Source organism: Diplotaxodon limnothrissa, linkage group LG22 (assembly GCF_057381915.1).
Source record: "Diplotaxodon limnothrissa isolate DT_005_m linkage group LG22, D_limnothrissa_male_GT1.1, whole genome shotgun sequence".
In the NCBI taxonomy this organism is placed as follows: Eukaryota; Metazoa; Chordata; class Actinopteri; order Cichliformes; family Cichlidae; genus Diplotaxodon; species Diplotaxodon limnothrissa.
Genome location: NC_140616.1, coordinates 6,330,074 through 6,391,021, shown reverse-complemented (window position 1 = coordinate 6,391,021; position 60,948 = coordinate 6,330,074). Strand labels below are relative to the sequence as shown.

The 60,948-nt window shown below is 40.1% G+C and overlaps 4 protein-coding genes across 6 annotated transcripts; all 4 read left to right on the top strand.

The window, feature by feature from the left end:
* Nucleotides 1–933: 933 nt before the first annotated feature.
* On the top strand, nucleotides 934–7,236 carry flot1a (flotillin 1a). The gene is made up of 12 exons (XM_085345866.1): nucleotides 934–985; nucleotides 1,315–1,390; nucleotides 2,285–2,375; nucleotides 2,786–2,929; nucleotides 3,084–3,203; nucleotides 3,326–3,421; nucleotides 3,793–3,945; nucleotides 4,160–4,341; nucleotides 4,714–4,759; nucleotides 5,382–5,519; nucleotides 5,705–5,869; nucleotides 7,174–7,236. Exons 1-12 carry the CDS (start codon nucleotides 943–945, stop codon nucleotides 7,192–7,194), a joined length of 1,275 nt encoding a protein of 424 aa, XP_085201992.1. The 5' UTR covers nucleotides 934–942; the 3' UTR covers nucleotides 7,195–7,236.
* A 3,853-nt stretch (nucleotides 7,237–11,089) lies between these two features.
* Nucleotides 11,090–26,507, top strand: znf384a (zinc finger protein 384 a). 3 transcript variants are annotated; one of them, XM_085345743.1, is made up of 11 exons: nucleotides 11,090–11,203; nucleotides 13,638–13,705; nucleotides 14,492–14,813; nucleotides 16,912–17,034; nucleotides 17,317–17,474; nucleotides 17,582–17,658; nucleotides 17,782–18,006; nucleotides 19,678–19,845; nucleotides 20,736–20,814; nucleotides 21,419–21,577; nucleotides 23,379–26,507. In XM_085345743.1, the coding sequence occupies exons 2-11, from the start codon at nucleotides 13,643–13,645 to the stop codon at nucleotides 23,772–23,774; spliced, it is 1,770 nt and encodes a 589-aa protein (XP_085201869.1). In that variant the 5' UTR covers nucleotides 11,090–11,203; nucleotides 13,638–13,642; the 3' UTR covers nucleotides 23,775–26,507. The 3 variants fall into 3 exon arrangements, with proteins under 3 accessions (XP_085201869.1, XP_085201870.1, XP_085201871.1); XM_085345744.1 differs by lacking the exon at nucleotides 11,090–11,203 and adding an exon at nucleotides 12,568–12,945; XM_085345745.1 differs by lacking the exons at nucleotides 11,090–11,203; nucleotides 13,638–13,705; nucleotides 14,492–14,813 and adding an exon at nucleotides 16,177–16,490.
* A 2,226-nt stretch (nucleotides 26,508–28,733) lies between these two features.
* Nucleotides 28,734–35,500, top strand: kifc1 (kinesin family member C1). Its single transcript, XM_085345746.1, has 16 exons — nucleotides 28,734–28,805; nucleotides 29,016–29,109; nucleotides 29,373–29,426; nucleotides 29,606–29,689; nucleotides 29,988–30,180; nucleotides 30,294–30,459; nucleotides 30,576–30,743; nucleotides 30,920–31,033; nucleotides 31,197–31,283; nucleotides 31,386–31,583; nucleotides 31,977–32,141; nucleotides 32,258–32,396; nucleotides 32,518–32,657; nucleotides 32,749–32,822; nucleotides 32,974–33,049; nucleotides 35,456–35,500. The coding sequence occupies exons 1-16, from the start codon at nucleotides 28,734–28,736 to the stop codon at nucleotides 35,498–35,500; spliced, it is 1,869 nt and encodes a 622-aa protein (XP_085201872.1).
* Nucleotides 35,501–36,861: 1,361 nt separating this feature from the next.
* Nucleotides 36,862–42,436, top strand: zbtb22b (zinc finger and BTB domain containing 22b). The gene is made up of 5 exons (XM_085345741.1): nucleotides 36,862–36,892; nucleotides 38,919–39,131; nucleotides 39,826–40,575; nucleotides 40,734–41,012; nucleotides 41,351–42,436. The coding sequence occupies exons 2-5, from the start codon at nucleotides 38,919–38,921 to the stop codon at nucleotides 42,434–42,436; spliced, it is 2,328 nt and encodes a 775-aa protein (XP_085201867.1). The 5' UTR covers nucleotides 36,862–36,892.
* The last annotated feature ends 18,512 nt before the right edge of the window (nucleotides 42,437–60,948 follow it).

Sequence of the window (60,948 nt, the reverse complement as noted above, 5' to 3'; positions counted from 1 at the left end):
AATACATTCCCATCTCGCACCTTTTAGCTAGATTGAAACAAGCAAATCCACCATGGAAATGAATTAAAATCAGAAGTGAGAGATATACAAGATAATAATAGTGTTTAATAATAAAATTCAAAGTTGTAGAAAATTGAACTATTAACTGTACTTTAATAAATGTATTTAGTTGCTTTCCACCTGAAAAATGACGTTTCCCCACCTCGCCACTAGATGGCGGAAGCACAAAGTTTGCTGAATGGGCGTGCTCTATTGGAGCCACTGAGCTGCAGCCTTATTATTCACTAACCGCATCATTTCGTATCCAACGAGAGAAAACGTCACTTGGGATGAAAACTCATTAATCTGAGTGGCCAATTATTCATCGCTTTTCACTCTACTCCACCTAAACCACGTCGTTTGTACACTAATCGGTGAGTGTGTCGTCATATTTTCTCTGTATCCACATTCATCGAGTGTAAACACAGATGTAGCTGAAATTGTTTGAGTTAAGCTAACAGATAAACAGCCTGCACTTCATATTTGTTTTGCTGCACATATTTTAAAATCTTGATCTCTCTGTTGATCTTGTTTGTGAGCTTCGGGGTTTTGCCTTTCTTGCAGCTTTTCTTGGGCTTTTTACTGCGCAATGTTTGCGCTAATTAGATTTTTTCCGCTGGTCTGCTGCTCCTCTGTCTGGCCACCACCATCACATCCACTCCTTTTCTTCTGGGAGTGAGCTGATCATTGTGATTTCTGATGCTTGCATATTTAGCCTCTGAAAAGAAACTAATAAAATATTTAAAGTGTTTTTAAAATTATATTTCGTATAATAACTCTTCACGATTCCGGCCTTATGCGTTTGTTGATGGATTTTCTAAACAAGTCCTTTATAAAAGTGTTTTTGTTAAATAATTCTTTCATTTTTGTTGTTTTTTTTAGTCTGAAGGAGGATCAGCAAACATGTTCTACACCTGTGGTCCCAACGAGGCTATGGTGGTATCAGGTAAAATGATGCCTTGTACTGCTTTGTTGAAATCTAAACAACTTAAGAAACTATAACATCAAACTAATACATAACTGTTGCCTTTCATTAATTAACGCACATGTGATGGCTGTCACATCAAGGCAAACAAAATGTTCCAAAACCTTTAGCTGGTGCCCTAGACTTCTCCAAAGGAGAGAAAATTTTTTTTAATGGGTCTGTAGTTCTGAACACAAACATAAACCAGAACTTGATTTGTGATGGAAGTTTGTTGAATTTGTTTTTATCATGAAGTAGTAAATGTTTAAACTCTCCCTGTGATGCTCAGCGCGGTCTCTGATCTCTCCCAGGTTTCTGCCGTTCTCCACCTCTCATGATAGCCGGAGGCCGAGTGTTCATCATCCCCTGCGTTCAGCAGATACAGAGGTAAACAAACCACAAAGTTTATTTATGTTCTCCTGTATCCCATTAGTTTACTTCCTGATGTTTCTGCAAACACTGTTGACATTTGGCCGATATATTTTATATTTTAAGTGACAAATTGAATAACATGATGAGAAGGCAAACAGCACTTCAGCAGCAAAAATGGATAAAAAGGGGGAAAAAAGATTAACAAATTCATTTTAAATTAATTTTATAGTAATGAAGGATTTCTTTTGGGGACACATTTAAAGCACAGGGCATATACATCTGTGTCATTAGTAATAAATGTGTGTAAAGCATCCAGCTGCTGTTCATAAACTGTTACTTTTTAAGTCCTTTCTCTCCATCTTCCTGTTGAATTTAAGACATTAGCTTCCACACAGGCCACATTTGGGTCTAGTACCAACATTAAAGAAAAAAAAATCCCTTTTACTATATACACCAGCGGTCCCCAACCCCCGAGCCTCGGACCGGTACCGGTCCGTGAGTTGTTTGGTACCGCGCCGCGAGAGTTGAGGCTCAGGTGTGAAATGTCTGGTTTTCAGGGTTTTTATCAGTTTTCAGCGTTATTTTGTTATCGTTTTGATCGTTAACTCTGTTTTCCTGGGTCTTTTTACGTGTGTTATGAATAAATCTTCTTTTTTTCGATACCGGTACTAGTTTTATTTTGTTGTATTTATCCGCGACACATTAAAGGCCAGTCCGTGAAAAATATTGTCGGGCATAAACCGATCTGTGGCGCAAAAAAGGTTGGGGACCGCTGATATACACTCTGTGTTTGCAACTCAGTGTAACAAAAGCAAGGAGGAAATTGCTACACCTAATGTACCATTAGAGTAATGAAAATGAATCAATAATCATATGTCCCATTATATCTCTCACGTGGCCTCTCTCCAGGATTTCCCTGAACACTCTGACTCTGAATGTGAAGAGCGATAAAGTCTACACACGCCACGGAGTGCCCATCTCTGTCACCGGGATCGCCCAGGTCAGTGTGCACCACTGCAGATGAATCAGGTGCTGCTGCTGGCAAAACAGGGGAGGCCTTTCTCAGAAGGACAGGTGTAAACTAGAAGATTAACATGTAGCAGATAAGATTCATTTTGTGTGGTGTATAAAGTTACTCGTAGCAACCAGAATGTTTTTTCCTACTTGTTTTTTGTTTACAGTAAACTTTGTTGCTGCTTCATTGTTTATTTATTTTTGCATGTTATTGTATCTGTTGATTAATTAAAGCAGGCCAATGTAAATATTAGGGTCAGGTACACTGACAGTGCCATGTAGTTGCACGTGAAACCCAGCTCCCGATTTGCTATTTTTCACTGTGCATCGAGGAAATGAACCCAATGTTTATGTCAGTGTTTGTCTAAATAATAAACAAGCAGCTGTTTCCTACAGATGAAGATCCAGGGTCAGAATAAACAGATGTTAGCTGCAGCCTGCCAGATGTTCATGGGAAAGTCAGAGGCTGAAATTGCTCAGATCGCCTTGGAGACGCTTGAAGGTCATCAGCGAGCCATCATCGCCCATCTGACTGTTGAGGTAAGGAGTTAAAGTAAATAAATGGAGTTTATCATCCAACTGAATTATAGAACAGGTATTATTAGAATACACCTTCAGTATTCACAACCTCAGTGTGATGAGTACATTTTAAAAAGCGAACTTCTGCATCACAGTGAAGGTGTTTGTGTTACAGGAGATCTACAAGGACCGTAAGAAGTTCTCAGAGCAGGTTTTTAAGGTGGCTTCCTCTGACCTGGTCAACATGGGCATCAGCGTGGTCAGCTACACCCTCAAAGATGTCCATGATGACCAGGTATCTCTTTGCGCTATAAGAATCATATCATAGATGATCTCAGTACATTTTTGCAGATTCTCGGAATTAAAAATTGAACCAGTAAACGCACATCAGATCTTTTTTCTCCTGCTGGCACACAGGATTACCTGCATTCTCTGGGGAAAGGCCGAACAGCGCAGGTTCAGAAAGATGCTCGCATTGGAGAGGCCGAAAACAAGAGAGATGCTGTGATTAGGGTGAGATCTGTCACTTTGTCGCTGTTTTTATTTTTTTTAATACTGTATTACTATAAAGCTATTTTTTTACACAGATCTCTCTTTGCAACAGGTGTCAATGGGGCTTGCTGATGTAGTTTGAAGATCTTTCTTTATTTTTAGAAACACTTGGATAAATACTTATCTTGCTAATAATAGAAGCTGCATTTAAATCATCTAGAAGGTTGTTTACAGAGCACTTCACTGTGTGTCTTCGCCTCGTCACTGGTGCCATTTGTCTAAACTCTGTCTGTATTTTTAGCATCTTCATCCTGTTTATTTTAGACATCTGTTCCCATTGATCCTGATCACCTCCATCCTTTCTCCATCCCTCTTTGACACTCTCTCTGCAGGAAGCTCATGCCATGCAGGAGAAAATATCGGCTCAGTACAAGAATGAGATTGACATGGCGAAGGCTCAAAGGGACTATGAGCTGAAGAAGGCAGCCTATGACATTGAAGTCAACACTAAGAGGGCTGAATCAGAGATGGCCTACCAGCTGCAGGTACACAGGCGTGCACAGGAAGCAGCTCATTTTGCTATTTGATCTCTAAGCTGAATATATATTTTAAATACAGTGCACAGCATTTCTTTAATTATAATTGCAGGCCAAACGTTTTAAACTTATTACAAATCAACAACATTTTTACAATTCATGATATTAAATGAAGAATATTATGTGTACAGACATACATGTATGATCTGTTTTCCTCTGGCAGGTAGCGAAGACGAAGCAGTGTATTGAGAGTGAGAAGATGCAGGTGCAGGTGGTTGAGCGGGCGCAGCAGATCATGCTGCAGGAGCAGGAGATCACCCGCAAGGAGAAAGAGCTGGAGGCCAAGGTGAAGAAACCTGCAGAGGCTGAGCGATACCGGCTGGAGAAGCTGGCTGAGGCTGAGCGGTGAGTTGTGGGTTCATTTTCACCTCCTGAACTGCAGGAACGACAGTAAGCAGATAGTCTGTTAGGTTTTTCTGGTATGTTTTCTCTGTTTATATGTCTGAAGAAGAAACATGGAAAATCCCTCGTGTGTGTGTGTGTGTGTGTGTGTGTGTGTGTGTGTGTGTGTGTGTGTGTGTGTGTGTGTGTGTGTTTTTGTTTTGTTTTTTTTGTAATTTGGCAAGTTTTCATCCGTCCACTTAAATCCTTCTTTTTATGTTAGAATAACAATTGAGCTATCATTTTATATTTTAAGAGCATGGCTGACATGTTTGTACTGGTCAAATCATTTATCCCTCTGCTAACCAGGTGACTATGTTTCTTTTGTCTGTCCAGTCTTAAGTTGATCATGGAGGCAGAGGCTGAAGCTGAGTCCATAAGAGTGAGTCAAAGCTGTTTCTGGGGAAAAAACAAAAGCATTTTCCACAAATGTCATCTTGAATTATCTGGGCAGCCTTTCCTATCCCTCTCCAAACCGATTAATTATCTAGCTCAGTATGGCTCTTTATCTGACTACCAACTTAATGTATCAAGGATACAATTCCTTGCTTTTAAATACAAGATATTATCTAAAAATCTAATCTTCAGAGTATTCAGTAAATTATTTGGGTGTACATATACAAAAAAATCTGTCACACTCGTGCAGTATTAATTTGGGGTCTCTGAACTCCAAATTAGAAGAGGATATAAGGAGATAGAAGGCAAAGAGCTAAATCAGTCATGATGATTTATGTTAATAAGAGTATTAATATGCAGCCCAGGTCAGACCTCTTATATGATGCCTATAATTCTGAATCTAGCAATAAAAAAACGGAAATGAATGGAATATGGATGAGGGAAAAATCCACAAGATATTAGAGGAGGCATTTCAAACTACCATCGCTTTGTATGAGGTAACATTTGTAAATGTCTTTTGTAATTCACTTTAATTTATGTACCATTAAGGTACAAGGTGAGATTCAGTGTTTTCTGGTACAGTAAGTCCGTCCTCATTTCTCCTTCAGGTTAAAGGTGAGGCTGAAGCATTTGCAGTGGAGGCCAAGGGGCGTGCTGAGGCTGAGCAGATGGTGAAGAAGGCCGAGGCCTTCAAGGAGTACAAGGAGGGCGCCATGGTGGACATGCTGCTGGAGAAACTGCCTTTGGTGAGCGATAACATCATCATAACAAGCATTTCTAGCTCCTGCTCTTATTTTTAGAATTGTGCTGATAAAAAAAACAGAATTTGAAGCCTGTTAGTCATGAGTGTTGTGTGTGCATTTACTTCTGGATTACATTATTACATTCACCTGTTACAATTTTAACAGCTGTAATGTCATTTGTCCACCAGATGGCAGAAGAGATCAGCAGGCCTCTGTGTGAAGCCAAAAAAGTTACCATGGTATCCAGCGGAGGTGGAGATGTGGGCGTGGCCAAACTCTCAGGAGAGGTGCTGGACATCATGACCCAGCTGCCTGAGGCGCTGGAGAAAATGACTGGCGTGAACATCTCCCAGGTAACTCGGTTTATGTTACACTTACCTGCACTCATGCATCTATAGCTTATAGCTGCTACCAATCAAATTTAATTATTAATAATTAAATTCAGCATTAAATATAACAAAACTTTAAAACATCCACCTTTCTCTAAGTAAGTAAAGTTTATTTATATAGCACCTTTCACAGACATATGTCACAAAGTGCTTTACAAGGTAAAAGCATAATACAGTCATAAAATACATCATAAAAACCCTGGTCTAATTAAAAGCTTTTTGAAATAAAAATGTCTTTAGCTGCTTTTTGAAGGTCTCCACTGAGTCCAAACCCCGTAGAAATAGGGGATGAGTGGTGGTATGTGTATGAATCAATCAGCAATGTAGGGGGGAGGGGGGTGTCTCTGTAATGCTCTAAAAGTTAAAACTAGAATTTTAAAATAGAACCTGAATGTGATTGTTGGCCAGTGCAGCGACTTTAAAACAGGGGTCATATGAGAACCCTTGTTCGAGCAGGTCAGTAGCCTCGCTGCAGAGTTTTGAACAACCTGTAGGCGGGCTAGCCCTTTCATGTTTAGACAAGTAAACAGGCTGTTACAGTAGTCAAGTCTTGTAGAGATAAAAGCATGCATTATCATCTCGAGTTCACTTGTTGACACGATGGATCTAAGTTTAGAAATGTTCCTCAAGTGAAAAAAGCAGCTTCTTATGATCTGATATAAATGTCCCTCCAAAGAAAAAGCTTCATCAAAAATAACACCCAGGTTTCTAAGGTTATGTTTCTGTGAGGAACCCAAGTCACCCATTCGCCGTTTAATATCGGGTATTGCACTGCCTGGTGCAATAATGAAAGTTTCTGTTTTGGCCAGGTTTAGCTGTAAGCAATTATTGTTCAACCGTTGTTTAATGTTGGTTAAACAGTCAATCAGATTGGAGAGCTTATGAGCTTCAGCAGGCTTAAAAGAATAATATAGCTGAATATCATCAGCAAAACGATGATAAGATACTTCAGGAAACTGCTGTATTATCTGGCTTAAAGGAAGAATGTATATTAAAAACAGAAAAGGTCCCAGCACAGAGCCCTGAGGAACTCCACACAACAACTCTGTAGATTCTGGTTTGCAGACACACTAAAGTTTCTTTCAGATATATAAGATAAAAAAAAATAGTCTAGAACAGAGCCAGACATCCCAACCAGGTCTCTCAGTCTGTTTATCAGGATGGTATGGTTGACTGTATCGAAGGCTGAGGTAAGGTCTAACAAGACTAGGACTGTGTATTCTCTGGAGTCTGCTGACATCATAATATCATATCTCTCCTTTCTGTAGATGGCCTCTCATACAGGCTGAAGACAATCAGCCATGTGATGACCAGGCAGTCCTTCCTCCCAGTGTCCAATCAGCTGTCTGGATTCCCTGCATGATTCTCTCATCACGGCGTCATTCTGCTGTGTGGCTGGTTCAGCTGGTTTGTGATGTTTCTCTGTTGTGAAAATAGTCTGATTACAGTTACGAATGTTATTTCATGTTATGACTTTGTGCTTAGCGGTACTGCGTTCGTTTAGCCTCCATCCATCCTTGTATTACCTTCTGCTTATGCAGTTCAGGGTCACAGGTAACAAGAAGCAGAGGATAATATAATCATATTTCATGTATTCTATGATGGTTTGATGAGCTTTCTTACTTTTTGAGTTTTACATGACTGATCTTTGTCTTTGTCCCTTTCTGTGTTTATATGTCACACTTTTGTCTGTGTTCCTGTTTACCATTAATAATTCCTTCACAACTCTGTGTGTGTGTGTGTGTGTGTGTGTGTGTGTGTGTGTGTGTGTGTGTGTGTGTGTGTGTGTGTGTGTGTGTCCGCACTGCCTTGCTGCCAAACCTTAAGTGCTTCTTAGCATGAGCATGTGCTAAAACATGCAACCAAAACCTTCATTTACTAATCCTACTAATATTGCATATTATATATATTCACTGACATGCATTTTAACCCATCAGTCTTTTCTCTACATGTATTTCTGAAATAAATTTGGTGTATAAAGGTTCAGGGTGAATATTTCTGATATTATCTGTAAACTTCAGCGTTAATATGTATAGGGTTTTTAAAAGGTGTTGTCTTTCTTTTTCTTTTTCTTACTGTTTTATATTTTATGATCCTTGGTACTTAATAAGTTAATTAAGTTAATTATTCTTTATTTCTTTATTTGTAAACTGATGCGCCGGTGAATCTTCTTTTTTTCCTGTTGAGCCTCGGCTTGGAGATATTAGCTTTAGATCAGCTACAGGAAACAAAATGGGATTCTGTTTTTCCCAACCAGGAGCTTCAACTGCCTTAAGTCTGTACCACCCTGCAGTCCACTAATACATGATGTGTATTACAAATCTTAAGTAAAGTGGTTCCTAGTGATAGCAGTTATGTAGCAGCTCTCATAAAGGTGTAGCCAGTCAGACTAAATTTAAATGTGTGAAATACAGCTTTGCTTTTCATAGTAGCAATGAGAATATCCCTGTGTATTCATAACATTAAGTATTTGTTAGTATATAACGCTTTGGCGTAATGTGAAGCTAAATATTTCAATTGTTAAGTGAGGGCAGGGGTGTTTGCTGTCCTGTTCTTTATTTTTTCTTTACGTTTGCTTGCTGTAGTTTGTGCTTTATATTCCACTGAAGGTGTAATACTAGCTCTAAAGTATTACGGTAGTAACTGTAAAGTATCCTGATTTGCCTTTTGTCACCACCCAATCAAACTGTATCCCTCTACCTCACCATTACCCTCTGGGGCTAGTTAGGAAAATATCTTTATGGACATGTTTTAATACATCAGAAGGGATTTAAACACTGAAGATGGATATATGGTTTTGTTTTAACTGAGCAGTTTTGTCTTCAGCTCTAAACACTGTTTGTGACTTCTCTGCACTCCTGATTACAGCACAACCATACGTGCTGTAAGTGTCCTGAGGGTACATTTTATTTCTTTCATATATGAGTACTACTGTTATTATGCATGCATCAACACCTGTCACTCTTACACTGTAAAGTAATATTGCAAATGCATATGTTTGAAGTCAGGACACAGTAGGCGTGTGCAGCTTCACTGTGGAGTTACCAAAGTAGGAGATTACCCAGCTATAGAAATGGAAGTGTGCTTTCGTTACTGGATCAGCACTAAATATGGATATATGTGTATGTGTTTATACAATTTATATTTGATACAGTATCAGTGTAAAGCACTGTTTGCATCACCACTAACAGCTTGACTAATTCATTATAAATGTATTTTATCCAGTTTATTAGTTTTCTGTGATGTTTCAGACCCTGTTGTGTTGCATTCGTGATGTTTGACCAAAGTGGATGTTTGCTTTTTATTTTTCTTCCGTGTACTTTAGGAAAACGTCGTTCTGCTCTTCTATACACAAAATCCTTGTCATTTAAATGCAAAAGGGGAAACGACTTAAATCTTTACTGTTTGTGAAAAAAGATTTATTGTAGCTATCAAATGTTCCACTGCTGTCTTTCTTTACTCACCTGTTTACACATTTCATTTCATTTCATTTTTATTTATTTCACACTTGGTACTACAAATCAAACAAAACAACCACATCTTCTATCAACAAAACACAACAACCATGTGTGAAAAGGAGCAGGAAGAAGAAAATATTCTTATTAAACCCTGCCCCCTATCTACCATCGAACTTATATCACCGATGGGCACCAAAAATCAAGAACAAACTAATATTGACATTTCTCTCCGGTCGAATCCCAAACCAACATCACATTCATTCGCATTCTTCATACTGAGTTATCGTTTTAAACATATAACACTTTTTAAAACATTGTAGATTTATACAATTCTTTAAATTATAATGAAGTGAATTCCACAGTCTTATACCCCTAACCGTTGTGCTCATTAATCTTTGTGTAGTCCTGGCTAACTGATGTTTAAAATAATCTGATTTTAGCTTCTTTTTTTTTCAGTTTTTATTTTTTTTTTCCATCTGTGAGGTCTTGAATTGTCACTGCATAATAAACAATTTTCACATGCATAAGGGGATCCCAATAAACGTTTTCATCATCATTTTATTGTCATTGATCTTTCAATAAAATGCTCATGGTACATGGTGCTTTTCCCAAGAATGAATTGCTGATGTTGCACCAGGAATTAAACTTGCAACAAACAGAGTTCTTTCCTTGCATTATAAATGCTGACAAAAGTAGCTTAGGTCCATCTTATATGATGGACATAGTTCAAGCTAAATGGGCGATAATAATTATAGTGACGTGGATATTATAAGTACAAGCATTCATTACCTTTTAATAGCCTCACATGTCCGCATAACCTGAGAGCTGTTGTACAAAATGAGAAAACCATTCAGCTAATTCAGAAATGAAATATACATAGAAACTGATACGACGTCCTCACTGACTGGATAATTAATACACCGGAAGATACTGCATAGACGCTGGCAGGTGTGTCAAGTTAGCTGGTAAAACGCCAAACCAGTACAGGAAGTCTAATTCAAAACTCTCAGCGGAGCAAACATATGGGTAAATGGCTGTTAGTTATTGCACAATTATTAGTTTGTTTTTCTTGTTTTATATTATTTGACTTGTGTATAGAAGGTTTTCCTACCGGAACCCCTTTTTTTCTTTTTTAGATTATATGGCGTTTGTTTTCAGGTCGCTTAAGTTTCACTGAGTTTTCAGAGCGGATTTCGGTCGATTAGATTTAAATTGTATTTGTTTTTTGTAAGTTTGGTTTTACTTCGGTTTTATTAGTTTTCGGTATTATTTGTGGTTTAGTATTAATTATTATTATGAAAAATACATAAGATAAGTTTCTGAATAAATATTCTTATACAAAACAGCTATTTTTGAAGACAATTGACTCTAAGTCATGTAGCACCAAAACCTCATTAGGCTGTTTTTGATAAAATTATAAATATACTTTTTTGCTGGTTTTGTGATTAAACACTATTGTTTTAAATTCGTTTTTTTAATTAAAAAAATAATTAATAATCATTTTATTTCGGTGCATAAAATGTCATATTTTACACCTACTTTTAGTTTAGTTTTAGTTAATTGTGTTAACATCGATTATTACGCTTTTAATCAAACGCAATACACAAAGAAATATACTTTAAAAGAATCGCGCTTTGATTTTATTTTGAAGAGTGTGGCCGGAAGCTGTTTAACTCAGCCTGCCTTGACTCCTCGGAGAAGAGCTGGAGGGAAAAAAAAGGAAAAAACGAAGAAAAAAAAGGCATATCTGAGGGGTTTGAGGGGCGGATTTGGACAAAGTTTTCCAACTGTCCCGACCCGAGGAAGCTCCGGGGGGGTTGAAGGGGAGTCGAGTTCACCGGTAATTAACGCAGGACTTATTAGTCGGTTGTTAATTAAGTGTTTTTTTCAGTGTGTCTGAGAGCACCGTCGTCCCAACCGCCGGAAGTCTGCATGAAGCTGCGTCTCCTACAGAGGCAACGGCGTCGACGTTTTTTTTTCCTGTCTTCGTTTTTTTTTTTTTTATTCGAGACTTTTTTTTCTCTTTTTTTATTTTCTCTCAGCGAGATGAGCAGGGAGTGAGGAATGGAGGCGTAGGGAGAGCACGGATGTTTGTGTTTACTAAGCGGCGGGCTAGTTAAGCATATTGAATATACAGGCCTCCTTGTAGCTAGAGCAAGCCAGCGAACAAAAGGAGAAAATTAATGGAGGCAAGTTAGCTAGCTCCTCTCGTCTTGTTGCGTTTTTCAGCTAACGTTAGCCATGTTTGTGCATAACCCAGATATGTTATTACGCTCTTGTCAGCCGGTTGGGTGCAGTTTAACACATCTGTCCAGACTCAGTTCCAAAAAAGCACCCTGACTTAAACGATTTGTGGCAAATTTGTTTTTGCAATAATTCATAAAGCACAGCTAACGTTAGCTCGGCGCTAGCCATGCCACAGTTTTTGGAGGCAGCTTGCACCCTCTCGTCCAAAAGAAAAAGAGAGGGGGGGAAGAAACAAATGTCTCTCAGAACACTGAAACATTGACTTTGTACTGCACTAATAACGGCCCCTTGCATCTGATGCTTTGCTGCAGAATCAGGGAAAATGATTAAATTGCATTGAAAGCATTTCTTTTCATTTATTTATAGACCTTGCAGTTGCAGAGGGGAGAGGAGGCTCATGAAAAACAATGCAAAACATTTCATGAGTAATGCATTGCAAATGTTTTGCATGAAATATGGCGTTACCTCAATTGTTATTGTGATTTTCTTTTATGGGCCTCTCATACTCCTTTGCGGGGCTTACTGAATATCAGTTGTTATAAATTATTAAATGGCAGTTGGGCTTTACTAACATGTAATTACTTGCATGCTTTTAATGGTATGTGAGCAGGATTATACATGGCATTCACGGTCTCAAAATGTTTCAGAAAGCTAAAATAAAGTGCAAATGCATGCCAACATAGAACAATGAAACTTCCTTCTTTGCCTCTGTTAGTGGGACATAATCAGGAAACGGAAGATTACAGGTTGATTACTCATGAGATTGACAGTGGGTTTTTATTTTGGGTTTTTTTCAACTGTCAAGAAGCTGTGTGCACTCTTGAAGAGGGTGTTACTTTCACCTAATGGTGCACCCACATCCAATTTTGTTGCAAAACTAGCCTCACTGACATGCTGCTGATAAAACACGCACTCTAAGATTGTGCAATTTGTTCATGCTGTGTTAGGGAGTAGTAAACAAGTGCATGTGCTGTGTTACAGACAATCATTAAATTCTCAAAAACTGATTATCATTAGTGTTTTCTTAATTCTTGCTTCTGCTGCCCTCTACACCAGTGGTTCTCAAACTTTATGTGGTCAAAGAAAAGTAAAAAGCAAGACAAATTCAAGACCTGTATTTATGTTTGCAGAAAACAGGTTATCTGGAAGGAGGTCAGTGACAATTGTGCTTTTGAGCATGTGTATGTTGCTTTGCAGCAAGCATGTAACAGCGATCCATAGCCTTACCAGGCACTTCCATACATTCAAACAAATGTTCCCACTGGATATGGTTGAGATCCCAAGCTCTTTAACAGGGGGCGGTGTTTCTTCAGGAAGGGAATTTTTAGTTTGCAGGTACAGTTTTAGCATTTTTTTTATCTCCTCGCATCAAATTGCAGACAGTTTTTTAAGTAATTTCTAATAACAGTTTTTGTTTCTTTAGGTAGTTTGTTTGACTTATTCCACACAGTAAAGAGATCAGTGTTATCTCCTCTTAAATGTTATCGTCTTGCCTGTCAGTTCTTTTTTGTAAAACCAAGGGTATTTAATGTGGAATAATAGAGAAAATTAAATCTCAATTACTATGTTTTTGTGCAGTTTCAGTTATAATGTTTACTGGGCTGAGAGGGTACATCAGTATGCTTTGACACAGCATTTGGAACCACTGGTTCCCTTCTGGGATTGACCATCTTTGCCTGATTCCTTTCACATCCTCCTCTGTACAAATCTTAATTATTTCAAGAAATAGCCACAACAGAGTAAGCTTAAACTGCTCAGATTTGTCACAGACATCTTGATTGGTATCCCTAAAAACAAAGGTTAGCTGTGTAGAAAAGTGGCTCGATTTAGTGGACTAAATTTAGTCTTAGTGCTGCATGCTGATCCTGAAACCAACGTGTTCGGTGTGTCAGCGTGCGGAGGAGAAAGAAAGGAACTGGACTAAGATGACTGAAATACAGCCATGCATGGTCGCATTTAAAAGAAAAGGAACGAAAAAAGGAGGAGCAGGACAGGTGTTTTCTAAGTGTGTTGCTTTTTAATTACAGAAATAATGGACGATTCCCATTTCAACTCATCATACTTTTGGTCTCCCGTCCCCACTGTACAAGGACAGGTAGACACAACCTTATTGTTGGAATTGTCTTGAATTACACATGGTATAGTGGTCTGTGCTGTTGGAAAAAATACCCAGAAGCACATCACAACCTGAACATGTTGTTTTTAACACCACTAAATAATGCTGGCAACGTTGATGAAGTTATTTGACTTATTGATGGGTTCACATGATCACTCCTGTCCCTCTCCTCTCTCATCTTTTCAATCTTCTGTTCCTGTTTTCATTTGCTTTTTTTGCATCTCACCATGCCTTCGTTTTCTCTTCTCTTCCATTGTTTCTTCCTCTTCCTCTGTCTGCTCTTATCTAACCCATTAACTCCTACCCTTCACTCTCCCCAATCTTCCCATTCCTTCCTCCTTTATTCTTCTTTAATTCCTTCTGTTTTTACTGTCGTTAACCTCTCATTTTCTGTCTCATTTGTTCTCCATTTTCCTTTCATGACACACACTACGTTTATCGCCGCTCTGCTTGTGTCATCTCTGGGTCATCCTGTTTTTTCCCCGCATAAACATATGACTCTTCTTCACATCTTTCTCTTTCTTCCTGTCTTTTGTATTTTTATTTCTTTTTCAACTTCTTCCAAATACCCTCATCCTATTTCCTCTTTCAATCTGCCTTCTTCATCTCTGGCAAGTCTCCTTTCTCCTTCCCTTTCTTCCTTCCTTTCATATCCTTTTCCTTCCACCGTCATGAAACATTTCACCCTTACTGTATCACACTCCTTTGCCCCCTAATTCCTACACCCTTCCTTCTTTCCTCTCTCCACTCCCCACTTCTGTCTAGATTGAGAACGCCATGTTCCTGAACAAGGCGAAGGAGCAACTAGGTCCAGAGAAGGCCAGCGCGCCCTCCTTTCCTCACTCTTCTGCGTCTTCCACTTCCTCCCCCCACTACCCCACGGCCGTACTCGCCATCCCCAGCTCAGTGGATGGAGCGGCTGGGGTACGTGTGATCCCTAAACAGGAAGGAGGCGGAGGCAATGTAGGAGGGGGTGGTGGTGGAAACAGCGGACCCCTGAGTGCGGTGGGGGCACACCTGCACCAGTCGCACACTTCCCAGAACGTCACCGTTGTGCCTGTTCCCTCCACGGGTATCATGACTGCAGGTGAGTGAGCAGCTCTGATGTTTTCACCAACCTGAGTCGTAGATGATTTTTCAGTTTGTCTTTTTTCTTATTTTGCAAATTGTGAAAGAAAAATTCTCTGAAAAGGTCTATTAAAAAAACTTGCCTGATTTAAATTTGGCCAGTCTCCTGTTCAAGATCATCTTCTTGTGCACCTCTGGATGTTTATTTGATCTTGGTGGCATCCCTGTTATGTCTGTTTGCATGTGTGCTTCAGTGTTACAGAATTTTTAAAAGACCATTTAAAAAAAAAAAAAGGAAAAAAAAAGGAAAAACTCATCCAAATGTATTTTAATTTTAAAATATATATTTTCCCTACTTTATGGCAGTAACTGGTAGTATTTTAATATAATTCTACAAGACTGCATGAATGCACCTTCAAGGTGTCTGTAAGTGATTATTAAAAAAACTAGAAGAAAAACAAGCTACTAACTCCATGGTTTTTGAAGGGAAACATATGAGATGAGATCATGCTGTCCTAATGTGTCCTTGGGCAGGACAATTCACCTGTTGCCTACTGGTGGTGGTCAGAGGGCCCGGTGGCGCCTGTGTCCGGCAGCCTCGCCTCTGTCAGTGCGCCCCAGGGCTGCTGTGGCTACAATATAGCTTGCCATCACCAGTGTGTGAATGTGTGTGTGAATGGGTGGATGACTGAATGTAGTGTAAAGCGCTTTGGGGTCCTTAGGGACTAAGTAAAGCGCTATACAAATACAGGCCATTTACCATTTAATGTGAGAAACATGAAGCTAAAATTAACTACAGCACCTCTTTTAAAAAGGAAATGGCAGTGAGAACATGTAAATGTCCCCAGGTGAAGCTAGACGGTCAAAAATCTGCTATGTTATGCTCAGTCATTTGAAAAAAGTTTGGGATGCAGGTGTTCTTCAGATTCCCAATACTGGCCCAAAACCTGGCCCCATCAAACAGTACGCGATGACGTGATGACACGCACCACAGATCATGTTGTTTGCACTTTTATGTTTTTCATCAGACTCCTCAGGATGTCATATTGGAACTTCACATTAACAGACTCATCCTGGGAGTGCAGCAGGCACGGCTGCTTCCTGACACCCACTCGAGACAATGGTAGCAATTCCATCAGAAGTTGCTCTAGAAAAAGCGAACAGTTCTTTTTTTATTTACAGAAGCAACATGTAGCAGCACAGAGCATAGGAGAAGGGCAGGAAGTAACAGACAAAGGAACAGAGTTGAAAGTTAGTCAGTTTTTAAAATAAAACCCAGCAGGCATACTAAATGTGTTGTTTCTGAAATGCTTTAAAAGTGTGCCAGACACATCACAGTGGAGACACTCATCATGTCTTACCCTGGAGAACGATATCATGGTGCGTATGTTTAAAAACACACCAGGCTTGCTCGTGGTCTCACTCCTCATCAGACATACTTGGAACTGTGGACTCGTATAAAAACCGGTTAGCTGTGGACTGCTTGGACCCAGGTCTCATCACCAAGCATGTACCTTGATCAGCTTGAAACTGATGTTTGCTTTCTGACACAGTTTGATTTCCTGCGGTTATACACAGTGCATACCGTGTAAATAATCAGAATGAGAGCAATACAAAAAGAGCAGCCATGTTGGAAGCTGTCTGCAGATCCCATAAAAGATGATCTCAAATGGGAGTTCAGCCAAATTTAAACCAGGTAAGGTTTTTGGTTTTTGAACTCTACCCATATTTGTTGGTGTCACAAGATATGTGCATAGGAGTGAATGACACTGTACATATTAATCTACAGTGGCTACTAATCACAATCTCAACAGGGTTCTTTTTCAGTTTCCATTTAGGTGTTAGTAGTAGTACTTAGTGTTAATATTAGCAGTTTTATCCCTTTTTTATGCACAGCTTGTATAAAAATATTCGTTAAAATCTTTTGTATAAACCTTAGCAAGTCTTGTGTTAGTGCTGTAGCTTTGTCCTTTATAAGATATTGTGTGGCTTTCAAGTTGCAAGGTTGAAAATTAAAGTTCTTTTATCACTACATCATCCATTAACTGTTAGTTAGAATAAAAGCCTAACAGAGTGAGATCTGGATGGCCAGATCACAGTTTTTCTTTTCCTCTTAGCGGGGTTAGTGATCACCACCCCACAGGGCACACTGGTCCCCACCGCCTCCACGCAGTCTTTTGTAGCTGGACACCCCACTGCCACCACCATGATAGTGTCAGCAGTGCACCCCTCAAATTCAGGTAATACACAGGTGCAGGTCACCATCATTTTAATAATTTCAACGTAAAAAAAAATGATGAGGCTTAGGGCTTCTTTTTACCATTTTATTTTAGACACTTGATTCCTGTTCCCACCCAAATGCACTGTTACATCCATACACAATCAAACACATCTGTGTATCTGTCTTATGTAAGGTTTGGTGTTGAGCTGTGCATCATAATTTTTCCAAACTGTCCCTGTTTTCACTCAACACTCCCTGTTTCCTTTCCCTTCTTTCTTTCTTAATTTTCTCTCATTTTTAGATAAGAAGGATGACATTGCTCCTGCTGTTGTCATGCCGGCACCATCAAAACGAGGCAGGAAAAGCAGACAGGTGATGAGCAGGGTGGCTGGAGTGGGTGGGGTCCTCCCTCCAGGAAGTGATGCATTAATACTGGCACACCTTGCTGCTGGTGGACAGGTGAATTTTCTATGTTCTTTCTTTTTTCCTTGTTTCCTTTTATAAAACCAACTGTGAGGCATTTTACCTTTACAACCATAAGTACTTTTTTTATTATTGTATTGTAGCATCACGGTGGCGACCCATATGATCTGTCAAATGATGAGGATGATCACACTAACAAAGACGGACCCAAATCTTACAGGTAGGATAAAGTGCGTTAAGTTTAGGAAAATATTAATGATGTTTTAGATACTTGCAGTTTTTTCTGTGCTTTGTTTATCATAACTGTTTTCTTCTCTTCTCCTCTCATTCCTTGCCTGCCAAGGTGTCGGATGTGCGCAGTGACGTTCTTCAGCAAGTCAGACATGCAGATCCACGCCAAGTCCCACACCGAGGCCAAGCCCCACAAGTGCCCCCACTGCTCCAAGTCGTTTGCCAACTCCAGCTACCTGTCCCAGCACATTCGTATACACAGCGGGGCCAAGCCCTACACCTGCACGTACTGCCAGAAAACTTTCAGGCAGCTCAGTCACCTACAGCAGCACACACGGTACTGGGCCTGAGTGTGTGCGTGTGTTAAAATGTGTGCATGTGAACATCTGTGTGGTGATAGATAAAGGGAAGAAGGAGTGGTGAGCTTGGGACTTGTCTGGGTTGTTTTGGGGAGTGCTGACAGTGTAAAGCTCTTTCTGCACAGTCAAAGTATCATCTTTGAAAGTCCCCAAAACTTAAATTATTTCATGCCTCTTAACCTGTTATTTTTAAGTACTTGTCTTTGACCATTCATTCTTTTCTAAAAACTGGGACCCACTGTGAGAATGGGAAGTCAGTTTCCTGAGTCGGTATCTAAAGGTAATTAAATACAACTCCTACACAGTCTCACTTACAGCTGCAATATTTATTAAGTTACAATGGCTACCTGAGGTTCATCAGGTATGGGGGCAACATATCCATATTCCTATATTAGATATACCTGTTCAACCACTTGTTAACACAAATATTTAATCAGCCAATCACATGGCATACTACTACTGAAATTCCTTAATTCTCCCAGCATTCAGTCAAAGTATTTTTTTCCCTGGCAAGTAATTTACTAGTGATTTAAACAAGAGAAAAAACAAGTTCAAATGCACCCAGGCACCAGGTCTCCATTTGTCCGTGTCTGAACTGGAGTATAACCCAGGCTTTAGTCAGATTAATGTCATTTGTTTCCTTATATATGTAGAGATTCAGATACTCGGTATTCCAGCAGTAAGTGAGACAGGATGATTGAGTTATATTTAAATGCCTTTTCTCACCAACACACCCGTCTGTCACTCAGGTTTCACCAAAATAGGCATCCCCTTTTTGTTTTGTTTCAGCATCTTCTCTAGATGTCTCTGTTATTCAGATGTCTTTATTAAAACATTTTCCTTTCATTCTCAGCAAGATAAAAACGAAAACATTTTTTAAGAATGCACGATACAAGTCTAAGTACACTTTGCATACTAACTGTATGTGCTGTGCCTAAAAAATACATCCTGATATACAGTTTTTAACCTGCATGTTTTACACCCCTTTTTACTGTGGTAAAGGCGCTAATCGGACACTAAAATTAGTTTTCATTTTACTATATTTCATTAATTGTGACAATATGAGTGATAAATCTATCTCCCATCCAGGCTGTCACCTTTCTGATAAATGTGTTAATTTTATGTTGACCTTGTCATTCACCTTCATGCTTTCATTTCCCTCATTTCCATGCACTGGGTTTTCTCTGTGGGTTTCAGGCCATTAATTTTAAAGAGGAAGATGTGCTCCGCTGGCCTGGCACTCATCTTGAATTTACATTTTGGTTTGACTGCAGCAGACTCAGACATTCATAGATACACTACACTCACACTTCACTCAAAGTAGTGCACACCAAAAGGAGAGAGAGACTGCGAGAGAGAGAGAGAGAGAGAGAGAGAAAGAGAAAAGCGTGACTGTGCTTGCTGTATGTTTCGTTCTGTGTTTTCACAACTCAGACACAGCACAAAGAGCACACTGTCAAACTTAGTAATCTGTGATCAATACTTGATCAATCAGATCCTTTTAGCTTAAATGCATGATTTGGTCTTCGGCTCATTATGAAGTTTGGTCATGCTGTAGCTTAAAAATCTCTCGCTGTTTCTCTCTCTCTCTCTGTGTTTCTCTCTCCCTCCCACCCCCTTAACCCTCCAATCCCGGTTTCCCGTGTTAGAAACCACACTGAGGCCAAGCCCCACAAGTGTCCCCACTGCTCCAAGTCGTTTGCCAACTCCAGCTACCTGTCCCAGCACATCCGCATCCACACCGGGGCCAAGCCCTACACCTGCTCCTACTGCCAGAAAACATTCAGGCAGCTCAGTCACCTACAGCAGCACACACGGTACTGGGCCGAGCTGGGCTGGGCCGGGCGGGTTTTGAATGTGTGCATGTATGGGAGCAGGTGCATGGAGAGTTATGTCACTGTGCTTGTGTCCTTCTTTTTGAGTTATTGTGTGTTTATAGTATCTATCAAATCTGACATGTACTTTTTTTCTTTTATAAGATGGATCTGTTCTGCCCACTTCCATATTTTAACTCTTAGATGCTACTGGAGTAGCTCAGCATGCCTCAAAGTTCAAAATAATCCATATTTATGTTTTACTACAAACATACACTGAGGTGTAAACCAGATTCAAATGTTAAGGGTGAGTGACCCATAAAAAATAGTTTTCAGCGGATGATAGAAACAATCAAACCACAGATTAGCTCAACCTAATGGAAGGCGAAAGGCTGTTACAAAGCTAGGCACTACCACCTGAAAGGACAGAAGAATGTGGTTGATGTGTGATCACTGGCATGTATTAGCAGCCTAGTTTATCTGTTATAAAACTTTATTTCATAGCTTATTGCTTCATCATAAAATCCCAAAAAAGAGAAACGTTTTGTTGTTTGGATTAGTGACGAAACATTCCTCCCACTGAAAACGCTACGTCCACATGAACAGAATCGACTTTTTGGGATTTTCTTACCTGGATGATTGAGCATGCATCAAGACACTTCATGATAAAATGTGCTGAAAAAAGGATGTGATTTTAAAGTGCACAAATAGCAACCAAAGGTCACACTATTCAAATTTACCAAAGCCGTTTCCTTCTCGAGGAAGTGAAAGTAGAAGTTTGAGAAACTGCAACATGAGGAAGCGAGGGGCTGAGCTGATCTAGAAGTATCTTAACTTTGTCAGTACGTCAAACTTGACATCACCTTTGTTTTGTTTTGACTGTGATTTCCCAGGATTCACACCGGTGACCGGCCGTACAAGTGTAATCATCCTGGCTGTGAAAAAGCTTTCACTCAGTTGTCCAACCTCCAGGTACTGAATCTACAGGTTTTCTCTTTGCCACTGACATGATCATTACTTTACTAAGGCTCTAGTGCTACTAGCATATATTTACTTGCAAGCCAGTGGTTCTCATACTCATCCAGGTTCCACAGGTTGGGTTTTGTAGACAAAATGTACAACCAAGTGTGATGGAGTAGTAGATATGTTGATGCTTACCTTTTTTTTCACAGAAATTTTATTTTGGATCATTTTTCATTGTTAATAATTAAAAAGAGATTTAAAAATTCAACATGTTGGCCAATATTTTTTTGAGAGACATATAAAGCACAAACAGGTCTCCCTAACAATTGTTATATGAAGTTAATTATCAGGCTTTCCTGAGATAATGGGACAGTGAAGTTTAAAAATAATTATGTTTTATTGTCACAGGTCATGAATTACTAATGTCTCCTTTTTCATTTTCATTTATCAGCTTTAATCCCGATGCTGATATTTTAGCAAATATTGCCTGATATATCAGCTGGACTCTAGTCTGAAAAGAGTGATTTTCTTGCCTTTTCTATTGTAGTCAAGATTAAATTACATATTACTAGTTTTTACATGCCTCTTTTATTTATTTATTTTTCCATCACAGTCTCACCGTCGGCAGCATAACAAAGACAAGCCGTACAAGTGCCACAACTGTAACCGTGGTTACACAGATGCTGCCAGTCTAGAGGTTCACCTGTCCACACACACCGTGAAACACGCCAAGCTGTTCTCCTGTGGCCTCTGCAACCGATCCTATACCTCGGTAAGACTTCTGGTATCTGACATGCAGTTTACTGAAAGTGTAGATTTGGTTGTACTGCAACAGAGAAGACGTAACAGGAGAGAGTTGGCAGGAATTGTACTGCTGGTTTGCAGATGCTTTACTGTTAATACACTATTGTTTACAATCCATGAGTCTGTCTGACATGCATTATATGTAGAGCTCTAATGAGCCTTTTGTTCTGATCTCATGTCTTAGAATAGAATAATATAATGATTATTACTGCAAAGCACTGATCATCCCTCTCTGCCAAAATCATTGTTCGTGCAGTTTAAGCCAGATGCTGTATAGCAGCTGGTACTGTTAATGTATCTAGTAATTATATAATTATGCACATACATCATCAGTGGGCACAGGCATTGTGTCTTTGGGTTGTTCATAGAGCAGGGCGATATGACCAACAATATTTATCATGATATACATTTGAAAATTTGCGATAACGATATAAGTGACGATATAATTGACACTAGACAAAATACTTTACAAGTCCACAACTTTATTTGTGCAAAAAAATAATAATAAAAAAATCAATGTATTTTCACTTAAACAAGCAGCTGTTTTTTATGTGCATTAAAGTTATATAAAAATTTAACAGTGCAAATGCAAATTCCTTGCTGACAGTTTAACCAAAAGGCATTTCCAGTGGAAACTGGCCGACATATCCTCAGCATAACCATGTATAATATCCACAAAACTTAAAAAGAGGTTATACACACACAATACCGTAATATTATGTTGAAGCACAGCACGTATCACTCCGCGAGGCTCCTGCCTACGATAGCCGTAATGCTCCGACAATCCATCAAGCGGTGCGGCTTCGTAGCTTAGCAAAGTCGTACTGAAACATTTGACAGATTTTCAAGCGCCGTGTATATAAAATCGTTTCGAGGTCAGTAAACACAACCAGAATTCATACATAAGGCACACGGGATTATAAGGGGCTCTGTCGATTTTCACAAAAATCCAAGGATTGATTTTAAGTGTGCCGTATTTTCCAAAAAACACGGTAATAACGACGGCCCGCTAGCATGCTCTACCAAAAATAGTGCTTTGTTGTGTATCTGACGGACGAAAGCTAAACCAGTTCCACACCACTGACGTTGCAGCATTTTTACAAACCAATTCTGGTTCATCCGTTTCATTCAACGATCCGCTTTCGCCCTTCTTATTCTCCGTCGCCGCCATGTGCGTATGTAAACAAAGACACTATTTCATTTTCTTATAGTTGCCCAACATCATACCGGTATTACCGTGAACGGTATGATATGGCTCAGCCCTAGTTGTTCATAGATATTTTGGGAGTGTGTGAAGGATATTTCTTCAGATTGAACACAAATGTTCATTTAGTCTTCAGATGGCACAAATGTCTAATGTGGATTAAATTATTTACCCAAAAGCTAAAAAAAGATTAGCTTCACTTTCACATCCAGATGTTTTGCAGCACTTTTCTGCCCAGCAGCAAAACTCATTAACTCAAAAATCATTCACTATAAATATTAACGCTCTCAGGCTCAAATTAAACTTTTTGTTGCTAATGCACAACCAAGTCCTGCAGTGGTACTTCTGAGTAAAAAAAACTCATAAAATATGTATGTGGGGTAATGAGGTTGTTAGTTTTTAACTGTTGCCAATCGGCAACCCCTGCCTTGAGAGGGTTAAATGGCTGGTTAGTGATGCCATACAACCACAAAGCTATATTAATAGTTTAAAAAAAATCAAAACACATTGTTCCTGTTTTTCTTTCCTGACATCATGTGTTCTACTTCTGTCATCCGTTCTCCAGGAGACGTATCTAATGAAACACATGAAGAAGCACAACCCCGACCCATTAACAGTGGCAGCAACAGTAGCTGCTCAGCAGGCCCAGGGTCTGACACCAGGCAGGGGCCGAGGCCGCGGTCGAGGGAGAGGTGCGGGCAGAGCGAGCCAGCTCCAAAACCAGACGAACCCTAACAACAACCAGAACCCAAACCCCGGACCCCCAGGCAGCTACCAGCCACAACAGCAACCCACAGAATCTGTGGTCCCCTGCCCATTTGATCTACACCAGTACAAGACAGTGTCAGCCAGCGAGATCCAGTACAAACCAGTCACTGTGGCAGACCTGCCAGTGACCCACAAAGACCTCTGCCTAACCGTCTCCACATCAGCCATACAGGTGGAGCACATGAACTCATAGGCTGCGTCTTCCTGCTCTGCTCGAGGGATTAGTCGAGTAAAAATGGTCCATATGTACAAGTAATTGAACTGTATTCAGTATTAGAGCCTTCTTAAAATCAGGGGAAAAACAGCTGATTGGGTGAATTTCTATAATTCAGATCTTCTATTTTATTGACACATCACTGAATTTGAAAGTGTAAAAACACTAGTGTTTTCAGTTTAGACTTCCGTAGCTTTCAGTGAGATTATTTTTTAAAAGCGGTTAGTCGGGTAATGCAATACAATCATGGATAGAAGTAAATTTGAATTCACCCACTTAAGAAGCTTTGATGCTGAGTACAACCATAAATTACTTACACAGATATTTTACAGTGTGCTTCTTGATTCCTGAGCCCACTTGCCATGTATCTCTCAGTCCTGACTGAGGGATCTTTGGAGGATAAAGGTGTAAAATATCTGTAAAATTAAAAAAACTAATTTCACTATTCTTTGAGCAGTTATGGTCCAAAGAATAGTGTAAATGTTGAAGACATTCAGATCACATTAATCTGAACATTCATCACTTATTAGTTCAAGCCAAAACAAAAAAGGAGTGAATGATGGGAGACTGTAGAGATTCATGAGAGCATCTGAAGCAGCGGTGCAGAAATGTTTAAACAGCATCTGAAAGGCACAGTCAGGTGTCACAGACTACATCAGAAACACTGAATTGGAGCTACAAAGGAAAGAGCAGCAGGAAGAAAAATGAAGCGTGCGTTTGGGAAGTCTCGCTAAAGCCTGCAGCCGAATCTCAAAAGTGTACATTTCACAGATCATGATGTCCTTATTTACACCCACCTCCTCTCAGAGGAGCGAGGAAACATTTCCCAAAGTATTAAATAAGATAGCGCGATCGGTCAGAGAATGCACTAAATGTAAGGAGTCCACAGCAGGAACCACGACAGAAAGAGAGAAAAACGGGGGTGGGAGGGGTCATAACGAAAGCACTTGATGAAACTTACTTCACGCCTATGTTTTTCATCCTTTACCTTTTTTTTATATATCATATGTATGTATTTTTCTACCAACAGAGAAATGTGTGATCAAACAGAAAGCAACGTGAGCGCATGAATGTGATGGAACAGAGAGAAAAGTCCTAACAGAACGTCTTGGTCCCTTTTTTTTCCTTTTTTTTTGTTGCTATTCAACTGTTTACTGTCCTCGAATGACTAAGGCAGCCCAGTTTGTTATTGTCAGGATGGTTGTTGGGAAAATAATGATTGTGTGATGAAAATGGCTGACAGGTACTGTTATTAATCTCTTTTTTTTTAAAGAACTTTTCATACATATTATTACTACTTCCATTATAACTGTATTGCAAATGTTATCCACATTATTATCAATCTGAGGCATTATGATATTGCAGTATGCTGTACATAAAATACATAGAAAAGACTTTTTCATCTGTAAAAGGGAAGTATGTCTTGTGTAAAGCATCTATGAAAACTAAAGGAAATCAAATTAACATGTACCAAATCACTGGCAGTGTCCCAGGTCAACTTTAAAGCTGACGGGCTGTGAGATCGTCACGCTCAGCAAAGTGAGGAAATGACAGGAGAATAATTGTTTCCTTTATCACAACCACAGCCACCATCTACAGACTGTGAAACTGATCTTAATTAGGACGTAACCAGAGATGAGTCAACTAAACCTCATGTGTGATAATTAGGCAAAGAATTAGGATGTATCTATTTGTTCCCTTTTGATGTCAGTGAACTCTAAAGCTCTGCCTTTTAAATCATATAAATACTTTTCTAAAGTCTGTCCTCATAACTTAATCCCAATGGCAGGCAACGGCGCAGACATCGTACCAATATCAGTGAAATGCAAGAAGAAAATTAGCAGGGACTTTAATTAGTCATTTAAAATATTTTTGGGCATAAGGGAAGCACTTTGGTAAAACTATCTGTAATTCCACATTTATGCTTTTGTTATATAGGTTCACTGTAGGGCAGGACTTGAGTATTGTTCCCTGGACTAATGGAAATTGGGGCAACAGTGTGGATGAATTTATACAGATTTTTAAAGTAACAAGTTTTGTACTAAGGAAATGAAAAAAACTTAATTATCAATGAGCTAAAATGGCATTCTCAAGTCTCCTAAATTATTCCCATTCCCAATTACTCAGTCATATAATTGTAACACAACAGATAATTAGCCAAATCTTATATTTATCAGTATCCCAGTGACATTGATGGTGAATATGTACCAATATTGGTGGATCCCTAATACATTATAAACAGGGACCACTGAGGCTTCCCAGAGGTGCAGTTTGGCTAAAATATGTAATTCCACATCTGTACAGGTGTTGTTGTGCTAAGTTTACTGTTGGGGATTGATTCCTGAACTTATGGGAAAAAATGGTCTCAATTACTCAGAGAACCATGTTAATACTGTAACCATATGATATTTAAAGCTAACGTATCCATGATACATCTGCAAATAATTAAAGCATGATTATGAGAAGCTGTGACCTTGGTGACCTGGGACACCGCACACGCCGTCTCTAACCAATCAGAAATGTTCAGGATGCCCATACAGACGGCTGATTGTCTCCATGTATACTCCTTGTATTTCATTGTGTCTTTTTATGAGAAATAACCCATTCTCAATATTCTTGTTAATGTTATTACCAATGCTCCTGATAATACAGTTAACTGCCCTCTTATGCTACACTCTTCATACTGTATGCACAGTTACACCTCTTGCTCATCTGAACAGACTGTTTCTTCCCTTATGGAGAATAAAGTTCAAAACCTGTTTATGATGAAAGCACTACATTTTTTATTGGTATTTTATTAAAATCAACAGTACATATTATTAATGAACATTTATAATGAAAGTTTTGGCTGCTCTTTTGCTACAGCATGTAGCTCCACGTGGTCAGTGTATCCTAGATACCCAGGGTAAAGATCAGGGGGTATTTTTCTCAAAACTAATGAAGGTGAATTTTTGATTCAGGTTCAGGGAATCTGTGATTCTACCATCCCCACGTGGTTTGGAAATTGCAGTGGACTATGCTGCAAAGGCTTAGCAATGGTATGAAAAGGATTCACATGCTTAGAAGACTGTCTACACCAAGACCTACAACGTGATGTGTTTCTTTTAGCTCCATTTATAGAAAAACAATGCTTTCGCTAGGAAAGCATATACAAACTGCACATGGATTTTTATAGAGTGTACGTGTGTCTTACCAGAAGCAGTCCAAAGGTTTCTGTCATAACAATTATTTATCAAAACAATTAAAAAGAACAGATTATATTTCTGTAAACATAGCAAACCATATCAAAGCATGTAATTTAATGTTTTACACTACTTCTTTCAGGCGTTTTAAGCTGTGTTTTAAGCTTTGGAATAGAAATGATAAGAATATAAGTCAATGCGCGTTTTTCCCCCAAACAGTTGCCTTTTGCACCTCCGGGCCACCGTACGATGTTTATTTTAAACAATGTAGCTAAAAAAAATTGATTATAACAATTATATATATATTTAATTAATCCTACTTGAAAAAGAAAGCGATTCGTATATACTAAAATTATACGACTTTTTTTTTTAATTGTTTCGTTTGATCATAAGTCAGTTAGAATTTGGCCTTTAGCACTGGAGACAAGTATTCAAACAGGGTATATCCCGCCCAAGCAGAAAACTCCGAAAGACAAAACACGCATACACACGTACGGGGCGGGGTTCGGGCTATCTCGGCCAATCACGGCAAGACGCTCACCAAGGTAGTTCAATTCAAATTTAAACGGTCGAGGACGGAGATCCCGCGGACACGGAAATTGTTTATAAGGTAATTGTTTCATATATTACAGTGAAGTGTGTGTTTTAATCTGCAGTTTGTGTTGCGGAACTCGACTTAAACCGTAAGAGCAAAGTTTTGTAATTTAATGTAGAAGTTCCTTTTCGTACTAAGGGTATCTGCCGTCAACGTTAGCGATCATACGAACGGGTTTAGTGTCGGTGATGTCTTTATGTAATTTAATCGAAGCTGATTTAAAAATTAGCGTGTCCCAGTAAGATTTTCTATCTTGGTTTAACTCGATAATTACGCAAGTTAAGTTTTTTTTAATGTAAATGCTAAAAACTGTGGACACAGTGGCTTTGTTTAGGCTCACATCATACTCGGTAAGTTACTAAAGTCGGACCTCTGTTATAGGGGTCTATTAAAAGTTTATCTGAGTTGAGTTAACGCTAAATCGTGTGATTTTCACTGTAAACGTAAATATTACGTTTTCGTGTGATTGATTTTCATTATTAGCAGGCACTTTTATATGAGTGTTATGTCCAAGCAGGTGTGGATCACCGTGCAACACCCTAGTTTGTCTCCATTGTATTGGTTACTAGTACACCCAAGTCTCATCGGAGACGCCAACGTTATTTTAACAGCTACTTAATAAAACCTGGCTTTACCACGTTGTTACTGTCTGGTCAAAATAAATGTGGCACATGATATGCAAGTGACTGTTGTTGTTCTTGGTGTGCTTAATGGTAAATACAACTGCAACTCGGGTAACACGAAGAAGAACTTAAAGAAGTCCAGACGCTTTTCTTTGCAAGCTCCTTTGACGAAGGATTACTACTACAGAGGACAGAGTGTTAAAATGTCGAGTGGGTTTTAAACGCAAAATGATTTATTGAGTGGCAGTACAGCTTTGAAGTGAGGAAAACATTTCTTTTGGTTTTATTATTAGGAAAAAAACAAAAGTGCAACTTAAATATCATGACAGGGTTTAAAAAATGTGTGAAAAGGAAGATTTCTGCCATTACTATATACAGATCTGCCTTGCATACAGCTGTAGTCAACCACTAAAGGCCCAATTTAAGAATAATGGTTTATATACTCAATCTGTGGCTGTTCATGATGATGAAACAAGTTTTTTTTTTTTTTCTTTGTATCTGTTTTAACAATAATTCACCTCTTAGCCCACAACAGAGCATGTCCCGCCTGCCAGTAATGTCAAGTAAGAGGGTACTCGCGGAGAATGCCCAGGACTTGGCACCTGCACAGGTTTGTGTAAACCCTTCTGTTTACCTTTTTACTGCTACTGTCTGACTTTTAGATTACTGTTAAGTATTTGTGAGTTTAATTTTTGCTGGAGGTGAGTCATCCTCACATGCACATGCAGGTATCTTAGAAGGCTAGTAAACCACAGCTGAAAACATGCGCAAGACTCAGGTTTGTTCTCACTGTATGCTAATGGTGTCTTTTGTTTTGCAGAAGAGACTCCGTAAGGATGCAGATCCGGTTAAACCAGCGGCTACGGTCATTGGTACCAAGCGACCTGCTCTCGCAGCAACCCGAGCACCTATCTGTAAGTAACGTCTCAATCCTGAGTGTTGAAATCTTTTTGTTTTACTCCAAACTACATTGGTTTATGTCGGAGAACTACTTTATCTCAGTAAAGCACTTCATTAAAAGGCTGTCCCCAAACTAAACCAGTCAAAAACTAAAACTGCATTAACTTTATTTAAAAAAATCATTGAGTAAAACACGTTTTCACATTGTATATTGTGCTTCTGTCCTCTTATCATTTTGATAAAAATGTCCTTCTTTGTTTCACTCTCTCCAACACAGCTAGGCCTCTTAGAGCTGTAGGAGCTGCCACTGTAGCTGCGGCTCCGTCTAGAGGTAAGAAATGCTAAATATGTGGCAGGACTTTAGACACTGTGGTCACAAACCTTCATCTGGAGCAGTGATTAAGCAGTTTTAAAGTTTAATTAAATTTGTTCATGGACAATGTCATATCTTGTACGTAGTTTGGTCCCAGATGAACATGTGATCATTTAATGCATCTATTTACTGTTTAGGTGTCATTAAGCAGTCTGTAGCTTCAACTACATCAAAGGGAGGCAACATGAAACAACCCGTTGCATCCACCGGCACAAAAACAGGTGAGAAATGATTTCTGCTCATTTCTTTTCTTCTGACAACTAAACGTTTATATTTTGGGGCTTTGATTTGTTAATAACCCTCCATAAATTTTAAATGCTTTTGAAAATGTTTCAAAGTGTGAAAAAAGTGACCCAGTACATTGAAACAAGCCACGATTCTGAGTGAGTTTGTGCAAACACGACCATAAGCATGAAGCACCTAAATGGAAGTTGAAGTTTAAAGGTTGCTTCTGTAGAATAGTTTTTCTTAATAACAGACCGGAAAAAAACAAATTGAAAATGTTGCGTTTGTGTACAGGTGGAACACAAAAACGAAACCCTTGGGATCTGAAGGGCAAGGTCAGCGACATGGAGGATAAGGTCCGTACCTACCAAATAAAAGTTAAGACTCTGAATCAGCAAAATGAGGTTCTCCAAGACTCTGTGTCCCAGAGCCACAGAAAAATTGTGGAAGTGGAGAAGGAGCTTCAGATACAGAGGAGCCAGAATGGGTATGAGGACTATTTCATTTGGAAAATAAACGTTCAGTTAGGAATTTTACTCCTGAAATTGTCGTGTTAACCATTGACAACTTGACTTTGCTTTTATCTTCTGGGATTTTTAGGGAGTATGAGATGAAGCTGCAGGTGTTGGCTGGAGTCCAGGATGAGCTGGAGAAAGTCTTGAGTGACAAGAACTTTCTTCAGAAGGAGCTCACCAACGTGGAGGGGAAATACAGAGTGATGGAGACTCTCCGAGACAGCCAAGAGACGGAGCTGCAGACTCTGAAGGTAAAAGATTGACTGAACAGCAGCTGAGAATGGCCGTGCTTGTTTCTTATCACTAGATAAACGTACAGATGGGCTGACCTGCCAAACCTTAATATCATTTGTTCTTTCTGCTCCAGATGAAGCTCTCTGTGCAGGAGTCGACTCTGGCCCGTGTGCAGGTAAACCTCAGAGACTTCGAGGAGGAGGTTCGGTCTCTGAAAGAAACTGTGGCCCAGCAGAAGGATGAACTTTACGCTGGAGAGATGGAGCGCAGACGGCTCCACAACACCATACAAGAGCTCAAGGCAAGTTTGCCTCTGTTACCAATAAAAGTGCCTCTTCATGTGCACAAAATGTGAATGTTTTCTCTGTTCTTTGGTTGTTTTTGGTGTGTGCTGGTCACATTTGTCCAATCATCCTTCGGATTTTGCTGCAACCAATAAAATATTAAGTTTCAGTCTCACTCTTGTATCTCTTGCAGGGTAATATCAGAGTGTTCTGCAGAGTGCGTCCTCTGGTAGGTGGAGGCCTTCCCAAACATGTACAACTCGCCACAAGCGACAATAAAGCGATAACGCTGGCTAAAACCGAGGAGGTAAGAATGAGGACCGCTTAACGCATGTTTAAAGAAACTGTTGGCTGCAGAGAATTTGAGTTCTGTGTGAGTTAAGACGTGTAATTCAGTGTCAGCGTAGATGAACCCTAACCCAAAGAGGAAGCACAAACAACCAACTGAACTGAGTTTTTGTGCTTTTCAGTCTCACACGGGCAAAACTGCTGACACTCAGAAGAATTACAACTTCAGCTTCGACCGTGTGTTTGGTCCTCGGGCCTCCCAGCAGGAGGTGAATATCACATTTTACAGTATATCAAAGAATAAACTGTTTTTCATTTTGTGGTCCCCGCCTGTGCGTGCAGGAAATGTATAAATTTGTCTTTATCTTCAGGTCTTTGAGGAGATCTCACTGCTGGTGCAGTCAGCACTGGACGGCTACAATGTCTGCTGCTTTGCCTACGGTCAGACCGGCAGCGGGAAGACGTACACCATGGAGGGGGACGAGGTTGACGAGACCAGAGGTGTCATTCCCAGAGCTGTGCAACAGATCTTTAAAGCTGCAGGAAAACTGGGAGAACAAGGCTGGGAGGTTGGTTTGGTTTGTGTTTGAATGTCTGAAGAGAAGGTCAGTGGTAGCAGCTTTACACGGTGGTAGAGCAGCAGCTTTTAAACTGCAGACTATCTGAAAGACTTGAGTAGTAAGTGTTACAGGTTGTTCATCTAAGACCAGACTGCTTTTCTACCACAGTCGGCCATATTTCCTTAAGCACCAAAGATGATTTTGAGCATACAGATGAGTGGAGCTTTTATGATTAATCTGCCGCACTGTTAATGTTGTGCTTTTCTTTTTATCCACAAAAGTCTCACATTAGTGTTAAATTGCTTCTGCTCCTCAGCGTCAGAGGGCTTTCACACTGCAGTCTGCTGTGTGCCCTCGTGGTGCGTTTATGAGGGAATGTGCTCATTTTAGTTTTTATTTCAGTTCACGTTCACAGCGAGCTTTGTTGAAATTTACAATGAGACCCTGAGGGACCTTCTGTACACCGGCAAGTCCAGCAAGAGACCGGAGCATGAGATCCGCAAGACAACCAGCAACAAAGTGACAATCACTAATCTCACTTATGAGCGGGTCTCCAATGAGGATCAGGTACAGCAGACAGACATCTGTAGCTCAGAACAAAATTAATTTCAAATCGGCTGACAAATTGTTACCAAACTTTATCAGTGCTCTATGTGTTTTAAAACGTCCCCTCGTCCTCTCAGGTTCTCGGTCTCATTGCTTTGGCCAATCAGAATCGCTCCACTGCCCAGACAGCCCAGAATGACCGCTCGTCTCGCTCCCACTCAGTCTTCCAGCTGGATATTGAGGGAGTCAATGCCGGCAGGGATGTCAAGTGCAAATGTGAGTATAATCCCACTGGAAGTACCAGCATCAGGAATGTGGTTTCTTCTTTTTGGATCTATAATATTGAGTCTGGTTAGTTATTGTTACTGTAACTAGTGCAAAATCTGCTCTGATGTAGCCACTCTGTGCCTGGTGGACTTGGCTGGCAGTGAGCGAATGGTGAAGAGCCAGTCTCAGGGTGACCGTTTCAAAGAGATGACCGCCATCAACGGCTCGCTGTCCAACCTGGGCATCGTCATCGCCGCTCTGGCCAACAAGGTCTGCAGCTGCAGTTTCTGTAGTCTTAGATGTCACACCTGCTTTCTTTACGTTTACAGTATTAATGATTTTTTTGGCCTTTGTGTTTCAGGAGAGTTACGTTCCCTACAGGAACTCGAAGCTCACCTACCTCCTGCAGGGATGTTTGGGGGGGAACAGCAAAACGTGAGTTTGTTGACATCACAAATCTTTATAATGACGATACATAAAACTGAAGGAATTTATCCCCAATAAATATTTAACAGAGTTTGATCCCATCACTTCAGATTGTGACTGTTTATTCTTTGGCGCTAATTTTGGATGTCTTTATCTGCAGCTTGATGTTTGTTAACATCGCCCCGGAGCCCGACAGCTTTGGGGAAACTCTAAACTCATTGAGGTTTGCCAGCAAGGTCAGTGCAGTCTTGTTTCCAGTGTTCATTGGACAGAGTACATTAATGATGTCCTTACATTAGCTGTTTATGGTAAACCAAAGCCATACTCCATATCCATTTTAATACCTTGGTGTGTAATTAGGGCTGCTCAATTAATCGAATTTTAATCACGATTACGATCTGGGCTTTCAACGATCATTAAAAATGACTGAGCCGATTATTAGCCCCTCCCTAATTTATCCGCGACACCTTAAAGGCCGTTCCGTGAAAATATTGTCGGGCATAAACCATCCGTGGCGCAAAAAAGGTTGGAGACCGCTGATTAAGAGGACCCGAGGGAAGCTCGGAAAGCTAAGCAGAAGTTATTTGGAGAGTGACTGCCGTTGGTTGAAAAGAGAGTTTAAAAAAAAAAAAAACTTCAGTGGTGTTGCACACTATTTTATATTATTTTTTTAAAGTCATTGTTAACCCTTTAAAGCCGGTCAGAGCTGCATGCTCCGTTTTGCGTAACTATTGTTAAATCCCTGTAGAACCTGAACCGTGTAAGCTAGCGCAATAATTTGTTTTGCATATGAAACCGGAGGAGTTGTACTTACATCTGATGCCATCAGCTTGTCCTCGGTCACGGTTTCGTTCCACATATAGCTTTGCAAAAATTGCATAAAAAGCGCTTGCAGGAACAAAAACATAATATTCCAGAAACACGCTTTGCCGTTCCTATCAGCTGTTTGTAACACTTCCCACAGTGAAATGATGCACCTGCTGTTTTCTTTGCAAATCTGCATCATAGGATTGTTTTTTGTTTTTCCTGCAGTATATAAAAATTGCTGTATCTCCAAAATAAAACTATGAAGACACTCAAAATAAATTTCCTGTTGTTGTAAACTATTTTTTGCAACTTTATTGTATTTAAAGTTTTGAGGGATAAGCCTCTTAAATTTCTCCAAGTAGAAATATATGTAAACAAAACAAAAGCGGTTTTCAAATTTTTTTTGTAGTTTATTGCACTTTTTTGCAATTTATGTAATTACTATGCACTTAATGCATACATATTATTAAAATATGGGCTATAACAGTTGTATTGATGTACAGCAACTTGAAATGCTCCCACAAATGGCACTACAGCATGTAAAAAAAATAATATAAGCTCTGGTGGACTTGGTTCTATAGTAGGTCTTAAAGGGTTAAATAAATATCGTCAAATAATCGTGATCTCAATTTCAGTGAAAATAATCGTGATTATCATTTTTGCCATAATCGAGCAGCCCTATGTGTAATTCATATTCACGTTTTGTCTGAAGAGTAGGGGTGTTCCTGGCGTCTTATTTACTAGTCGACTAATCGAGGGGGAAATAATTAGACTAACCAACTAAAGTAAAACTAAGGAACATTCAGATATTGAGTTAATTTTCAGAACTGATTAATAGAAACTGTCAAACTAGACGCAGATGTATCTTATCCATTTATCACATTCTGTTAAATACAAATGAAAATGCGTTACTACAAAAGATGTTCTATTAAAATATGACAATCATTTGAGAATCTAAAAGTACGACTGAGTGTGGCGCGAATGATTCAGGCTGCTGAAAATTAATGACAACCTTTTCAATAGAAGCAGAAATTTAGTAACAAAGTAATACATTATACAGCCGCTTTCTAGTCAGGTTGTGGGGGCAGCAGGAAGGACCACTCCTGACCACAGCTGATAGATGTAAACTGGCTAGCATGACCAAGGATGCTGGGGCCTCCTCCTGGTAGGACGTGCCCAGCTGGAACACCTTGCCCAGGTGGCTGTCACCTTTTGATGTGAAGTAGTGACTCTACTCTGAGCCCCTCTCCCATTGACTTAACTGCTCTCCTAAAGGAGAGGTTTTCCACCTTTGAGAAAACTAATTTCCTCTGCGTGTATCTGCGATCTCAGTGTTAACAAGAAGATCAGGGTAGATTAATAGATTTATGGTGTTTCTCAACAACAGTGCGCCATCTGGTGGCAGATCGCTGCCTAACATTTAGAACACAATGTACCAGCATTGGGCATCAATTAAAATTTTAACAATTAGATTGAACGACTGGTAAGTCTGATACAGACTAGTGACAATTAGTCGACTAGTCACATAAATCCCTGATAGAGCCCACAGAAGTGGCCTGCACCATGTGCGTGGCTTGCTTTTCAGTTTAACCACAAACACTCGTCTGCAGTGGAATTTCTTTGAGCTAATCGATTCATTTATTTCATTTTTTCTTTTAATTAATGTGGAAAATGGTGGCAAAAGTGGATGAAATGAGTGATTCCTAGAGTTACATGCCAGTTTACAGCATAGGGATTAGGTTTACAGTATAAATACCACTGAAGTGTACAAGGATTTGAAGTTTCACTGTAACTTTAACATTTTTGACAATTTTGTTTTGTTTTCTCCCCCGCAGGTGAACGACTGCGTCATAGGGACAGCGACTGCAAACAAAAAGTAGAAATTATTTTTTTTTAAATCCTGAGTTTTCTACTTTTTAGGTTCATCTCAGGTTCAAAATGTCATTTCTTCTAATTAGTACTTCAAACAACTTGTCTGAATCTAATATGCTTCAAACCTTCCATATATCTGTACTTGTGTGTAGTAATGCTAGCTTCACCACAAAAGGAGTTGCTGTGCATTTCAATAAAAAGGAAAAAAAAAAATTTTTTTCACTCCAGATTTAACACATTTAAGAGTTTTAAGTGGGCTGGTTTTTTTTTTCTTTTTCTTTTTTTTTTTCTCCTCTTTCAGCTGTTTTAGCATGAAGTGAGCGGTAAACTCAGACATTAGTCAGTTTCTAATGTAACTCTTGTGTTTACCTGCTGTTGGAAGTGAATGACAGTAACATTGAGTGTTTTCACCAATGTTAGATTATGTTTGTATATACTGTATAATGGCTATTTTACAAGTCTACATCACTTACTGATTTTTAGTTTTCTTTTACCCATTTCCTTGGATGCCATATCATTAGTATGTATTAATTAAATGTTTATTTAACATGTATGCTATGACATCTACTTTACAAATAAAACCAAATTTAAAGGCTGTTGCATTTTATTGCCTTTTTTCTTTCCTTTTCTTAAAGTTATGAAGGCATCTTGGATGCCATTTCAGTGAGTGTGGGGGAAATGCCCCACACTATTTTCTATCACTGCTTTGAATGCAGACTGGTCTTAATGTTGATCTTTGTAATCTTCAGTATTAATATTTGTAAATGTTAACTATGAGGATTTTTTTTTAATGATGTATAACGTTTGTAATGATTATATGAAGTTATATATGATTAATCATCCATTTATTAGATAGGTGAGCTATTTATACATTTTAAATATTAAATTATCAATTTTAAATCATGATCTAATTCGTGTCCTGGTCCATACTGTGAAGGCACGACAGAAGTATATGTAAGGGCTAAGGTTTCCTCGGTGTCCAGTACAAAATGTAAATTTGAACTTCATATTCTTATTTTCTTTCAAATGAACCTTAATGTTTTTAAAGTTTCTTCTGTGTTGTATTTAAATAGTTAAAGTTTAAACCCAGCCTGCAGTCAGATATAGTTGTTTGTTTGTAACACGGTAGTTTTCAGCAGGAGTGATGTATGAGCAGCATGTTTGAGTGTTTTCAGGCTTTTTTTTTTTAGTTTATTTTGTGTCGGCCAAAGTCTGGCTCGTCTGTCTGGGTCGCTCTTAAAGGCGACGTGTGGCTGTCTGCTGCTGCGGAGATCAGCTGCGAGGAGCTTTTTCTCAAAAATGCTCCCCAAACTTCAGGGCCTGGATGAACCGGCAGGACCCGCCGCCCTCCGCTCGGTCAGAGGCCGGACTGTAACGGGCTCAGGTGTCAACTGAAAACGGTGAGTTTAACGTCGGCGGCGGCCCGACGGGGCTAGCTAGCAGGCTAACGTCACATCTGTGCGGCTGTGATTGGAGACCGGAGCTCTGACGGTTTTCCAGATGCCGCCGTTTGTCCGTCTGAACGGAGAACACCGCCACCGGGGAAAAAACATCTGCACCGCGAGCACAGCTGCATTTCCAACCAGCAGCTTCGCTTTTGTAGCGGTAAAGTTAAAGTGTGCAGTCCAGCTGTTGATTTTTTTCTTTTTTTCTCCCCATAAAGTCTGCCGGTTATGTCCGGCGTGGACTGTGCGGGTTTCTGATGATTAATTAATGAGTTTAATGAAGGAGGCTCTGCACAGATGTGCTGCTCCAGTTTAATGTGAAGTTCAGAATGACACCGATGATGTCAGCTGTCATAACTACAGTAAATATTTGATGTGCTGCATAAACTGAGCAGCTGATTATAACTGGGCGTTTAGGTTTGTTATTGAACTCTAGTATTTATTTTTATTTCACTTTTTGATTTTTTTGTGTGTTTTTAACTTGTTCTGGTTTTGGTTTTAATCGTGTTTATGTTACTGAGCTGTTCTGGTTGCAGTTCTTCTGTCAGAGGTTGTGTTGATGGTTTTTGGCTGCTGTAACTTTTGGGATTAATAAAGTTTAGTTTGTGTGTGATGTGCAGCCTGTCAGTGATGTCAGGCTCACAGACAGGCGGATAAAATCAGGCTGTCACTGTCCTCTAACTGAGGCTATCTGCTTCCTTAATGACGGGACAGATTTCCAGTGTTTCTGAGGTAAAATTCAAATCCTTTCAGAGCATTAACATCTCTAATGAAGTCAGTTTCTCTGCCTCTGTCATCATCAATGAGTTCAACATGATTATATATATAAACTTAAACTATTTTAACTGAAACATATAGCTTTGAGTTTTCAGGTAACATTATTTTTTTCCATTTAATTTATTTAAATGTAATTAATTTTGGAATGAAAAGGTCAGATTAAAGGAAAATATTACTTCTGATGTTCAAATAAAGTGCGTCACCGTTAAATTTATAGTAATTATTTAAATAACCTCCCTACATATCATTACATCAGAAAAGACTGACAGGTGTAGGTGATGATGTAAGACTGCACCAGCGTTACTCTGAGCTGTATAAGCACCATCAGTGAGTCTGCAGTCATTCCTTAAATTTTCCATAAATATGTTTACCAAAACTTTTATAAAGGTTACAAGTTTTATCACATGTTACTTAGTTTACCTTAATTACTGATAAATATCTTCAAGTTTACATTTATATTGCCTACAGTCACATTCCTCTGTGATGCACTTTGTTTGAAATCCAGCATAGTTGAGTTTAAAGCCCTTCACCTCTAAAATTATCATAAATTTAATCAGAGATTCGGCGATTAGTTGATTAGCTGATTGACAGAAATTACATCAGTAACGATTATTTAATCATTAATTTTGTGTAATTTTAAAGAGACAGCTAAAATTATGTTTCCACTCTGAGGATTTTCAGCTTTTCTGTAATTGTTTTGTAATTATTTGAAGTTTCAATCTCTTCTCTTTATATATTTATTAAAATGAAAGAAACTAAATTTAAAAAAAAAAGATTTGTTTAAATGGAAAATAACTGTTGATTGTTTCAGCACAGCTGCAAACGTTTTATAGAAAGATCTGAACCCTCTGCCGTGAGCGAGGTGGAGATTTGTTGCAGGGCTGTTGTCCCGCTCTAATTCCAACAACCCAGTAACCCAATAAACTGCAAACTGCGGTCACGGTTGTTTTCATAAATAAAACAGCCGTTTTTCTTAACATGATATTTTATTTGATACCTAATTACCTGAGAGGTGCAGTCATGTGACCCATTCAAAGAGCTTCCTCCATACTTGAATAGATTCACTGTTCGTGTAATTTAAAGCCTCAGATTTAAAGCCACAACCTGCCAGTCAGCAGTAACAAACCAGGAAGGACTGCCATGAATCTAAAGTCAGAGTTTAACCTCCGGCTGTGGGAGTCATGAAGGTTTTTCTTCCTCACAGATGCAGTCTGTGCCCATGGAGGTGGGAAGCAGCAGCGGCAGCGGCTCAGTGGTTCAGGTTTGCTTCCCCGGCGCTCAGACCTCGGTGCTGGACAGCCTGAACCGGCAGAGAGAGGACGGCAGCCTCTGCGACCTCTCCATCCATGTCCAGGGACAAGTGTTCAAGGCCCACCGCTGCGTCCTGGCTGCGTCCTCGCCTTATTTCCACGACCAGGTGGATGAACACACTGACTCTCACTCAGCCTTGGATCTTTATTAGCGTCAGACAAGAATAGCTGTCGCAGTTTGTGCCTGAGCAAAACTTTAGAACATTAGATTGCCTATAGAAAGACAGACAGGTGACAGGATTAGTTGGTCTTACAGATATTTTCAGTCGGTTGTGTAATCAGCAGCTTGTTTGCATTTTCTCCCAGTTTCTGCTAACACAAGATCTGTGAGACATAAAATGTGAATCTGGGTTTGAAGCCATCTGCCGCTTCTTATTTCTACCTCAGAAAAACAGAATAAACGAGGCGAGACAGAATAGATGTGAACAGTCACGCAGGTTAATTTTAAGGGAGCTCAGAGTTAGAAGATAATAAAGACCTACTGTGTGACAGCAGCCTCACACAAACACGTTACTTGTGCTTTTTTATGCTGTAATAATTGGTTTTCGAGAGAGCCTCAGTCATCTGCCAAATATCTGCGTAGTGAAACTGGTGGGAGGTTTCATCAGACCCCTGTTACCTGTCTGAGGGGCTGGCAGACAGATTTACTGTCTGTGTACACCAGAAAATCACTTGGAGCTGGACTCTGACCATGTGGGTAATGTTGCAGTGTGATGAGGGAGAGGAGGAGGAGGCAGGAGGAATCGTTACAAAATGAAAAAGCTTCATTACTGTGATGTTGTGATCTCCATCCGCCTCCAGGTACTACTGAAGAACATGTCCACGGTCTCCATCCCGGCAGTGATGGACCCGCTGGCGTTTGAGAGCGTGCTGAGCTGCGCCTACACGGGTCAGCTCCAGATGCTCCGCGATGACATCGTCAACTACCTCACAGTGGGCAGCGTCCTGCAGATGTGGCACATTGTGGACAAATGCACGGAGCTACTGAAGGAGGGCCGAGCCGCGGCGGCAGGAGGGAGCGGCGGAGGTGGAGGAGGTGGGGCTGTGCAGGATGGAATAAGTGGAGCTGGAGGATCAGCCAACTCTGGCTGTAGCAGCAGCAATGGTGACGGTGGAGCAGGTGGTGGTAATGGAGCTGCTGGTGCTGGAAGTGTTGGTCAAGTCCAGGTTGTTGAGTCTAACGAGCCCCCGCGAGCCTCCCAGCCTCCCAGCCGCCCGTCGGTAAGCGAGAGCCAATCACCCAGCAGCACCAACTACTTCAGCCCCAGGGATGGGAGCAGCTTTGGGGGAGGTGGCGCGGCTGCAACGGGAGCTTCTGGAGATGGAGGCGGGGCTAACAACACCCCCAGCTACTGCACTCCATCAGGAGGCGAAGAAGCCTTCCTTATTGAGGAGGAAGAGGAAGCCGAGGAGGAAGAGGAGGAGGTGCTGTACCATCAAAGGAAACGAGGAAGCACAGGAGGAGGAGGCAGCGGGAGGAGGAAGAAGATGAGCTCAGTGTCAGAGCAGGAGGTCGGGGTCAGCGACAGCTTTGGGGTTTCATCCTATCAGGTGAGGTCTGAGCAACCTGAAGATAGTCGACCTTTAATTTGTATGAAGAGCTTTTATTTTGAAAGAAAAGTTGAACTTTAATAATCGAGTTAGTGTTTACAGTTTGTTTGTTTGTATCCTGTGTTTTCTGTACATAATGTGAAATATCTCAATAAAAGGACGGAGAGGACTCTGCGTTGCCGCTGCAGAAGCGTCCCACCTACAGCCAGCCCAGCATCATGCCTCGCAAGCAGTGGGTGGTGGTGAAAACCGAACGGAGAGAGGATGACGACCTGATCGTGGTCTCCGGGGAGGAAGGAGGAGAAGACGAGGAGGATGAGGATGAGAGGGAGATGGAGCTGGCACGAGAGCGGGAAAGGAGCAACTTCAACATCTCAAACGTCAGGAGCCTTTCAGGCGAGCTCGGGGGCAGAGCGGAGAACGATATGGAGTCACAGGTGAGCTGGAACTGTAGTGTAATCAGATTACAGCTTTAATTATCCTGACAGTAGCTGAGGGGCGGTTTGCTTTGTAGAAATAATGACGCAGACCTGTTGTAAGCTGGTGCTGTGGTGGTTTTGCATATGACCAGTAGAGGGCGCTAAAACGTCACACAAAGAATTTCTAACTTAGAAATTTCTATCTTTAGTTGAAATAAGTTACAGCAACCAGAATGTGTAAAAAACCTAATTTTTAACTGAAAACTTTCTTGATTTGTGCATCTGCTCTACAAATAAACTTGATTGACAGATATTTTTATATAATCTTAACCTCTAATACGTTTCCCTGTGTGTAGGTCGACTACTGCCAGTCTTCAGAGGACTACCTCAAGTTTGAAGGAAGTCTCATGGACCAAACTTTAGCGCAACACCTTCACGACGGCGCTGCAGGTCAGAACCAGAACGCTAACCGGGCGGTTTCGGCGCTGCTGGGTCAGGTTCAGTCTGCAGCCTCGGCCCGGGCTCAGCTCTTCCCACTGGACATGCAGGGAAACCAGATCCTGCTGTACAGCCAGGCCTCCGGACTCCCGCTGGATGCTAGCGCGCCGCCTCTGGGGATGGCAGGCGGTATGATCGGAGGGTCGTCCTTCAAAGGTCCCAGTATGGAGCACGGTGCGGTCCACCTGTCGGTGCAGGGTGGTTTGGGGGTGGATGGCGCAGAGAGCGGAGGAATCGGAGGCGGAGGCGGCAACAGTGGCGGCGGCTCTGGGGGTTCAGGGAAAGTGTTCATGTGTCACTGCGGGAAGACGTTCACCCACAAGAGCATGAGGGACCGCCACATTAACATGCACCTGGACCTGCGGCCCTTCCACTGCCCCGTCTGCGCCAAGAAGTTCAAGATGAAGCATCACCTCACCGAGCACATGAAGACCCACACGGGCCTGAAGCCGTACGACTGCCTCGGCTGCGGCAAGAAGTTCATGTGGCGCGACAGCTTCATGAGGCACCGCTCGCACTGCGAGAGGCGCAGCGGGCTGGGAGAGAGCGGCGAAGGTGGAAGCGGCAGCGACGGAGGGAGGAGAGGTGGAGGAGGAGGCGAGGATGGTCCAGATCTGATTTCCTCCCCTCACCTCCTCCTGTCTGCAGGTGAGGGTGGGCAGGGAGGCGTCCTGGGAGGTGGCGCGAGGGGAGGAACGTCAGTGTTGTCCCCGCAGCACGGCGGCCTCTCAGCCGCAGGAAGTGGCGGCGGTAACAGCAGCATGAGTAACAGCAGCAGTGCCGCTCTGAGCAACAACATGGCCGCTGCTGCAGGGGCGCTCCTCGGGGCGATCTCCCAGAGCCAGGGTCAGGGATCTGTGATGTTTGGCGGTCTGGGGTTGGGTCGGGGTGCGTGTGAGGAAGACGTGTGCGAGGTCAGTGCCAATGAAAGTAGCGTGACTTAAACCAAAATGTGTGTCGAATCCAACGGGCGCCTCTTTCCAAGCAAACAGCTGCTGGTTCCTGCTGCTGCTCTGAAAAGAAGAAGAAGCTCAGTGAGAAACTCTGAAACTCTTTTAACTGCCGACAGGTTTCAAACAGAGGTCGAGTAAAAAACAGGCGAGGCTCCCGTTGGACGCGCACAACCTGAAGGACCTCCAGGGAAACAAGACTTTGACTTCCACTCATCTGCTGTGGTGTTTCTGAGACAAACGTGTGAAACTTGTTGTTGTCCGCAGTTCACAATACTCTGAATCGTGGCCTGGTAGAAGCGGACCTTCTGTCTCTGAGTATTTGTTTAAAACGCCTGAGACGATTAGTTTATTCTGAGTGAAGAATATGCGCGTGCGTCCGGAGGAAACCAAAAACTAAAAGACAGCGCTTCTCTAACCGTTACCTTCTGTGGGGACATTATAGTCTCAGTAGAGTAGAAAAATGGCTGTTCTGAATTGCTGTGACTTTCTGCAATATTGTTTTGTGATATATTTGCTACGATTGGAGTAAAAAACATAAATCTGCAAAAACAAATTGAACCTGAAAAAAATATGTGGTTTTTTTTTTAAAGCTCCGGGGTTCATGAAACTCTCAGCTGACTTAATCAGACGCTAAACGTTTGTTTGAACCAAGAAAAATGCAGATTTGTGTTTTTTCAAACTTTCCTCACAGCAGCAGCAGCCCTGCAGTCTTTCCTGCCTCAGACCCACAAAACAGACCAAACTCAGCACTGCCATGTTGTTTCAGATGATGCTGCTGGCACCAGTTTGAAGCCCAGCCTGAGGATTCAGCTCCAAGAAAACAAAGAGCCACGTGTAGCATATAGACTGTATGTAGAAGATGGACACAGCCACCATGACATGTTCTAGCTACTCCAACTACTGACTATGGAACACACCATACACCAGGAAACCGTATATATAAATAGGCACAGATTTCTGCTAGTTAGACTCATAACAGACTAATAATTGAAGATACGATAAATTATTTAATTCTCTGATGCTTCCATTAAAAATGCTTCACAAACAGTTCACTCAGATGATGTGAGGCCTGTAAGCTACAGTCAGTACCGTCAGTTTAGGGAGACACATCGAACTTTGGGACTGTAAAATCTAATGAAGGGAGTTATATGGAGTACAACTGATATGAAGGGGGAAATATTAATAGAGGGCAAGATAACTTTGTACCAGGCTTCAAACAGCTGGGAGGAGGCCTCGGGGCAGAACCAGATGAGCTTGAGGAGGTGACTGAACTCAGCTTAGACCCAGGTAGGCAGCAAAAACTGGGTGGATGGCCTTGACATGTTTATTCCATCTCTGAAATAACCTGCATTTCATGCCCGGGCTTTTCCGTTTGGTATAAATGATAATAAATAATAAACTGCTCTTGCATAGTTTGCAGATCACTGGGCTCAGAGTGTAAAACACCTGCTGGTCTCAAACTGAAGCTCAGCAAACATCAGCAAATACACTACAAAATAAAAGCTTTGAAACATCCAGCACAAACCACAGTTACACCATTAAAGTTTAAGTCTGTAGCAACAAAATGCAAACTGGACTTTAAGCCTGTGTTGGATTTACACGTGGTTCTTTATTTTAGCTGAAGCTTCAGTAGCGCTGTCACAAAGGGAAGCCCGTTGATCTCAGTCATGCATGAAGGGAGGAATATTTCGTTAGGCTGCTCATTTATTGACGTGTACAGCTCGAGCCTGACTGAAGTGACTTTCGAACATGTTCGCGTGTAGAAGTTCAAAAGTCGAAGCTAAATTTATTTCAGCTCTACACAAACACAAACACTACCTGTAACTGATCACTTCCCCTCTGGAGCTTTTATAGCTGGAGGCGACTAACTTACTGTTTTGCTGCTGCTTTCACTTTATTACTTTGTTGTTTGCAGAGTTTTGGGGCTTTGAGGAGTATAAAATATTCTTATTGCTGTAAATATATAGAAATATACGTCATCTACTCATCAGGCCAGGAGCGACGTTTAGATGCAGATGTTGTTTGATCTGATTTTTCAGAGGACAAAGTCTGTGAGAGTTTCTCTACCCTCCTACCCTGCAGCCATCTGTTCAGTAATGTTTAGTTCACTGAGGTCTTATCTAAGCTACACAGTGTACCTCCTCTGAGTGTCTCACAGCACATTTAGATAAAGTTATGGAGGCGGGTAAAGACTGAACCTCATCTTCAGCAGCTGTTCTGCACACTGAGAGTCAAATATCCTTATTCTGTTTGTTATGAAGAGAGATTTCTGTCTTTAATTATATTTTTATTATTATCACACTTTTTCTGCCTTTTTTAAATTTCTTTAAAAGTTCTTTAAGGAAAATGTGTTCCAGAAGTTTGTAAACGAAGGTTTTAGTAGACTGCGTTATACCAGTGCATCTCAAAAAATTAGAATATTATTAAAAAGTTTATTTTTTCATAATTCAAATGGGGAAAATCTTCACATATTCTGTATTCATTACATGTAATGTTTCATGCCTGTATGGAAGCATATTACCAGGAATGATGTCATCTGTCATCTACACAGCGTCAGCTTCCATCTGATGAAGAGCTTCATGGCGATGTCAGTTTTCTTTTCGAGCAGCCCCGAATGATTTGTTGACCACGTTGTTCTCTGATTGGTCCTCGAGCTCACCTGACTTTAGCGTTAATGGAGAATCATCAAGAGAAAGATGAGAAACACACGAGCTGAAGAGCGCCAGCAAAGCAGCCTGAACTTTAATAATAATCATCACAGTTTGAAAACACGCTTCCAATATTTCACTTTATGTGTAATGAATATGAACATGGAATATATGAAAATTTGATAGTCGTGATATTCAAATGTTCTGAGATGCACAATTATAAAACATAATTTAATAATTTTTGTTTTTGGGAGTAGACGATTAGATTTTGGAGCTTCATTCTAAAAATGTTGCACATTGATGAGGGAACAATGACATCATTGCTGTACTGCTTAACCCTTAAAGTTAACAGGCTACCATAAAAACATAATAATATTAGTTGTTATTGAGCTCATAGGGAGGAAGCTGATCTATATATACTTACTTTACATCTTTGGTGGGTCTCTATATGTAGAAGAACCTAATAGTATTTAAAACATAATGTAGAGGTCTGCAGTGAGTCGTGCTTTCATTTTAATTTTCGGATATTTTCCTCAGTGTGGTTTTTAAATGTTACTAACTGGTTTGATGCAATTATTAAAAAAATAATTATTTGATTAATTATTACTGCTGAGAACACAGACAGGTGTATTAAACCACAGGTGAGCAGTTCTTCAGCCTGAATCCCATTTACCCTCGAAGATTTTACCTTTTTCTGACCACTATTATAAAAAGAACGGAATCTTTATGGCTTACCTCCCCAAATAAAGTTAATGTTGAGTCAGTGCGCCATCTTGTGGTAGGAATCGGTATTGCACTGAAGAACAGCCCAGTCTGCAGGATGAGTATGCAGATGTTTTAGACCCAGATGTTTTGAAGCTTTTTATTCACATTCTGTTGATCGTTTAGTTTATTTTGAAAGGTTTTCAGGTCTGTGCTAGAGTGAAGATAAAAGAGAAAATTACAGTGATAAATACAAAATGAGTGCAATTAAAGAGAAACGTTTTCCACGACGGGAGGTGTGTTATTATGTTTATCAATAAGTCAGTCTTTTCTGAGTGACTTTCCTTTCAAAGAGCTGTGCCGCCCTCTGGTCATACAGGTGTTACTGTTACACACATCTGCAGCGGTGTGATAGTTGTGTGTGTTTATGAAAATCAGACGTGCAGCACAGAGCAGTTATTGGTGACCTCATGAATATTTAGCCTTTAGAGATGTTTTCCAGCTCAAAGAGATTCAGAGTGAATGTTTTACCTTCTGTGAAGGCTCAGCTTAGATGTTTTATACGCAGGTTTGGAGCTCAGACTCGGTGCAGACTGTTGGCTTTTGTACAGTGACCTTTGACCTCCAGAGTTTCCTGTATGACTCAGATTTGGTTGTTTGGGTTTGATCCTGTTTGTTTTTGTCAACTGCTGAACGGCTGCAGAGAAAACTCAGCGACTGTGTGAGAGACGTCTAAATATAATGATTTCATGCTTAAATGTGGAGATTAATGCATTTGAACACTTTACACACGATGGTCATGTGACCAAAACAAGTAGTTCATTTGTTTGTTTATTCATCCAGTTTTATGTTCACAGAAACTAAACCTGTTTAAACCTGTTTGTACTGACGGTAATTTTTACTTCAGGAGTCGTTGATGTTGGATTATGTTCAGGACGTCAGAGTTAATGTTTCCATGTGGTGTAAACTGATACAGGAAGGTCAAATATGGGTGTGTATCTGATAAAGTATGTGTTAAATAAGAGATGTGTTTTAACAAAAGGTAAAGCTGCTTTGAAAATAATTCATAATGTGACAAAGAAGAAGATAAAACCTGAAGAACATGTTTTCTGCATGGACGTGTTTGTTCCTGAAAGCTGCTCAGACCACTCTGATAATTTGAGCTTCTTTTGTCACCTGAAAATGCAGATTTGTTTCCTCTGAAAACAAAACAGGTTCCAGACCAAAGATGGTTCACAGTATTTATCAGCTTCGACCCTCCGGTGCGTGACGGGTCTGAGCAGATCTCGATGCCTTTACTGCCTGGGTTGAAATGATGAGTGTAGATGTTATTATTCTGTTTCCTGCAGCTTTCACCGTTAAACTGTACTGAAACTAAAAACCATCAGTCTCCATCACAGGAAAAAAAGGAGCTCAAAATATTTTTACTGAGAGAAAAGAAACGATGGAAGAATCTCAGAGTTGCTGCTGAAAACCCGACTTTAGTATTTTTGTTATTTTCATACATGAAACTTCCTTGGTGTCCTCTGACTGACCAGCTGATTGTTGAACAGTGATAACAGAAAATGACGTGTAAATCCTGAGTGGTACTAATAATGTATTAAACTACAGTACATCAGTATTGTCCTCCAACATGTAACGAAATGATGGATTAATAAATTATTTGGTGAAAACAACCTTTGTTTGACGACCGGATCATTTTACTCCTTCTCTTTGATGACTTTCATCAGGCTGCATGTAAACAGACGTGCTGCATCACCACCAACCTTTCTAAGTCGTTTTCTTTTCTGCTGTTATGGAACATTTAAAGCTGCATTAATTGATTTCAAACACGAGTGAGTCATCTAATTATTATATTAATTTTGTCATTATGGTCTGTACAGTGTGCGTTACACTGGTGCAGTGTCTCCTCACAGGAAGACAGCCATCTTTGCTCATTCACGTGACCACACATCCCTCTTTGTTTAACATGACGTTATAATTACATTTAATTCTGGTTTTCTGGCAAAATAAAATAAAATGCTTTGAGTAAAACTCAAACGTGGTCACTACTCACCTTTGCTTTTTTTCTGTTTGTCCCCAAAAGAATTCAGTTTTAGTGGAAAACCAGTGTTTGGAAACTATCAACAAATATCCTAAAAAACATTGCACACATGTGAAAAACTTACACTGTTTATATAGCAAAACTAAATTGATCTTTGTCTCTTACCTGCAGTCAGGTTTCAGGGCAGGATTACTCGGATATCTGTTTCTCACAGGCAACAAGACATCTGAAACACTCCTGTCTGTGTCTGACCAATATACCGTTGTCTTAAGAGCCAATTACAGCAGAGCATCCTTCCTGCAGGTCTAAGTTAACACTGGCATGTCTTGATTGGTCCAAAAAACTCAACAATGGGCGGTACCCCAGCAATGGTGGTGCAAAGCAGGTTGATCTGGACGACCTAAAGCACTCCAACAAAGGGCATAAAATGATGAGGACACAAGGCATGAGATAAAGCAATTGGAGAAGGAGCTGCCTCCTCCTGTTGCTGCTGCAGAGACAGAGCATACATGTCAGTCAGAGATTCATGCCTTTTCTCACTCTGCCACACAAACATCTCATATTTCACCTGAAAAACAAATTGATTGACTCTATAACATAAAAGAGAGAATGTAACTGGAGGGGAAAGTATTTCAGAAAATGGGAGGGGCAGACTAAGAAGAGAGCTTAATCCTAGTGCAGCGAATTCTGGCTTCAGGTGCGAAACAGGCCAAGTGAACGGCAGGCAGATGAGTTGTCAGAGTTTGGTTTTTTTTTTCAAACTGATGTGGGCAGGAGGACAGGGAGAGGAGGCTTAAATGCAGCCATGCTGCAGCCACGTTGCTGGTCGCTGAATGAGAAGCACAATTGTCACAGGCTGGGTCTCTGGGTCGCTTTTGGTTATTCAAGTCACGTTTCACGTTTTGTTTCATCTGCATTTGGGTCCACCTTTCACTCTACACACAGTCAACCCCGCTAATTGTGACAACAATAGTGAGAGTGGTGTTTGGGTACTTTTATGAGAGAGAGAAGACAAATGTGCTCCAATTATAAGTTTTTACAGTTTATTATCAAAACCCTTAGAATTTCAAATTGCTTTACATGGCACAGTGAACCTTGGTCTCTGTGGCTCAGAGACCAAGGCTTTTGCAACCAGGCAGTAAACACTTTTTATTGCAGGTCACAGAAACTGGGGCGATCGTGGCTCAAGAGTTGAGAGTTCACCTTGTAATCCGAAGGTTGCCGGTTCGAGCCTTGGACAGTCTCGTTCCTTGTGTCCTTGGGCAAGACACTTCACCCGTTGCCTACTGGTGGTCAGAGGGCCCAGTGGCACCAGTGTCCAGCAGCCTCGCCTCTGTCAGTGCGCCCCAGGGTGCCATCACCAGTGTGTGAATGTGTGTGTGAATGGGTGGATGACTGAATGTGTGAAGCGCTTTGGGGTCCTTAGGGACTAGTAAAGCGCTTTACAAAAATACAGGCCATTTGAATGTTAACATGATTGGTCAGAAGATTCCATAACAGCACCTTATTCATGGCCTTGGCCACAATCCACGGAGAAGGCAGCTTCTCTCTGTTTATGTCTGTTAGTATCAGAGTAACTGCACTTCCTCTTCTCTGTGTGGCCCAGCTAAAAACCACGAGGCCTTTCAGCAGATAAAAATACAGGCACAGTGAGCTGCTCAGAACAGATAAATGTATCAGTGAACAGTTTAATCATCTGAAGAATTCAAAGTAATTCAAATTTTTATTTGCACTGCAGCTTTGGCCTGACAATAGCAGTTAGGAGTGCACACTTCATGTTCCTCTTTTATAATGATAGTGCCATCATCACAAGCCACGTCATGTCTAATCATTTTGTCACAGCGGCCAGTAGCCGCCACAGAAGGGAAGGACTCAAAGGCAGACACAGTGAGCTCAGTAATTTAACACAAGTGATTTATTTCATGACAACAGTGAAAATAACATTACATAACTCCTTGAAAACTCCTTGACCGAGCGAGGCTGTAGAGGAGAAGTGAGGATTTCTGGCTGGAGGCTGTCAACGGAGTGACGGTGAGAACAAAGAGGTAAGATGTAGACACAGGAAGAAACTGGTAAGGCAAACTCTCGACCTGTAGAAAACACAGAGGTACGCGGCCTGAGTAGCTGACGGGCTGGCGAAGGAGAGTTGACCAGGCTGGGTTTAAGTGCAAGCGGAAAACTGCTGCCAGCCTCCAGAACACCCCCCCACTCACTTGGATTGTGACACATTTTCTGTTTTCATGACTCCATGGGTGCTGCAACCTGGTACCTTTAACACAAGCCTACCCTGTGCCAACTATAAAGCAGAGCCATCAGATCGCCTCACTGAAGGATTCAGGGGTTTATCTGTGTTCTCTTATTTATATATTTAAAGAAATTGAATGAGGTAAAACAAAAGAAACCACAATAACAATCAGTTATCAAAATAATCTGATTAGCATTATAATATAATAATCTGAAGCATTTTTTGGAGGTTTTCAATTGAGAAAGTAATCGATAACTGGAGGATGATGAAGCAACACTGTGGTTTTACCATCGTTGTTGTGTACTGGACACTTAAGAACACTCAGTCTACACTGGATTTAAAAAGCCACAACATTCACTGCAAGAGCAGCTACACCTGCAGAAAGCTGGGCTCAGTGAAATCATGAAGGTTACAGCCGGTTTGTAATGACTGACATGCAGACACGTGAATGTTTGCTGAGCGAAGCTTTAATCAGAGATTTCATCAGGCTTTAAAGAAGCACAGAACTTTATACAAACACACAAGTGCTGTGAAAACTTCTATTCTCAATTAAAATGATGTATTACAGTTAATACAGACTGCAGTTTTCTATCAGCCTTTTCTTCAGCTAACAATAAGATTACAGGTTCAGTTTCAGGTGTCACTCAAAGTAAAGCTGAAACTCATTCAAAATAAAAGCACCAACAAACACATCAAAAGTAACACTTCATAACAATTATTCTTAATAAACAGCAAACTGATGGATTATTACTGCTAACAAAACAATAAATGAATAATGTTTAACGCTATAATTGATTCATAAGTATGTAATTAGTTTGTGGTTGTTTGTTCTAATCCTCGGGGAGTCACATAAACATGAACAGTGAGTGAAATAGCACATAAATGCTCTCCAGGCACACTGTGATTTATGGCTCTGCCACCCCATTGGCCAACTTTACATTCATTATTTAACGCAAAAACTTCTTTTTCAGCCTCACAATAACCATCCACATACTGCTTTTATCTGAAACACACAGGTTTCATTAACCACTTCCAAACTATTACATTCACATCTGTTGTAGATTTGCGATAATCGTCCTGAATCTGTTTCGAATCATAAACTGCTACCAACTCAAATATCAAAAAGTCTTCCAATTAGCAGCTGATATAAATTAGAATGAATAAATTCTTATTAAATCTAATATTTTTTTCCATTGAAGTTGTTTTTTTTTTAAATAATTGTAATTGTTGGAAAAATCCAGAGCTTAAAAAACGAACAACTAGATAGATAGAATTTTATTTCAAACATGCAAATATAACTGAAATAACAGTTATATTTGACTTTGACTGTTGTTGTTGTTTTTTATTTGACTGTGACCTTTGACTGATTTTTTCTTGACTTCAGCAAACATCACGTCACCGTGATAATCACACAGTGGGTATTTTATTTTGTTATGTTTTAGCAGTAAATTGAGAGCTATATCATTTTGTAGACAATGGACTTGAGGCGTGTATTACAAAAGTTATTATTAAAAAATGACAAACAGATGACATTTTTACTATTTTTTGCTTAATTTCAGCCGTAGCCTTAATCTAAATGTGATCTTATTGTTTGTTGATTTTGTCTTGTGGGGTTTTTTGTTTTGTCATTGTTGTACTATGTGTTTTATTCTATTGCTAAGTGTCCTTGGATGTCTTGAAAGGCACTTTTAAATCAAATGTATTATTATTATTATAAATACATATTATTTTATAAATAGATCTGTAAGTTAAAAGGATTTGGATTTGATATCATTTTGTTAAAGTCAAATTCAATTCAGCACGACTACCACGAGCAGTTTTGGGACTAAACTGAGCTGCATTAAATTTCAAAGAGAATTTAAAAAGCGACTTATGGTTTGTATCAGTTAGCAAAGACAAATATAAATGTAGCTGGACCTTAAATTGCTGAGTCATCACTTAGACAAAAAATTCCAGGTTACAGGCAGAAAGTGAGGGAGGCAGAAAGTACTTCAGCTTTTAAAATGAAAACGAATCATTAATAATGTTCAGCAATTTTTTTAAATTATTTTTTTTAAATGTTCCTTCCTGCATAAACGAGTTGGTGCATTATGAGATACAGTTTTCGACAATCTGACCATCATCGAAGCATTTAATGCAAATGTAATCAAGATTAACAGGTCTGTAACAGCGAAATATGTTTTCAGAGCCAATGAATTCCCCAATATTTGTCAGGGCCTCTTTTGTACTGCTTTTTATTTCTTCTCTTTTTTTATCTGAATCAATGTTCGTCTGACCTGGCTGGAATACAGTTTGAAACACAAATGCCTTTTCTCCCCACTTGGGTTCAGTAAAGAGTTTTTTAAGCTCATCAGTGATCCTGTAGCGTTTATTTGGATTTGGATTTGCACAGCTTGTTAAACATGGACTGGCGTAAGAGAAGAAGACCAACAAATCACCATCCTGACCTTCAAGATATAGATTCTGCAGAAGACGCCACTCTGCATGTTGAGTATAGACCCTGTTGTTAATGGTTACTTTGTTTATTCTGGCTGACACAAGTCTAGAAGTCCTGAGGATGCCGTCATCCCATTGTAGCTCTTGGGCTCCCGTCACTCGACTTAGGTCATAAGAGACTTGGTTTCCATCCTTCGGAATACTTACGGCCACAGCATACATTGATCTTTCCCTGTCACAAAAAAGAAACACACACACACACACACACACACACACACACACACACACACACACACACACACACACACACACACACATTAATAGAGAGCTTTGTGACAGCTGGTAAAGATGGCTAACGTACATGTCAGACGTAATACAAAGAAATCTGTAGCAGCATTCCTCATGTTGAGGTGTCAAAGTTTCTTATTTTCCAGTTTTATTTTTATTCCATTTTGACTTTTTTGGGGTTTAGTTTTGTTTCATTTCACTTCAAAGTGAGTTTTCTTGATTCAGGTTAGTTTTTATTGTTTGAAAATGTTTAGCTGTAGTTTATTTTTTGATAGTTTTAGTGTCAGTTTTAATGTTTTTTGTTATAATTGTATGGTGGATGTAGGGAAATCATTACAGATGCTTCCTCTGCATTTTTTATTTATTTATTTATTTTTGGTTAGATTTTCAAATTCACAAAATCATGCCAGGTTGTTTTCTTTTTCTTAAGTCTAGTTTTTAATTAAAATTTTATTTTATTGAACTAGCTTTTTTTAGTTTAGTTTTAACTATAATAACTCTGCGTGTAACCATATGTCACCACCTTATAACATAGCTCAGCTCTCCCAAGCTTAGCAAACAGCCCTGACTGCACAAGAAAACAAATTTTAAAACATATTTAGTTTGAGAGACCATAGAGGATGCTGACTTACTCCCGTGTGGCTGGTCTGACTGTTGTTGTTAGAACACCTATGAGTGTCGCGAGGTGGTTTTGGTCTATTTTAGCCAAACTTCCAGCAGACAGACAGAAGACCATCGTCACAGTGATCCACCAGAGACCAGCCATCTGCACTCAGTTTCATAACAGATATTGTTAGTAAGAGGTCATTTGGACTGAGGCCGTTTCTCATATCAGCTTTTCTTCATTCATTTGCACATGATTTGCATGGACAGGTGTCCACATCTGGAGCTGGATGTGAGACACTTTAAATGTCAGACTAAAGTTAAGTTATTCAAAATAAAATAAAATGCTTTGAGTAAAACTCAAACGTGGTCACTACTCACCTTTGCTTTTTTTCTGTTTGTCCCCAAAAGAATTCAGTTTTAGTGGAAAACCAGTGTTTGGAAACTATCAACAAATATCCTAAAAAACATTGCACACATGTGAAAAACTTACACTGTTTATATAGCAAAACTAAATTGATCTTTGTCTCTTACCTGCAGTCAGGTTTCAGGGCAGGATTACTCAGATATCTGTTTCTCACAGGCAACGAGACATCTGAAACACTCCTGTCTGTGTCTGACCAATATACTGTTATCTTAAGAGCCAATTACAGCAGAGCATCCTTCCTGCAGGTCTAAGTTAACACTGGCGTGTCTTGATTGGTCCAAAAAACTCAACAATGGGCGGTACCCCAGCAATGGTGGTGCAAAGCAGGTTGATCTGGACGACCTAAAGCACTCCAACAAAGGGCATAAAATGATGAGGACACAAGGCATGAGATAAAGCAATTGGAGAAGGAGCTGCCTCCTCCTGTTGCTGCTGCAGAGACAGAGCATACATGTCAGTCAGAGATTCATGCCTTTTCTCACTCTGCCACACAAACATCTCATATTTCACCTGAAAAACAAATTGATTGACTCTATAACATAAAAGAGAGAATGTAACTGGAGGGGAAAGTATTTCAGAAAATGGGAGGGGCAGACTAAGAAGAGAGCTTAATCCTAGTGCAGCGAATTCTGGCTTCAGGTGCGAAACAGGCCAAGTGAACGGCAGGCAGATGAGTTGTCAGAGTTTGGTTTTTTTTTTCAAACTGATGTGGGCAGGAGGACAGGGAGAGGAGGCTTAAATGCAGCCATGCTGCAGCCACGTTGCTGGTCGCTGAATGAGAAGCACAATTGTCACAGGCTGGGTCTCTGGGTCGCTTTTGGTTATTCAAGTCACGTTTCACGTTTTGTTTCATCTGCATTTGGGTCCACCTTTCACTCTACACACAGTCAACCCCGCTAATTGTGACAACAATAGTGAGAGTGGTGTTTGGGTACTTTTATGAGAGAGAGAAGACAAATGTGCTCCAATTATAAGTTTTTACAGTTTATTATCAAAACCCTTAGAATTTCAAATTGCTTTACATGGCACAGTGAACCTTGGTCTCTGTGGCTCAGAGACCAAGGCTTTTGCAACCAGGCAGTAAACACTTTTTATTGCAGGTCACAGAAACTGGGGCGATCGTGGCTCAAGAGTTGAGAGTTCACCTTGTAATCCGAAGGTTGCCGGTTCGAGCCTTGGACAGTCTCGTTCCTTGTGTCCTTGGGCAAGACACTTCACCCGTTGCCTACTGGTGGTCAGAGGGCCCAGTGGCACCAGTGTCCAGCAGCCTCGCCTCTGTCAGTGCGCCCCAGGGTGCCATCACCAGTGTGTGAATGTGTGTGTGAATGGGTGGATGACTGAATGTGTGAAGCGCTTTGGGGTCCTTAGGGACTAGTAAAGCGCTTTAGAAAAATACAGGCCATTTGAATGTTAACATGATTGGTCAGAAGATTCCATAACAGCACCTTATTCATGGCCTTGGCCACAATCCATGGAGAAGGCAGCTTCTCTCTGTTTATGTCTGTTAGTATCAGAGTAACTGCACTTCCTCTTCTCTGTGTGGCCCAGCTAAAAACCACGAGGCCTTTCAGCAGATAAAAATACAGGCACAGTGAGCTGCTCAGAACAGATAAATGTATCAGTGAACAGTTTAATCATCTGAAGAATTCAAATTTTTATTTGCACTGCAGCTTTGGCCTGACAATAGCAGTTAGGAGGGCACACTTCATGTTCCTCTTTTATAATGATAGTGCCATCATCACAAGCCACGCCGTGTCTAATCATTTTGTCACAGCGGCCAGTAGCCGCCACAGAGGGGAAGGACTCAAAGGCAGACACAGTGAGCTCAGTAATTTAACACAAGTGATTTATTTCATGACAACAGTGAAAATAACATTACATAACTCCTTGAAAACTCCTTGACCGAGCGAGGCTGTAGAGGAGAAGTGAGGATTTCTGGATGGAGGCTGTCAATGGAGTGACGGTGAGAACAAAGAGGTAAGCTGTAGACACAGGAAGAAACTGGTAAGGCAAACTCTCGACCTGTAGAAAACACAGAGGTACGCGGCCTGTTACCTCCATGAGTAGCTGACGGGCTGGCGAAGGAGAGTTGACCAGGCTGGGTTTAAGTGCAAGCGGAAAACTGCTGCCAGCCTCCAGAACACCCCCCCACTCACTTGGATTGTGACACATTTTCTGTTTTCATGACTCCATGGGTGCTGCAACCTGGTACCTTTAACACAAGCCTACCCTGTGCCAGCTATAAAGCAGAGCCATCAGATCGCCTCACTGAAGGTTTCGGGGGTTTATCTGTGTTCTCTTATTTATATATTTAAAGAAATTGAATGAGGTAAAACAAAAGAAACCACAATAACAATCAGTTATCAAAATAATCTGATTAGCATTATAATATAATAATCTGAAGCATTTTTTGGAGGTTTTCAATTGAGAAAGTAATCGATAACTGGAGGATGATGAAGCAACACTGTGGTTTTACCATCGTTGTTGTGTACTGGACACTTAAGAACACTCAGTCTACACTGGATTTAAAAAGCCACAACATTCACTGCAAGAGCAGCTACACCTGCAGAAAGACAGGCTCAGTGAAATCATGAAGGTTAAAGCTGGTTTGTAATGACTGACATGCAGACACGTGAATGTTTGCTGAGCGAAGCTTTAATCAGAGATTTCATCAGGCTTTAAAGAAGCACAGAACTTTATACAAACACACAAGTGCTGTGAAAACTTCTATTCTCAATTAAAATGATGTATTACAGTTAATACAGACTGCAGTTTTCTATCAGCCTTTTCTTCAGCTAACAGTAAGATTACAGGTTCAGTTTCAGGTGTCACTCAAAGTAAAGCTGAAACTCATTCAACATAAAAGCACCAACAAACACATCAAAAGTAACACTTCATAACAATTATTCTTAATAAACAGCAAACTGATGGATTATTACTGCTAACAAAACAATAAATGAATAATGTTTAACGCTATAATTGATTCATAAGTATGTAATTAGTTTGTGGTTGTTTGTTCTAATCCTCGGGGAGTCACATAAACATGAACAGTGAGTGAAATAGCACATAAATGCTCTCCAGGCACACTGCCTCTCCCCAACTTTACATTCATTATTTAACGCAAAAACTTCTTTTTCAGCCTCACAATAACCATCCACATACTGCTTTTATCTGAAACACACAGGTTTCATCAACCACTTCTAAACTATTACATTCACATCTGTTGTAGATTTGCGATAATCGTCCTGAATATGTTTCGAATCATAAACTGCTACCAACTCAAATATCAAAAGGTCTTCCAATTAGCAGCTGATATAAATTAGAATGAATAAATTCTTATTAAATCTAATATTTTTTTCCATTGAAGTTTTTTTTTTAAATAATTGTAATTGTTGGAAAAATCCAGAGCTTAAAAAACGAACAACTAGATAGATAGAATTTTATTTCGAACATGCAAATATAACTGAAATAACAGTTATATTTGACTTTGACTGTTGTTGTTTTTTTTTATTTGACTGTGACCTTTGACTGATTTTTTTCTTGACTTCAGCAAACATCACGTCACCGTGATAATCACACAGTGGGTATTTTATTTTGTTATGTTTTAGCAGTAAATTGAGAGCTATATCATTTTGTAGGCAATGGACTTGAGGCGTGTATTACAAAAGTTATTATTAAAAAATGACAAACAGATGACATTTTTACTCTTTTTTGCTTAATTTCAGCCGTAGCCTTAATCTAAATGTGATCTTATTGTTTGTTGATTTTATCTTGTGGGGTTTTTTGTTTTGTCATTGTTGTACTATGTGTTTTATTCTATTGCTAAGTGTCCTTGGATGTCTTGAAAGGCACTTTTAAATCAAATGTATTATTATTATTATAAATACATATTATTTTATAAATAGATCTGTAAGTTAAAAGGATTTGGATTTGATATCATTTTGTTAAAGTCAAATTCAATTCAGCACGACTACCACGAGCAGTTTTGGGACTAAACTGAGCTGCATTAAATTTCAAAGAGAATTAAAATAGCGACTTATGGTTTGTATCAGTTAGCAAAGATAAATATAAATGTAGCTGGACCTTAAATTGCTGAGTCATCACTCAGACAAAAAATTCCAGGTTACAGGCAGAAAGTGAGGGAGGCAGAAAGTACTTCAGCTTTTAAAATGAAAACGAATCATTAATAATGTTCAGCAAGGATTTAACCACAATTTTTTTCAATTATTTTTTTTAAATGTTCCTTCCTGCATAAACGAGTTGGTGCATTATGAGATACAGTTTTCGACAATCATACCACCACTGAAGCATCTAATGCAAATGTAATCAAGATTAACAGGTCTGTAACAGCGAAATATGTTTTCAGAGCCAATGGAGTTCGCAATATTTGTCAGGGCCTCTGTTGTACTTTTTATTTCATCAAAATCAATGTCCTTCTCAGATGGCTTGAATATAACTTCAAACACAAACGCCTTTCCCCCCCAAACGTTTTTTTCAAAGAGTGTTTTAAGCCCATCAGTGATCCTGTATTTTCCATCTGGATCTGCACACTTTTCGACACATGGACTGGCACGAGAGAAGAAGACCAACAAATCATCATCCTGACCTTCAAGATTTAGATCCTGCAGAAGACGCCACTCTGCATGTTCAGTATATGTTTTCCCTTTTTTAGTGGTTACTTTTTTTATTCTGGCTGACACAAGCCTAGGAATCCTGAGGATGCCGTCATTCCATTGTAGCTTTTGGTTTTCCGTCACTCGTCTTAGGTCATAAGAGACTTCTTTTTTATAATTCGGAATACTTACGGCCACAGCATACATTGATCTTTCCCTGTCACAAAAAAGAAACACACACACACACACACGCACACACACACACACACACACACACACACACACACACACACACACACACACACACACACATTAATAGAGAGCTTTGTGACAGCTGGTAAAGATGGCTAACGTACATGTCAGACGTAATACAAAGAAATCTGTAGCAGCATTCCTCATGTTGAGGTGTCAAAGTTTCTTATTTTCCAGTTTTATTTTTATTCCATTTTGACTTTTTTGGGGTTTAGTTTTGTTTCATTTCACTTCAAAGTGAGTTTTCTTGATTCAGGTTAGTTTTTATTGTTTGAAAATGTATAGCTGTAGTTTATTTTTTGATAGTTTTAGTGTCAGTTTTAATGTTTTTTGTTATAATTGTATGGTGGATGTAGGGAAATCATTACAGATGCTTCCTCTGCATTTTTTATTTATTTATTTATTTTTGGTTAGATTTTCAAATTCACAAAATCATGTCAGGTTGTTTTCTTTTTCTTAAGTCTAGTTTTTAATTTAAATTTTATTTTATTGAACTAGCTTTTTTTAGTTTAGTTTTAACTATAATAACTCTGCGTGTAACCATATGTCACCACCTTATAACATAGCTCAGCTCTCCCAAGCTTAGCAAACAGCCCTGACTGCACAAGAAAACAAATTTTAAAACATATTTAGTTTGAGAGACCATAGAGGATGCTGACTTACTCCCGTGTGGCTGGTTTGACTGTTCTTGTTAGATGATATATGAGTTTCGCGAGCCAGTTTTGGTCTATTTCAGCCAAACTTCCAGCAGACAGACAGAAGACCATCGTCACAGTGATCCACCAGAGACCAGCCATCTGCACTCAGAGTTTCATAACAGATATTGTTAGTAAGAGGTCATTTGGACTGAGGCCGTTTCTCATATCAGCTTTTCTTCATTCATTTGCACATGATTTGCATGGACAGGTGTCCACATCTGGAGCTGGATGTGAGACACTTTAAATGTCAGACTAAAGTTAAGTTATTCAAAATAAAATAAAATGCTTTGAGTAAAACTCAAACGTGGTCACTACTCACCTTTGCTTTTTTTCTGTTTGTCCCCAAAAGAATTCAGTTTTAGTGGAAAACCAGTGTTTGGAAACTATCAACAAATATCCTAAAAAACATTGCACACATGTGAAAAACTTACACTGTTTATATAGCAAAACTAAATTGATCTTTGTCTCTTACCTGCAGTCAGGTTTCAGGGCAGGATTACTCAGATATCTGTTTCTCACAGGCAACAAGACATCTGAAACACTCCTGTCTGTGTCTGACCAATATACCGTTATCTTAAGAGCCAATTACAGCAGAGCATCCTTCCTGCAGGTCTAAGTTAACACTGGCGTGTCTTGATTGGTCCAAAAAACTCAACAATGGGCGGTACCCCAGCAATGGTGGTGCAAAGCAGGTTGATCTGGACGACCTAAAGCACTCCAACAAAGGGCATAAAATGATGAGGACACAAGGCATGAGATAAAGCAAATGGAGAAGGAGCTGCCTCCTCCTGTTGCTGCTGCAGAGACAGAGCATACATGTCAGTCAGAGATTCATGCCTTTTCTCACTCTGCCACACAAACATCTCATATTTCACCTGAAAAACAAATTCATCAGTCATAGTTATTCAGAGAAAACTGTCACAGGACCCAGAGGCCAGCATGAGAGATGGACCCAAGTTCAGATACCAAAACACACACAGATTTAAGTTTTATTGCGACAGAAACAGAGCACAATTTATTAAATGAGTGAAGCGGGGAATAATACAGGATTTGCCAATGATTATTCTCTGGCTGGAGTAGCATTTCACGACACAGGCTTGGAACAGGAATAGACGGGGCCGGGAGACTCTGTAACATAAAAGGGAGAATGTAAGTGGAGGGGAAGGGAAAAAAGATCTTAATCCTAGTGCAGTGAATTCTGGCTTCAGGTAGGAAACAGGCCAGGTGAACGGCAGGCTGATGAGCTGTCAGAGTTTTTTCTTTTCAATCTGAGGTGGAGGTGATTCCGGGGTGGGCAGGAGGACAGGCAGAGGAGGCTTAAATGAAGCCACGTTGCTGGTCGCTGAATGAGAAGCACAATGTGAGAGTGGTGTTTGTTTGTTTTTTATGAGAGAGAGAAGACAAATATGCTCCAATTATAAGCACTTCCATTGCCAAGGCTACCACCTCTTGTCCTCCGGTTAGGCCTGCTGAGTTAAACAAGGGGTGCGCTGTTAGCTGCTCAGAATAGATAAATTTATCAGTGAACAGTTTAATCATCTGAAGAA

Bases quoted from the DNA above. Each gene is read 5' to 3' on its own strand.
- flot1a (XM_085345866.1), top strand. From the start codon at position 943: ATGTTCTACACCTGTGGTCCCAACGAGGCTATGGTGGTATCAG. The intron at 3,422-3,792 runs GTGAGATCTGTC...CTCTCTCTGCAG, and splicing joins AGAGAGATGCTGTGATTAGG to GAAGCTCATGCCATGCAGGA. The intron at 4,760-5,381 runs GTGAGTCAAAGC...TTTCTCCTTCAG, and splicing joins CTGAAGCTGAGTCCATAAGA to GTTAAAGGTGAGGCTGAAGC.
- znf384a (XM_085345743.1), top strand. From the start codon at position 13,643: ATGGACGATTCCCATTTCAACTCATCATACTTTTGGTCTCCCGTCCCC. The intron at 17,659-17,781 runs GTAGGATAAAGT...TTGCCTGCCAAG, and splicing joins GACGGACCCAAATCTTACAG to GTGTCGGATGTGCGCAGTGA. The intron at 21,578-23,378 runs GTAAGACTTCTG...TCCGTTCTCCAG, and splicing joins GCAACCGATCCTATACCTCG to GAGACGTATCTAATGAAACA.
- kifc1 (XM_085345746.1), top strand. From the start codon at position 28,734: ATGTCCCGCCTGCCAGTAATGTCAAGTAAGAGGGTACTCGCGGAGAAT. The intron at 30,744-30,919 runs GCAAGTTTGCCT...TATCTCTTGCAG, and splicing joins ACACCATACAAGAGCTCAAG to GGTAATATCAGAGTGTTCTG. The intron at 31,034-31,196 runs GTAAGAATGAGG...TGTGCTTTTCAG, and splicing joins CGCTGGCTAAAACCGAGGAG to TCTCACACGGGCAAAACTGC.
- zbtb22b (XM_085345741.1), top strand. From the start codon at position 38,919: ATGCAGTCTGTGCCCATGGAGGTGGGAAGCAGCAGCGGCAGCGGCTCA. The intron at 40,576-40,733 runs GTGAGGTCTGAG...TCTCAATAAAAG, and splicing joins TTGGGGTTTCATCCTATCAG to GACGGAGAGGACTCTGCGTT. The intron at 41,013-41,350 runs GTGAGCTGGAAC...CCCTGTGTGTAG, and splicing joins AGAACGATATGGAGTCACAG to GTCGACTACTGCCAGTCTTC.